Source organism: Calidris pugnax, unplaced genomic scaffold, assembly GCF_001431845.1.
Source record: "Calidris pugnax isolate Ruff unplaced genomic scaffold, ASM143184v1 scaffold95, whole genome shotgun sequence".
Lineage (NCBI taxonomy): Eukaryota > Metazoa > Chordata > Aves > Charadriiformes > Scolopacidae > Calidris > Calidris pugnax.
Window position 1 is genome coordinate 11059897 of NW_015090885.1, and position 70943 is coordinate 11130839.

General features: G+C 41.9%; 2 protein-coding genes and 1 long non-coding RNA gene across 5 annotated transcripts; all 3 read left to right on the forward strand.

Moving 5' to 3' along the window:
* The first annotated feature begins 8934 nt into the window (after nt 1-8934).
* On the forward strand, nt 8935-19474 carry SH2D1B (SH2 domain containing 1B). Of its 2 annotated transcripts, XR_001412616.1 has the most exons (5): nt 8935-9480; nt 14608-14671; nt 17112-17280; nt 18313-18520; nt 19243-19474. XR_001412616.1 is itself a non-coding variant. In XM_014947189.1 (4 exons), the coding sequence occupies exons 1-4, from the start codon at nt 9347-9349 to the stop codon at nt 18348-18350; spliced, it is 405 nt and encodes a 134-aa protein (XP_014802675.1). In that variant the 5' UTR covers nt 8935-9346; the 3' UTR covers nt 18351-19474. The 2 variants fall into 2 exon arrangements, 1 of the variants encoding a protein (XP_014802675.1); XM_014947189.1 differs by having other exon boundaries at nt 18313-19474.
* Nucleotides 19475-25775: 6301 nt separating this feature from the next.
* KIAA1524 (KIAA1524 ortholog) lies at nt 25776-53058 on the forward strand. 2 transcript variants are annotated; one of them, XM_014947149.1, is made up of 21 exons: nt 25776-25921; nt 27900-28047; nt 30434-30546; nt 32046-32140; nt 32750-32846; nt 33815-33937; nt 34109-34254; nt 34947-35022; nt 36129-36356; nt 36841-37000; nt 37864-38005; nt 38739-38838; nt 40979-41097; nt 42722-42914; nt 45080-45154; nt 45238-45348; nt 46128-46324; nt 47975-48067; nt 49880-49944; nt 50405-50541; nt 52269-53058. In XM_014947149.1, exons 1-21 carry the CDS (start codon nt 25820-25822, stop codon nt 52437-52439), a joined length of 2691 nt encoding a protein of 896 aa, XP_014802635.1. In that variant the 5' UTR covers nt 25776-25819; the 3' UTR covers nt 52440-53058. The 2 variants fall into 2 exon arrangements, with proteins under 2 accessions (XP_014802635.1, XP_014802636.1); XM_014947150.1 differs by having other exon boundaries at nt 46203-46324.
* Nucleotides 53059-60615: 7557 nt separating this feature from the next.
* Nucleotides 60616-66304, forward strand: LOC106891021. The gene is made up of 3 exons (XR_001412615.1): nt 60616-61686; nt 65770-65852; nt 66246-66304. It is a non-coding gene; the product is annotated as an uncharacterized LOC106891021 (long non-coding RNA).
* The last annotated feature ends 4639 nt before the right edge of the window (nt 66305-70943 follow it).

Below are 70943 nucleotides of genomic sequence, written 5' to 3' on the forward strand. Positions count from 1 at the left end.
CTAAAGAAACCAGGGTAACTCCATGCTGAGGTGGGTGTGCAAAACTCTGCCATGCTGCCTTCTGTTCTTTAACACATAAGAATGTTATTTTTTTATGACCTTATACAGGAGCGGAATGGGTCCATGAAATTGGGACATATTAAAATTTGGGGGCTGGCCTCAGCATCCTGCTGCGGTCCTCTATCCAGGGAGAACAGTCAAAGCAAAAGGGATGCAGTGTATTTGGGGTTATCAGTCACTCCTGGACACACAGTGCTGGGTACCCACAGCTTGGATCTTTCCCATCATGAGGAGAAAGCACTTTACTTGTTCGGTTTTTTTTTTAACTCAGCTGAGGGAAATGTAAAAAGGAGAAAGAAAATGACAGCGTGCCCCAACCAAAAATATTTAGGCAAGGGAAGCCCGAGAAATTTTCTTGAGCTCAGTCCAGATTACAGATCTTGTTCCCTCATACTCCCTCATAGGACTAGTCTTAGAATGGCAGAAAAAACCCTGCTGATTTTTCTTTAGATAGATATATAGATTGATGTGTGTAGCTTAATTATAATACAGTAATATTAATATAAATAAATATATAATAAAAGGAAATATAATCTAAATATTAAAATATATATAAATAAATATATAATATAAAGCAGGAGATCTCTTTGTTTTGTTGTTTTATACGTTACTTTGATGGTTCCTTCTCAGTTTCTGTACGTAATTTAGTCATATTTTAAAACAAATACCATACAAATTCTGTAACATTACCCAGAAATCTGTTTTCTTTCCCCTCACAAAAGGAATTTCTCACTTGTTTTGGGGTCCTAAAGCTTAACAGTTGAGTACCTTTCAAGCCGAAGTCTACCTGCTGCTTGTCCAGTTTTAAGTGTAACCGTTGCGTATTTGTCTGTAACAAGCCAAGTGAGATGTTATTTAAACAAAAGCTGTTGAGGAAACCCAAAGAGCTCCTTTCTGTTTGACAGGGCAATTTGTTGAATCACTTCAACGTGACAAATCAATGTGACAGACTTTCCATATTTTTCATCAGTCAAAAAATAACTCCAAGTTAAACCAAAATGGCCAGCATGTAGCTGAGGGAGGGCCACAGAGCAGAAGGGTCTAATTGGGCTCTCTCAGAGGGTGCAGAAGAAACTGGATCTACTCAACAGTTTGCTGATAGTTCTGTTAAAAGCTGCTTTTTAGTTAGAGATTCGTAGTCTTCAAATTTGAAAGGAAGCCTGTGGGTAAAACCTGGTTTTGCTGTCAATTCAGAAGTTCCACTTTTACAGCTTTACAGCCATGTTCAGGGCTTTCTCCATGGGGACAGGGATGAGCTGGGACCAGGGTTTCCTGCTGGGCCTCGACAGAAAGCGGCTTCAGGGTCCAGGTCACACTCCCCTGGGGGCACCCAAGACACCCCCCCCAGCTATGCCAGCCCCATGGGGACTGCTCTCTTCAGTTTGTAACTGAAGAGTTTCTGCATTTCATTTTCTTTCATTTTGGCCTAATTTTGATGACAGAGCATTTGGAGGTTTTTTTGCATATCTTTTAAGTGATGTCCTATAACAAGTGTTTTTTTCTGTGCAGGTGAGAAATAAGGTCCCTGTGAACTCATACCCAAATACGTGTCTACCCTTGATGACAGAAGTGAGGCAGTGAGCTGCAAGCAGGATGGACTCAACAAAATGAAACAGTGAGCACTTGCCACACTTTTAGTACCAGTATGTCAGGTTGCAGAGCTAAGAGCTGAGACACTGGGAAAACTGCATAGCAAGATTTGTTTTGCTGCTTTTTAATGGAGTACATCTGTATACATAGATTATAAAAGTCTTTATGGGATCGCATATTCTTATCCTTATCTCCTCTACAGAAGTGAAGTGAGCTTTGCTGATAAATTCACAGATTTCCAAAGAAAAATGGAAGTGCTCATGGCCCTAATTTTCATTCCTGCTTCCTTCTTCATGATTAATTTAACCAGTGCAGTGGAGTTATTTTCGGAGACACCAAGTCAGAGAATCATTTCACACAGCTTTCATGCTGTGAGATGGAGCATTTGGGTTTGAATATGAATATGATAGTAACAACAGTAGCCGCGGGAAGCTTTATCTGCCAAAGGGAGCCAAAATGAAACAGAACTGAGAGCTCCATCAGCAGGAGTTAGTCAGTTATAGCTGTGCTGCCGTAGTTCAAGTCCTTTCATTCTCCCCACTTAATCAAGTGACAGAAAACATGTCCCTGCCTGGCTCAGCAGCTCAAATCCAAGCATGTTGTAAAAACATAAAGCCCTTGATAAATGTTGGCCTCTGGTAATTTGTGTCAAAAAGAACAGAGGCTCACTATCTAGCCTGGGGATCCAGAAGAGCTAATTTTGGCTGAAGACCTAAACCGTAATCTAGTTTCCTAAATCTTAATCTATTTCTCTGCAAAGTAATGAAAACTAGTAGAACAGCAGCTAGGGTTTAGGGAGAATGTTTCTCACTGAGACAGGGAGGTGCCTTCACAGGTAAATAGTAAGCTGCCAACCGTGATGCTCTGAAATCCACAAAACAGGTGGTAATCCTCGCGTAGCCTCCACTCAGGTTACTTTTACAAACTGTCCCTGAAAAGGAGAAAAGTTCCCCTGCTCAAATACAGCTGTGCTGGAGAAGACCAAAACTAGCCACGTGAATTTGGTCAGAGAACCTGAAACAGTGCAGGAAAACCATATTGCAGTGGAGTTCATGGGGGTTGTTTACATGAAAGTCATAGTTCTAGCACTTCATGCTGCTCTAATTAATCACTTGTTGTATAAACAATGTTTGCTTATATGTCTTTAAACACCTTAAGGTTAAATGGTCTTTAGATGCTTTCCCCTTGGTGTTATTCTCTTCAGCCTTTGATTGGTTTTAAGGAAAACTGGATTTTGTCTTATTCACCCACCTTTTATTTTTCCCTAGTTCCCCTCCTTTCCCTCCACTGTTGGCATGCCTGCATCTCTCCCTTAACCTGTAGCTTTACCTTATCCATTGACTTGTTGCATGATTGTAGCTGTCTTTGAGACATCTGTTGCTCCTCCCATGGGTTTAGCATTCCCCACTTTAAGGATTCCTCCCAGGATCTCACGCTTCATATTGCATCTTCTTTGCTCTGTGCCCCTTTTGTCAGCCTCTGTCCCTTCTATCCTGTGATTTGCCCTGCTGTGATTTGCACTCTCTGCAAGGGACTTCTGTTGCCTTTTTCTGGCTTTTCTTTGAGGAATACCAGCAGGTTCTGACTGAGAACTTTCTCCTGCTTCTTTTTGCCGCACTTAAAAATGCATCCACAAGTTGTTAACAACTCGCTGACAGACCACCATAGGTTAAACCCCTCAGTTTCTTGCCTTATCTTCTCCACTATGGAACACAACAAAATGGACACAATGCTGAATGTCACCTTCAGTGGGGCATCTCTAGACTTCTGTATTCAGTCTTCATCTGAACTTTGCAGATTCTGTCTACCAACCCCAGGGCATGTCCTTTCCTATTCATCTTCATGGATAAGATTCTTATCCTAGTTGTCCTTCCATGGCTTTTGTCCTCTCTTATACAAAAACTGTATTCACTTTTGTACAAAAAAGTGTGTTTTTTACACTTTTTTTTTCTACCTATCTGCTAGTGGCCATTGTTGGAGGTGGGATATAAAAAAGGCTTTTGATTCAAACCAGATGCACAGTTTTAATGCTTTCTTTGGTTTTGATATGCTCCACAAATTCTATTTTAAATAGTTCTCCTAGCCTATTTTTTTGACCCCATTATTTCCATGTCTGTCACTTAAAATCCCATTTGAGTTTTTACCTAGCTGATACTCTCAGGTATCCCCGTACTCTGTATGGGGATTCATACCCGTCTGCCTTGCTTGAAGACATGGATTCAAGCCCAGGCTCTAGCTCTACGTGAACTTGTCGTGTGAACTCTTGAGAGTTCGGACCATCCTTTTGTCCTGTGTGTGCTCTGCAATGTATACTTGCACAGCCTAGTTCTCTGATCATTTCTCTGTAGTGCTGCCCAGACAATCAATAGAGGAATACGAACACATAAAGAAAGTTTGGTAGTTGAAGGATAATAATTAAATGCTGGCATCAAAGTGGTCCCAAAAATTATGCAAGAGGCCTACAAAGTTTGCATGTTGTCATCCTGTTTGTTTTTCTTTACAATATGCAGTGCCTGATTGCTACAGGAAAAAGTGTTGTTTTCAAGATTATGCAAAGATAAGAAACCAGAAGAACTGTGACAACTCACTCTTCCAAAGTGGCAAGTTCTAGTTGCCAGGTACGCAGAGCTTTGGACAGGACACTGGCAACTTAGTGACTAGGAAAATATTAGCAAGAGTAAAAAGATCTATTAGCAAGAGAAAATGGAGAATCTAAAAAGGATATCACTGTTGATATTACTCTAGATATGAAGGGCAGGTGAACACCCTGGTCAGAGTCTTGGTGTCAAATAGTAAGACAAAAGCTACAAAAGAGACTTTTATAGTGAAGTTATTTTGGATGTAGTATGCAACGGAAGTATATAAATGTGATTAAGTGCAAGTGGGGTTTGTCATCTCCCACAGCTTTATTTGTACATTTCTCAACAGGAACACAGCACTGTGGGGACATTGTCATGTGAACTGACTTCTTACTGCATTTCATAAATTGTTCTGTGTGATATTTGAGACCAATGATGTCCTAGGAGCTGAATTTTCAGCATGTATAACAGTTAACATGAATCAGGACTGTCAAACTGGGGAAGGGACCTGCTCTTTTGAAAACAAAGCTGAAGAAGGTGCTTTCTAGGACTTGACACCATGCTATAATAGTAGTGTAGATTTGTTACAAGAAAGTCTAAGTGTACTTCTTACAAAGATCTGTGCCACTTAGGACAGATTGAATGAACTTCAAGTAAGTCATTTTCTTGGTGAAACTGGTGTTTCACTTAAGTCTACAGAGGAATTTTGGTGGCATCTAGAACCTGGAATGTGTTTCCAGTCAGGCTGAACTGTTCCTCTGCATTTGCGCAGCAGCTGAAGTGCTCCAGTGCCAGTGGGATTCCACTTTTCCACATCTCTCAAGCATCTGTTCCCGCCCTGGCTGGATGAAGTCTTTGAGGAGGCACCTAGGTCTCTTTAAGGGGTCACTTTATGCCACCATTTTCTTCAGTTTGAAGACACTGTAACTTCTTACATCAATGGAAACCTTTTTTTTTTTCCTTTTTCATCTCTCAATTCTTCTGATTTTTCTTTTTTTTTTTTAAGTATATTAGCTGAAATGCAAAAATTTGAAATATAAGCTCAGAGAATAATTGAATAAGGATAACTGAGAACCACGACAACAGGGTTGTCAGTGACAAAGAAAATGTTATTTTGTGACTCTGTCTTGCAAGTAAATTTTTCAGCAAAATTCTAGATAATTTCAAGACCAAAACTACTTAGACATAGTCATGTATTATGTATTTAGCCTTTTTTAATTGTTTGGTTCTATGACTTTTTAATTCTCATTTTAGCACAGATCTTTGCATTTTGAAAGATCATTTTCAATTTACTTGTATTTTAAAAAACAGACTATATGTTCAGAGGGTTATAAGTCAGGATTTTTCTCCTAGGTTTACATTTGATTAGAAAGCTAATGACAGAGTTCTGCAACCTTGGGGAATTATTCTGGCACTCCACACACGGATCTACCAGCAATCCGTAAGTAATAGATACACTAGTTAAATTTTCTTCTTGAATTTACATCATAATGATTTTTATTTTGTTCTAAAGCAAATCCTGCCATCAACAAATATCACAAAAGCTTTTTACCCAGGCACAATATATAGCAAAAGTACGGACTGGTGTAGATATTATGCTAAAGTTGTGAATTTTGCAAAACTGGATGTAATTTGTTACTATATTTCTTGCAAAACAGTTCGTATGGGAAGCCATGGTATTGTAACGTGCCTACCGATACAGCTCAATGAGAACTCAAATTTTCAGGAGACCTAGCTAGAATTCAACTTTCTTTCTGTTTTCTTATCTTGTGTTTTTTTGTTATCTGGTCAAACAACAAATAACCTTTTCACTTCCTGCTTTATTCACACCAGTTGTCAAGCACACCAGCTTTGCTTTTAGCTGCTTTTGACCACGGCTTTCTATCTAACCCTGATCTCCCATACCCTCCCCAATTATTCACTGAACAGTTAACTCTCAATGTTATCATGGGACCTAGCTCTTCCTCAGATTTCCTATTCTTACAAGAGGTGCTATCAAGAGCTTTGCTGTGTTACAGCTGCAGCCAGGAGAGATGGTAGAACCAGAGCTCCAGATGTGCTCAATAATATGAGATGTCACTATGAAAATGGCCCACTGAATTTTAAACTAACAGTTGGAAAATGAGTAAAGGCAATAATATGGCAGAAAACAAATTAGAGCTATGGTTACCCAAGACTTGGCACTGCTGCAAAAGAACGTTGCAGGTCTTGTTTTTTTAACAGATGTTCTGCATAAGGAAGAGTAGCTAACTATCCTGCTCTTCTAATCAGAAGATTTCTTCACTTAAAGGCATCAAATTTTATAGAAGGCTCAGCTGAGACGGCAGCCTGAGTATGCAGGTTTGTGTAAGCCAAAAACACTTGCTGGGTTTGTTAAGCCAGAGATACTTTTTAGGAAATGCTTGCTTAGAGTTTACAGCTAAATTTGGCCCATGGAGATATATTATTTTATGATCCAAACATACATGATAAAGATCCAACACTGTTACAAGTCATGGTGAAGCTCACGGCACAGCTCTGTGATGACTGTCAAGGACATCTCCCACCACCTTCCATGTATTCATTAAGAGGTACCCCAGGCTGTGATCTGCAAGTCCTCTTTTGTCTTTGCTTTGCGTTTTTGCCCTGGATTAGTGCACCAGTGCCAGAGCAAAGCATATATATCTATATATATGCATACTAGACGCAATGTGTCCGGCCACTAAATCATGTTTGTGGTTTAGTGACAGACCAGACCGTATTTACAGCTTCTCCTTTCTTCCTTCCAGACCTCTTTCTCTGGTATATTTCTAATGTTTCTGCTTTTAAAACAAGCTACTGTTCTCATCTGCACTTGAATACTACAATAGATAAAGTAAGGTAAAAGGAACATGAACATATTTAATTCCTGTATCCTGAATCTTATTTTCCAACTCCCTTAATTTCTTTGACACAAAGCCGCACCTTTCTGCTTTATTCCTGAACTCAGATGCCATTTAGAAATGCGTAGTGTCATGCATGATTAACTTGCAATTAAACACGCTAATGTTAATATAAGATTTTTGTGTGTATAATGTCATCAGAATAAGAAACATGAAAGTAACAGCTGCATGTACAGCGTAACTGACCTTTCTTACTAGTGTTCAGACAGTATTTACCTTGTTTTTTCCGCAGGATGTTTTTTTCACTCCGTGGTCAAGATGCCATCGATTGTCACTGTGTCTCACACTTGGTTTCTCTATTAAAATCTTTGTGTAGTTCTACAGCTTATTTTGATGAATTCTGTTTAAACTTCTGCATGAACAGAGAATTGCCAAGTTTTTTCTGGAGCTTTCCATGCCTTCATGACTGAGGCTGATCAAGACATCACAAACATTAATTTTCTTTTCTCAAATTCACCTAGTGATTTGGAATAAAAAAGACAAGAGTTCCTATAGATAATGTCCTCCTCACCCTGTAAAGTCCTGACCTATTCCTGCAGCATAGCCCAATCTATGGCTTTAGTGAGGTAGATGACACACAGAAAAATATTAAAGTCACATAATTGACCCTCCCCACCATCACACCTGTTCCTTTATTATACTTCATTTCCAAAAAGGTAGGAGAACTGAGATATTGCCAGTAGCATGCTGTAAGTCTGCCATTTCCTAACTGCTGAGTACTTGCCATCACAAGTTACCTGCAGTTTTGTTAAATTGAGGAGGATTTGTGAAAAAGAAGGGGGAAATATCAAAATGACATCTTCTGGCATTCCCTTGTCTTCTGTGTGGATCATCAGCAGGGTGAATCCTGGAGTTGCACCACACAGGTCCAATGTCACCAGTACAAATGGGGTAAGTGGCAGTAGCAGTGCCAGATGGTGGTTACTGTCTTGAATGGAAATTGCAGGCGTCATTACCTTGGTGGGAGGTGTCACCAGCTCAGCTTGGCAACAGGGAAATCATGAGCCATCACGAGGACGTCGTAGTTCAGAAATAGTTGGCCCTAGGTATCAGAGCTGGGAGGTGAATGTACAAACAGCATATTTTGAAACCAGGAAGACCTTTACCAGTGCCAATTCTCACGTGTTTGGACTCCATTTTGACCTTGAGAGTGGGCTGTGTGCAGAGGTTCCAGATCCTTCTCCCCTCCTTTAGGACTCTGTCTCTCCTACTATTCTTGCCGTTTGAATTACTGCTTTCCCCACATCTTCAGGTCCTCCCTCAATTTGCTCTCCCTCACAAACACTGCCTCTTACCTTCTGCTTTTCCAGGTCTGTGTGCTCCTCCCCAGTCCTTGGCTTCCAGCAGGGAAAGAATGAAATGCCTGGGAGAGCATCTCCTGTGGAGCTGGGCAGCTTTTCCTTCTTTGGGGAGGACAGTTCTACACAAGGGTGGATCCTGTCCTGTTGAATTGAGAGCAGCTTCCCAGGGGTGGTGAAATGCGCTTTCTGATCCCCTTCTCCTTCCTGCCATGTTTCCTAAATCGTGGCACAGAGACAGCAGAACTTCTTGACAAAATAGCTATGCTTTAAAAAAAAAAGAAGAGGCTGGGAGAGGAAGAATGCTCTGTTTTGAAAAATCTCATTCTCAAATATTGCTGACCAACTTTCACTGAACCTTAAAAAATCAAGTTAAAAAAAAAAAAAAAAGAAAAAAAAAACCTCAACAAAACCCAAATAACTGTGTTAGAAGGCAAGTCTGCGAGTCTGGCAAGAAAAGGAATCAAACCAGGAAGCTTTTTTCAAAACTATGAGCAAGAACCCTATTTGCAGAGCTTTGAGCAACGTTAAACATAAAAGTTAATTTAAAAAAGTAACTATACTTATGTGTTAACTTAGCTATTGCATAGCTTTGAAGCTATCGCACAACTCCGGTGCCAATTCTGCTGATAAAAGGTGACAAAAGACTTTTCTCTTTTCATGTGGACTGTGACCAGTGTGTACAAACCATTTCCCATTTCCTGCCTGCACTGAGCTGTAAGCACAGGCCAACAGCCGACTTCACTACGGACAGGCCAGTGATAACACCACAGATGAACTCCTGTATGTACTTAGCACCTCCTGTTTCAGTTGTCTGCAGACAGCTGCATTTGAAATAAGGCTTCTGACTTTCTCTGGAATTGGTTTGAAAGGCGAAAGACCTTGTTTTCTTTTGTCCATGGAGTTCTCATTTTTTCATGGAAAGATAACAAGAAGAACTTGTGAAGAACTGCTGAGCAAGAAGGGAAAAAATGGTAGCTATTTAATACGAGAGAGTGAAAGCGTGGAAGGAGCACTGTGTCTCTGTGTTTTGTAAGTACTCATGCTAAATTTTTTATGAGTTTTCAGTTATATCCAAAGACAAGCGTTCATCTTGTCCAGATTTAATAGTTCTTCCCTAATATTAACAGACTTCTAGGGGGTGTGTATATGTATTCAAGTAATGCTGGTTGCCTTAGGAGAGTATTGCAGAAGGTGTTTTATACAACAGAGGATGAATGGACTGTAATCTGCTGATGCTGGTGTGTCTCTGCAGACAATAAGGGGAGTGCAGAAAAAATAACTTAGCCTGCCAAAACATGGTAAGAACCTTACTCAAAATGACTGCCTCTCTAATGATGAGTAAATAGCATTTAGACCCTGAAAAGTCTTGCAATAGATCTTCATAAGCTTTCCATCAGATGAAAGTTTAGCCTTGTGCTTCAAAGTAATAAAAGCTGATGTAAGAACATAAACTGAGACAGCAAGCTATAAAGTCCTGTTTGAATTCATATTACAAGATGGGCATAGAAAATTGCGACTTCTAGTTTTCAACTTTAATTACTACAATTAAAATTTTATTTTATTTTCCTGTAGGGAATAGTAATTTTATTTCCCTTTCAAGAAACCTGTTTTACACTTTTCATATATAATTGATCTGTTTCTAATGCATTTAAAGTTTGTAAATTAGTAACTCTGAGTCTCTCTTTGTTTCACCCTATGAGATTTTTCACTCTCCTTGAGGATGTGTTTGAGTGTGACATGAAATTTTTTTAACACCACTTCTACCTAATTTGAAAATATCAGAAAATGTTTTTACAAATAATCAAAAATGTGTTTCTTTTGTAATAGATCAAAGGAGAAGGGAGAAAAAGAGAGAGGGAAATGGAGTACTCTGGTGTTGGTGGGGAGAAGTAAGGAGGTCCGTGAAATGACAAGAGTAAGGAAAAGAGAAATGGCAACTGGGGGGACAAACAGAGCTCTGAGGGTAGGTGCTGCAGGAACCTGCTTTCAGTATGGCATTGAAGAAGACAATGTAGTGGGTGCAAGGAGGGCAGGTCATGCATACCCTGTCAGGTATGGGACAAATGGGGATCCTGGCACAGAGGGAGAATGACAATACTAGTCCCTGACGCAGGAAGATGGCTGTTGAGATTGTTGTCTACCTCTACTGCATGCAAAGTGAAAGCCTACTTAGGTGTGTGCAATGAGTTTGAACTACTGATGTAGCAGGGCGAACATCTACACAGGACATTGTGGACAGGTGCAAATTGAAATAAAGGTTAAGTGGTGCCATGCTAACGCAGTTGCTTACCCTTCTTTTTTTTTTAAGGGCAAAGCAGATCTACCTTGTGATATTGATAGCTTGCAGACATGCTTTTGTCCATCAACAATGTTCTGGGCAGGCATATGAAAAAGCATGTGACTTCCAGCTAGCCTCTCTGGGTTTTTAGTGTTAAAAACTCTTAAAAACTATAGTGTTTAGTGTATTGGACTTTAACTTGCTCATTAACAAATGTAACAGTTAAACTGTAGGAATGCCAGCAATGGTATAACAGATAATGGCTTGCAGAGGTGAAAGCAAGGGTTGTCGTCTTCATATAGCAAATGGGGTGGATGGCAATAGTGTATTGGCTCCGAATTGCCTCAGAGACTGGACTGTCTGTCAGTGGTTGTCTACACAGAAGAAAGCTGTCCTAAAGCTGAAGGCAATGAACACTGGAACTCTCAGTGCTGTTTCAAGACAACTTTTGGATTAGAATTGCATCTTAAAGCGTTGCTCAGCACCTAACATGGTTGATGTACAAATTGATGCACACCTCTCAAATTAGCTCATCCATGAGCAAAGATACTGACCCACTTGGGAGAGAAAACAACATTTTTTTTGTTCTCTACGGCTTGAGGTATGAGGGGAGGGCACTCCCATGGATGATGTGGGAGTCAGAATGATGGGACCAGTTCAAAAGCATCTCTTCTCTAATCAGGCAGGGTGCACAGCTCTCCACAGCACTCTGTCATTTTCATCCAGGTCTCTGACAGTGCCTCACTCTAGACCTACTGCTTCTGCTACTGTTCTCCTTATGGCTCAACATGTCATTCTACCAAAAAAATCTCCTCTAACCCTGCTTTTCTGCCACTGGATCTCCCCTGTGCCCACCCAGGCACTTTGTTATATGCAGCTATTGGTAAGCATTTAGCAGTTAATGTGGAAACAGAAGTTCCCATTTTAATGGTAGTTTCATGTTTATTCAGTAAAAACTACAGTAGCCAAATAATATCCAGGCAGTAACCTTTCACAATTTGGATGACAGATAAAGGACAAGTTTCAGAAATTATCATTTTCTGGTAGGTTTTTTTTTTTTTTCTCACTTCTATGTCTATGTTTAAAGAATGAACACCCACATGTATAAAATATTCTTAAGCCAGGAACATGTGGCTTTCCACGGGTATCTCAGGAGAAAAAAAACAGAAGATGCATCCCTGTGATGCAACTCTTTGAATCAAAGTAGATCTATTCCAACTGGAAGTCTTATCCTGATTGCAGTCCATAATAACTTTTTTTTCAGAACAAAGTAGTTTATTTCCAGAGTAACTATTCGTTTATGCACAAGTCCCCTGAGCTAGGTTTTCACCCTAAGATCATCTCTCTGACGACAGCTCAATTCATGTAGTTACATCTGAAGTCCTTCTGAGGAACCTGCATACCAGTTAAAGGGCATCGTTTTCAAATACTGCTTCACCTCCCCTTATTTGTGGTTTATGTATCTTTGCAGCTTTACTGCCTTTTTTGGTCATGGTCATAATCTCCAGTTAATCTTCTGAATGCCTGCCATTTCATTATTTGATAAAGCTTTTATTTCTGTTAACAAAATATACCCAAAGCCATCAGTTGCCTGCATATTATTAAAAATAATAATAATTAAAACCCTGGGAAATGCAAAGGAAGAATAATTTTCATAAAAGTAGGACCTGTGCAGTCATTTTATGGGTGCTGACAACTGGAGAGGCCATTTTCTGCTAGCATCTCTCCAAGAATTCAACAGTCTTCTTGTGATACAACTGCAAAATGAAGTTAGGAAGGTATCACATGTGAGGAGGATAAGAAGGCAGGTGAGAGGATGGGATGTCTGTGGAATTAAATTACTGTTATAGAAAAGGCCTGTGTGAGGTTTAGTTTATAAGTTCTTTGAAACCCAAGAGTAATCTTATATTTCAAGACATGAAACACTCTCATTTTGCAAGCTCTAGGCTCCCTTCTGTTTTGCTTCTCTGTCTCTGCCTCATTCAATTTTACTGCACAAACTCTCCTGTCTTTAACACTACCTGCTGTTTGCAGACATTTCTAGGCTCATGCTTTGTTAAAAATGTGGTGTCTCTTCTTTCCACCACAGCGTCTGTTTTTTGCAGCAGGGCTCGGAGACTCAGCCCACTGTTAAGCCCCTAATATCACACATGCTCTTCAGTGTATGTCCGGTGTCATATACACCTCTAGCTATACTACAGTCAAATAAAATATATTCTAGGTTCAAGTAGCTTGGCGCATGAGCACATCTGGAATACCTGAAGGTACAGACAGCTCAAGGGGTTACTGTGTGGGGCAGCATGGAGAGAATAAAAGTATGAATTTGTGGCGCCACAATTACTTGATGGCTCCCACAAGGAAAGCAGATTACATGAAAAATATTCTGCAACTTCACACTCCTGTGTATGCTGTGGCAACCTCCTCACTTCTTCTGTTCTTCAGAGGAATGTCAGTAGATCTCATGTGAAAAGTGAACTGCAAGAATCATTCTTTACCGCTACTTAAATTAATCTGGTTTTCTTTCTTTTTCTCTCCTCAAATCCTTCCCAACTTCTATTAAAATGATAGATTACATTCGCAAAGACAATCTTTCAGAGCTCTATGCCAATGTGCTTGTTTCCATACAGCATTGCAGTCTTGTGTCATATTCCAGGTGAATCTCTCGTCCTTGTTCTCAGGTGTAGATTCATCTTTTGAAAGGTGACTGCTTCTCTTATGGATGTGATAAGAAGTTGGAAGCCAGCCCATTTTGCCCTGGAGTATGAACTTCAGGGATAGATGGGCACATCGCTTTTGTCTTTGTAGCTATTTATTCCTTCATATAGCTCCATTTTTGAAGGAGGGGTACATGTTAGTACTGTTTTTCCATTGTGGAAGTGTTGTCTGTTGATTAGTCCAACGTGGTGTAAAGGCTGAGAGCCGACCAGGACACGGCTCTCCTTCTCCTCACTGCTGATGGAGATACTGAAGTTCTCACTGACATGTGTGCCAGTACTTTGCCTGCAGTTTTATGCTCATCTTGACAACTGCCCAAAGTGGTTTCCAGTGCCGTGGAGGAATTCTGCTGGTGGGGAGCAAGGACTTAGGCATCCTATGAAAGTAAGGACTCTTCTCTTACGTGGCACCAGCAGTGGAGTTCCAGGCTCTATTTTGTGTTTTACTGCCTTAGAACAAGTAATACACATTCTCAGTGACATCCAGCCCTTTCTGTATGTATAAACTCAAATAATTTTCATTATTTTGACTTACCAGGTCTATTTTATTAGAGCTGTAGCAGCACAAAACTCAGCATAGGAAATGCACCTAAGAAGCCAGAAGAAAGCTCAGGCAGTTAGCTAATGTGGGGATGAGCTAGCTGGGTGTGCTTTATCAAGCTCTATGCTAAGCAAAGTGCAGTCACTGCAGATTGAACAGAGCATTCTTAGCTACCAGATCTGCACGGCGATGCATAGGGGTGTAGGTCTGAATAAGTAAGGTATGATAAAGTAATATTTGGGTTTCTGAGGCTTAAGGAAACAAAAGGCATAACTAATTTTGGCTAACAGAAGATTAAACATCTGACTTGGAGAACCCCGAGTATTTTGAAGGCTCCAATATATGAAACAAAAGGAAAAACAAAGGCTCCAGATACGTGAATCAAATGGAAAAATGAATGCGCATATATACATATATAAAAATTTATGTTATTTAGCATCAGGCATTCCTTTAGGTTTGTTTTTTTGCTTTTAGTCTTTCATTGTATTGCTATTTACTTTAAGATACAGATAAACAAGCAAAACCAAAACCTGGCTGTCAAGATCAGCTGTAGCAGTCTAAGCAGGTTGCAGTGGTCTGATGGTTGATGAAAAGCATAATGTATACAACAATGTTTTTCACAGCTTTGAAAATCTCATCTACACTTACCGTATCTTCAGGGAACAGCAAGGATATTTTAGAATACAGGTGAGTAACTCTCATTTCATCCATAAAGTTTGCACTAAAGACCACTGTCCTGATTTAAAAAATTTATGCACATGAACATGTTACCTTAGAAAATATTTCCAAGTTTGTTTTCATCTCTACTCAATAATTTAATTTTAAAGTTGTATTTATTGCATATGTGCTCAGAAGTAGTTATTTTCTTTATAGAAATCTTTTATAACCCAAGTGGATCTGTTATTTGTTGACCAGCTGCTTTCTGATTTCACCATTTCTTTTTCATAGCATTGAAGAAAAATCTATCACTTTAATTACATGCTTCTGTTCCTAATTAGCTTTTTTTGTTTTTTTTTGAAAGCTCTGCCATGCACTCAACATCTTGTAGAGGGTTTGAATATTGAAAGAATCTTTTTGGTTTAAAGAGACTTATCTATAATTCTCTGTGATTCTGGGGCATCTGAAGTGATGACCCTGGATAATGCTACTCATTATTTGAATAAGTGTAAGATCAGACTGGATCAATCAAATCCCTAGGCAAGGTTAGAGGACACTTAAAAAGCTGTTTCACTGCTCCACTTGTAGTAGGGCAGTCAACAGGACTGCCAACAATTAAGTAGCATTTAAGTGGAATGAGGAGCTCACTCCATAACGGACACACCAAGCTCTCATATGCTGGTAATTTCTTGCTTATTAGTGGTTTGGACTGAGTACAATAGACACAATTTCCCATGAAGAACTGAATGGTTTTTTGACACAAAATAATGTATTTTGGACTATAGCCACTTTTCTGGGTTTTTCTGTCGTGCCTAATCAGCAGATAATAACTCAACACTTTCCATTTCTTCAAACCCAATTTTCCTTACGAGTTTTTGCCAAGAATGTGAAAGAAGAGTACTCATCTTCAAATTTTTAAGTCACATTGTTTTGGCTCTCTAAAATAATATATTGATGGTGGAAGGGAGATTGTTCAGGTGTTTTTAAGGGCCAGATTCATCCACGAACTTTCTAGAGAGTGGTAGGTTGACCCCGGCCAGCAGCTAAGCAACCACACAGTTGCTCCCTCACTCCCCACCTTCACAGGTCACGGTGGGGGTAAGAGAACAGGAAGAGAAAAAATGAGGAAACTTCTAGATCAAAATAAAAGTCTTTATAAGTGAAGCAAAGTTAAGCATGCACGCAAAGCAGAGAAGGAGTTTGAGCACTATCCTTTGGGAGGCAGACATTTAGCCACCTAAAGCAGGAAAGCAGGGCCTAATGGTTATTTGGGAATATAAGCACCATAACCATGAACACCCCACTTCCCTCAGCTTTTATTGCCAAGCACAATGGGGTGTCATATGGGATAGGACAACTCTTTGGTCAATTCAGGTACACTGTCCTGGCCATCTCCTCTCCCAGCCTACTCGCTAGGGCAACAGCACAGGAAAAAGACACAATCTCAAGGCTGTGCAACCACTGTTCAGCAACAGCCAAAACGGGTGTATTACCAACGCTGGTTTAGTCACAAATCCAAAGTACAGCACTATACTGGCTGCTACGAAGAAAGTTAGCTCCATCCCAGCCAGACCCTGGACACAGAGGCAGTGGCACCCAGTCCCACCCAGGGAAGATAAAGGATGCGGAATAAAAAACAAAGAAAATGAAGACACGTTTCTTTGTCAGATAGCGAGTGAAGTGACTCTGAAGCCCTATTCACTCTTAATGAATCTAGTGGTAGAACCCTCACTGTGACTAGAGCTGACTGATGTTCTGACTGCCTGTCACTGTCCTGAAGTCACCAGTGTTGCAAAGCGCACAGATCACTGGGGGGCTGTGCCGTGGAACCAGATCAGTCCAGCTGTATGAAACTGCACCTTAAAAAGCAGTTTGTGAGAACACTGTTCCCCCGCTTAGGAGTGCCACCCTCCATGCTTGGCCTCAGGAGTCTCCAATGCAAGTCACAAATCTGAGACAAATAGTAAGCTTGAGCCTAAACATGAAAGCTGGTGCCGGAGAATTTCATATGGATCCTCAGACGTGTCCACTGCCTCTGCAGTTGTCCTTTGCTTGGCAGTGCTGATATTTTGTAAAAGATTTGGCTTGTGCTTGTCACACAGTTGTTTAAATCCAACATTCCAAGTGAGAACTAAGTATGTTGCCCCAAAATTTGTGCTCGAACATCAGAGGGAAGTCACTCTTTGACACTCTGCTGTAGTGGATTGCCGCAGCACACTTCTGAGCCGATATTTTAAACTGACGTTATTTAAAAAAAAAAAAAAAAGATGGTGAGGGAGGTTACACGTAGTGCCAGAACCACGCCACCAGACAGTTGTCCCTGGTGTTTTAAGGTTAGCACAATATTCTGTCACCAAATCTGTTTTCAAAACAGCTCCTTGGTGAGCAAGAAACAATTTATCTTTCCTTTAATTTAGGGAACCCTATCTGAAGGGCAACTGCAAAAAACTTTATTTTCCTTTCTTTGCAGACTGCTGAAGGTGTTCCAGAGAGGATCTTCAGAACATTAAAGGACCTAATATACAATTATGAGAAGCCAAATCAAGGACTAATAACAAACCTTCGCTACCCGGTAGAGAAATCAAAGGCCTCACAAAGAAGCCTGAGGTTCAAGTCGGGAAAGGATGGAATTTATGATGGTGAGAAATTTACCTCTGCCTTTGTGGTTTGGTTTGTTTTTTTTTTTAAGATGACTGCATTGACAGGTCTGTGGTGAGTAGTTGCTACTGAGAATAGTTGCTGAGACCAGCTTGCATGGGTAGAAATTCAACACCCTTTCTTCTCTCTTATGTTCACTTGTAAAGAATTTTACCCAGCTCACAGATTACACAGTCTGAACAACTGCAAGTTAACAAGTTAAAATTGCAAGAGATACAGAAGGCAAAGCATGATGTTGCCATAGCTCACTCCTTCATGGGTGTTGATGCTTCTACGCTAGAGAAGTCTGAGGACCAGTTTTACTCAATGTGCTTCTGCCAACTTGCCAGGCCCCTGCACTGCCCTGGGAGCTGAGGCTGTCCTTTACCTTCGCGTCCAGGTTGAAAGCTATTTTTATAACAAAATCTAACAAGGTTATTTTTGAGATGCTAGGGGAAAAAAAGGAAAAAGAAAAAAAAATAATAATCCACCCAGCTTGTGGTTTGCTGTGATTTGTGTTAAAACATGATTAATTTTTTAAGTTAGTGTGTTGAAAATAAAAAGCCTTTTGCTTAGAATCACTGCTTTGGAACCAGCGTGCATTGTTTCTACCTTAGTTGGGAGGAGAGCTTCTCTGTTGGGTATTTATTTAGAGAAGAAAGACTGTGCGATGCTATAGTCATCAGCTGTTGATGTGATTCACTGAGTAGGGACAATTTCCAGCATTTGACTGTTTCTCAGGAAGAAGGGGTCTCACGTGGACACAGCTGTTTAATAAAATAATTTACAGAGTTTGCTGGCTCAGAAAGGACAACACAGGCTTTGCCTCCATATGGGCACCTGGAGGGCCCAGTCCATAGGATAAGGGGGCTAAATGTTGGCCCTGGAGTAGCAGAGAGAGCACTGAAAAAACAAACTGGGTTGCTGATACCTGCCCATCAACACGGCCACGGGCCATCTGCTTACCCTGGGCTTTCAGAGGAGCCATGTGCAATGACATCTTTTTTGTTGTTGTTTAATTGATTTCTTTACAGAAATTGGTGACAGTGATTACGTCGCTGTCTTACCCTAAATGATGTGAACCTGATGGTTTGGGAAGCCGCTGTTCCAGGCTGTGCCACAACACAAGGGATCAGTTGGGGAGAGCTGCTAGCGGGGCATCCTCTGCTGTGGATCTCAACCTCAGGAACTGGCACCTTTGGCAGACTGGCAGAGCAGCTGTATTTTCTCCCAGCAGATCCGGTATAAGCTACGGTATATTTTTGTTCAGCAATAAAAGAGTTAATTTTTATAAGACACATGCATATATATATATGGGAGGGGGAAGGGTATCTGTGTGCACATCTGTTTATTTTGGTTTCAGTCAGCAAACTGTCCAAATTGTCTACTGCTAAAATGAAAAAACTGTTAAAAAGCAGCAATATAAATACAATAAATGAATGTGCAATATAGAGTACGGCAGAAGTGATGTATGTTGACAAAAATGATGCATAATAAAATTCTATTGGATCATATGGAGCTTAAAACCCTGTAAACTCTGTAATTTTGTGCATGATTCACGTTACCTCATTATTGGATAAGTGGGTAGTATTTCACCTATGTAAAGAAATACCAGTATTATCCTGTAGTTTGGGTTAATCTAAATTAACACCAAAAGGCTTTGTTAAATCCATGCTGTAAAGGATTAATCAACAACATGAAAATGCTTTTAAATACTTTTAATATCAGTGAATGTTTCTGGTAGGTTACAAGAGCAGCGGAAGTCTGCATGCATGTTGGTATGAACACATCCTTTTTTTTTTTTTAAGAGACAGTGTACAAATGAGAGTGCGTATTACATTTAATTTGCTACTGCCATTAGCTCTGTACTGTAATGTATATAGGTTTTGTTATTTTTCAATGTAAGAACTTGCTTTAATCTTACTCCTCATTTTAAATATTTAATATATGCTTTTATTCGGAAGGTGGCCTGCCACAAGCAGCCCAAGCCAGAACTGGAACGTATGTCTTGATACTCCGTCGCTAGTACCAACTCCCTCTCCATTTGTGATCTTGAGGAAGATATTTATATTGATTGTGTGTTTGTTTAAGATCTTTCACAAAATATATGCATATTTTTATGGGTAATATTAATTAGATTTCTTTCCTATTCTACCAGTATTTGGCATATATATATTGGTATATATTTTTCAGTATTCATAGAATCATTGAATCATAGAATGGTTTGGGTTGGAAGGGACCTCAAAGATCATCGAGTTCCAACCCCCCTGCCATGGGCAGGGACACCTCCCACTAGAGCAGGTTGCTCAAGGCCACATCCAGCCTGGCCTTGAACACTTCCAGGGATGGGGCATCCACAGCTTCCCTGGGCAACCTGTTCCGGTGTCTCACCACCCTCATAGTAAAAAATTTCTTCCCGAGATCTAATCTGAATCTTTTTCCTTCCAATCTAAAACCGTTTCCCCTTGTCCTATCATTACCCTTCCTGGCAAAGAGTCCCTCCCCAGCTCTTCTATAGGCACCCTTCAGATATTGAAAGGCCACTATAAGGTCTCCCCGGAGCCTTCTCTTCTCCAGGCTGAACAATCCCAGCTCCCTCAGCCTGTCTTCATAGGAGAGGTGCTCCATCCCTCTGATTATCTTCGTGGTCCTCTGCTGCACCTGTTCCAGCTGGTCCATGTCCTTTCTGTGCTGAGGACTCCAAAGCTGTACACAGTACTCCAGGTGGGGTCTCACAAGTGCAGAGTAGAGGGGCGGAGTAGAGTATTTATTAAAGAACTTTCAGATCTTCCAGTGCTTTGGACATCATTATGAATATAGCAGTGACAACAGTTTTTGGTGCCAGGCTCAAATGGTACTTGTAGCATGAAGGAGAAAATAAGAATATTAATTACCTCTGGCATTGCCAAAAATACTAACATATCTGGACAAAAATCATAAATTGAAAAGAACGTAGTTGTCCATGAAAAATGGTACCACTGGAGAGACAGGAAGCAACCTTTGGTCTGTAGAAGCGTGTGCTCTGGTGTGCATGGTCTCTTTATTTGCAGAACACGGCACCTGCCCGAGAGTTGGTTGTATCGTGTATGGGCCCAAGCAGCTGCTGCGCCAAGACATCCCGTCCCCAGCAGCCTGGCCTCTAACAGCAGCAAGGAGCAAGGGGCCAGGCTGTGTTTCTGGGCTGGAAGTTGCTCTGGTCCAAGTGCTGCACTGCAGGCTTTGGACTGGGATTGAAAACGCCACAGCGGTTGCGGCTCCGAATGCTACACTGAGACCTGAGGGCACATCCAACCCTCCACCACCAATGAGCTCTCAGGCACTAACCCTGAGGCGGTCAGAAGTATAGAGCATGCAAAGGAACAATGATTTGAAGGACGAAGCAAGGAGCCAGAATGAAAAGAAAAACATTTATACTATTCAGCTGTGTCTTAGAGGAAGAAATTTGCTCCGTTAACAGTAAAAAGAAAAGGGCTTTATATTGACATTCCTACACTTCTTCTCAGGACAGCAAGATTAGAAAGTAACTTTAAGGTTGATTCTCCCCATCTACTCTGCTCTCGTGAGACCCCATCTGGAGTCCCGTGTCCTGCTTTGGAGTCCTCAAGACAGGAAGAACATGGACCTGGTGGAATGGGTCCCTTCAAAAGGCAGCACAGCCAACAGCCCAGCTGAAGTGCCTCTACACCAATGCATGCAGCACAGGCAACAAACAGGAGGAGCTGGAAGCCACTGTGCTGCTGGAAAGCTATGATTTCCCACTGAAACTTGGTGGGATGAATCCTACAATTGGAGTGTGAGTATTGAGGGCCACAAGCTGTTCAGAAGGGAACAGGCGAGGTAGGAGGGGCGGAGGTGTTGCCCTCTGTGTGAAGGAATGGATAGAGAGTGAGGAGATGTCCCTCAAGCCCTCCCTGGGGTCAGATGAAGAGAGAGTTGGGTTTGTGGGTGAGAATTAAGGGGTGGGCCAAGGGAGGGACATTGTAGTGTGTGTTTATTACAGGCCACCTGATCAGGATGGGGAAGTTGATGAAGCCTTTTACAACTGGCTCAAAGTAGCCTTGCAAAGGCAGGCTTTGGTTCTCATGGGTGACTTCAACCACCCTGGCATCTGCTGGGAAGGCTACACAGCCAAGCACCTACAGTTCAGGAGGCTCCTCCAGTGTATTGATGATAACTTCTTAACTCAACTGGTGGAGGAACCAACGCGGAAAGAAGCACTACTGGACCTAGTACTGACAAACAAAGAGGGACTGGTGGAGGATATGAAGGTTGGGGGCAACCTTGGTTGCAGCAATCATGTGAAGGTAGAGTTCAGGATGGTGGGTAGTATGTGCAAAACACCAAGTAGGACTGATACCTTGGATTTCAGGAGGGCTAACTTTGATCTTGTCAAGAAAGTGCTAGGAGAAATCCCATGGGATAAGGCTCTGGAAGGCAGGGGGGCTCATGAGAGCTGGTTGATACTCAAACATCGCTTCCTCCAAGCTTAGGATCGGTGCCTCCCTAAGAGCAAGAAAACAGGCAGGAGAAGCAGGAGACCTGTGTGGTTGAGCAGGGAGCTTAAGAAAAAAAACTCAAGTGGAAGCAGGAAGTTTACAGTGTGTGGATGAAAGGACTGACCACTTGGGAAGAGCAGAAGAATGCCGTTAGGGTATGAGGAATAAAACAAGGAAAGCCAATTCCTCCTTGGAATTAAAATTAGCAAGGGATATCAAAGTGAAGAAGAAGGCTTTTTTCAACTATATCGGAGGCAAAAGAACAACTAGAGAAAATGTGGGCCTGCTGTTGAATGCGATGGGTGCCATGGTGTCGGAGGATGCAGAGAAGGTGGAGTTGCTAAATGCTTTCTTTGCTTCAGTCTTTACTGCTCAGGTAAGCCCTCGGGAGCCACAGAATTTGGAAGAATCAGAGAGGGTCTGGACAGAGGAAGCCCTTCCCTTGGTGCAGGAAGACCAAGTTGAGGAGCTGTGAAGTGAACTGGATACCCAAAAGTCCATGGGTCCTGATGGGATGCACCTGCAAGTGCTGAGCGAGCGGGCAGAAGTCATTGCTAAGCCGCTCTCCATCATCTTGGAAAGGTCCTGGAGAACAGGCGAGGTGCCTGAGGACTGGAGGAAAGCCAGTGTCATCCCAGTCTTCAAAAAGGGTAAGAAGGACGACCTGGGAAAATACAGGCTGCTCAGCCTCACCTCCATCCCTGGAATGATGATGGAACGACTCGTTCTGGGCATCACCTCAAAGCATCTGGAGGAAAAGCAAGCTATCAGAAGTAGTCAACATGGATTCACCAAGGGGAAGTCATGTCTGACTAACCCGATAGCCTTCTACGATGGCATGACTGGATGGATAGGTGAGAGGAGGGCAGTGGATGTTGTCCACCTTGACATCAGCAAGGCTTTTGACACAGTCTCCCACAGCATCCTCATAGGTAAGCTTGGGAAGGGTGGATTAGATGGATGGAGAGTGAGGTGGATTGAAAACTGGCTGCAAGACAGTGCTCAGTGGGTCGTGGTTAGTGGCATGGAATCTAGTTGGAGGTCCGTAACAAGTGGGGTTCCTGAGAGGTCAGTACTGGGTCCAGTCCTCTTCAATCTATTCATCAGTGACCTGGACAAGGGGATGGAGTGTACCCTCAGCAAGTTTGCTGACGATACAAAACTGGGAGGGGTGGCTGACCCGATGGAGGGCTGTGCTGCCATACAGCGAGACCTGGACAGGCCTGAGAGCTGGGCAGGGAGGAACTGGATGAAATTCATAAAGGCAAATGTAGGGTGCTGCACCTGTGGAGGAATAACCCCATGCACCAGTACAGGCTGGGAGCTGACTTGCTAGAGAGCACCTCTGAAGAGAAAGACCTGGGAGTCCTTGGTTGACAGCGGGATGACCCTGAGCCAGCAACAAGCCCTTGTGGCCAAGAAGGCCAACGGCATCTGGGGTATATGGGGAAGAGTGTGACCAGCAGGTCGAGGGAGGTTATCCTGCCCCTCCACTCTGGTCCGGTGAGGCCCCATCTGGAGTGCTGTGTCCAGTTTTGGGCTCCCCAGCTGAAGAAGGACAGGGAACGGCTGGAGAGAGTACAGCAGAGGAGCATAAAGATGATGAGAGTTCTGGAGCATCTCTCTTGCGAGGAAAGGCTGAGGGACTTGGGTCTTCTTAGTCAGGAGAACAGAAGCCTAATGGGGTTTGAACTAGGTGGTCTTCAGAGGTCCTTTCCAAGCCCATCTCATTCTGTGATTCCTCCCAATGCTGTCGCGCTCGCAGTGGCCGCCATGAGCTGTCCTCTGCTGGGAGTGCAGGGCTTCCTGCGGGCAGCATTGGCCGAGTAGAATCCTTGTCTCTTTTCTGGTGCTTCTTTGGTGTTCTGAATGTTCATGATGTGGCCACCTTCTGGGTCATCTGTTTCCAGGTGAAGCCTTGGAGCTCCTTGTTTTCTCCCGATTCCCATTGCCGGGGGGAGAGGCCTCCTCAGGTAAGAGCAACCCCGTGGTTGTGGGTTTGTCAAGGGGTAACCCTCATCCCTGGAGGTGTTGAGGGCCAGGCTGGCTGGGGCCTGGAGCCAGGTGGTGTAGCAGGAGGCCTCCCTGTGCATGGAGGGTGGGGTGTTGGAGGTGTGAGGGCTTGTTTGGGGTGTGGAGTGTGTGTGGTGCAGGGTGTTTTGGAGGGTGGGCGAGTGTGTGGGTGTGTGTGGTGTGTGTTTGGGAGGTGGAGGGGGGTGGTGAGGGAGGTGTGTGTGTGTGTGCGTGTGGGGTGTGAGGCGGGTGCGTGTGGTGGTGGGGGTGTGTGTGTTGGGGTGTGGGGTGGTGCATTCAACTCCAACGGCGCCTTCCTCCTCCCAGCCCTCCATCTTGCCTCTCCAAGGGGAAAGGGAACTTCAAACAGGCAAAAGGCAGACCCAGGGAACCACTGCCCCGTCAGGATCACCTCTGTGCCCAGCAAGAGCGGGGAGAACATTCTCCTGCTCTCTCTGCCAAGGGACGGGGAAAAGGAGGAGGTGATTGCTGACAGCCAACGTGGCTTCACTAAGGGAAAAGCATGTCGGGCCGATTCGGTGGCCTTTGACAATACAGCCACAGCTTTGGTTGACAAGGGCAGAGCAGCAGATGTCATCTACCTGCACTCTACCACCAGCTTTCACCTCCTCTCCACCACCTCACACCCCAACCGGCACTGGGCCGGGGGCTGAGGCCTCCACACGGCCACCACCCTGCCCTGGCCCTTGGGCAACTGCACCACCTGCCTCTCCCAACAACTCCCCAGCCTCTCCAGCTCTCGCTCCACAGCAGCAGAGCCACCTGCTGGGTCACACACCCCTCCCGCGTTTGTGGCATCAGCAAAACTTGCGGAGGTGACGCTTTCTTCCCTCATCCATGTCACTCGTGAAGCTTTTGAGGAAGATCGGGCCCGGGACTGACCCTTGGGGAACACCTCTAGCTTTAGGCCTCCAACTGGACTCTCCACCACTGATCCCAACCCTCTGAGCTCAGCCATCCTGCCATTTCTCCACCCACCTCACTGACTGCTCCTCGAACCCACACTTCCTCAGCCAACCCAGGAGTATTTTAGGGGAGACAATGGCAAAGCCTCGATCAAATCCAGATAAAGAATGGCCACTGCTCTCCCCGCATCTACTTCAGCCACCTCGGCCACCACAGAAGGCTATCACATTGGTCCAGCATCATTCCCCCTTGGTTAATCCGTGCTGACCACTCCCCATAACCTTCTTCTCCTCCACTTGCTTAGAGATGACAACCAGAAGGATCTGTTGCACCACCTTTCCAGGGATGGGGCCAAGGCTGACTGACCCATAGCTTGCTGGGTTCTCCTTCTTGCCCTTTTTCACGACTGGAGCGACACTGGCCTTTCCCCGGTCCTCGGGCATCTCTCCTGTTCTGCAGACCTCGCAGGGGTTGGGGTCGGAGCCCTGGGCGCTGGGGACAGGGTGGGAGGTGGCTGCGGATGCTTCGGGACGTGGGGGAGCAGAGGGGGGCGCGGGTGGCTGCGCGGGCTGTAGGGGGCGCTGTTCTCGTGCCGCGCGGGTGGGTCCCCGCAGCCGAGGGCTGGCCGCTGGACAGGGGCCCTGCGCTGCAGGTTCGAGTCCCACGGACGCCTGTAACCCGACGCAAGCGCGCCCGCCCGGGGCCCCGCGGACCTCGCTTTGCCTCTCGCCAGCGCCTCACTGTCACCGGCGCCGCACGCCCAGCTTGTCCTTCCCTCCTTCACGTGGTGTTAGCCCCCGCCGCGAGCCTTTCTCCTTTCGTCTCTCTCGCCTCCCCTGCCCGCGGGAGAGGTCAGGCAAGAGCGGGGACAGGCTGCTGGCATCCCACTCAAGCGGTTCCACATCCTAGATTTCCCCCGCTTCTCCCTGAGACAGCAACGCCCTCCGCACCCGCCCCGCCGTGACTCCCTAATGCAAAGGACGGAGACGGCGCCTCCCGTCATGCCCCGCGGGGTGGGCGGCCGCTCCCCCTCAGTGGGTGTCGCCCAGCGGGAAATACGAGCGGTGTTTGTCGTTCGCTGCTGTGAGGCGGCAGGTCGGACGCCATGGACGCCTTGGCCTGTATGAAGTCTCTTCTTCTGGCAGCCTCGCAGTACCGGACGGCCAAGACAGCACCCAACGCGGCGTTCCTGCAGCGCAGCCTGGAGGTGAGGGCAGCGCCGGTCCTGGGCCGTGGTGGGAGGGTGAGGCCGCCGTGGTGTCCCCTCGGCTTCGGGCGGGGGGTGGCTTTTCTTGGGGCCTTGCCTCAGTGGGCTCTACTTCGCCACCATCGCTCTGTGCGGCCGCGGTGCCGCCGTGGCCTCGGCTAACTCAGCCCCCTGTTGCCCGTGGGGCCTCGCTGGCGCCGGGCCCGCCGCAACCCCCGTGGGCCGGGGGCGAAGGGTGCAGCCCGGTGACCCATCGCCAGGGAGCTGGCGGCCGAGGCAGGCCGTCGGAGAGAAGAAACGGTTCCGTGTTTAGCGATAGGGCAACTCAGATGATTAAGGGATTGGAGCTCCTCCCTTACGAGGAAAGGCTCAGAGAGCTGGGGCTCTTTAGCCTGGAGTAGAGAAGTCTGAGGGCAGTCCTTCCCTACGTTTACAAGTCTCTAAACGGTGGGTTCAAGGAGGATGGAGCCGGACTCTTTTCAGTGGTTTCCGGCGATAGGACGAGGGGCAACGGGCAGAAGCTGGACCATAGGAAGTTCCATTCGAATGTGAGGAAAAACTTCTTTAGGGTGAGGGTGAGGGAGCCCTGGAACAGGCTGCCCAGGGAGGGCGTGGAGTCCCCTTCTCTGGAGATTTTCAAGTCCCGCCTGGGTGCAGTCCTGAGTAATGTGCTCTAGGCAATCCTGCCTTGGCAGGGGAGTTGGACTAGATGATCTCTAGAGGTCCCTTCCAACTCCAACAATTCGGCGATTCTGTGATATCCCTGCACCATTACTGTGTCCTTTATTGTAATGCTTTAGGGTGTTTGTGTGTGTTTATGGATGTGTGCAGTATGTTTATAAGCACAGAGGCTGAGCCTTATGAAGGATTTTCTTTTTTTTTTTTCTTATCCCCTAAATTCTGCCCCACAAGGGTCATTTATTTTCACAGCTTAAAAATAGAGTTTGAATGATGAAGTACTTTTGTATCTGGAGTTTCATGCAATATCTCATAAACAGTGTTTGCTGGGAAGGGGTAGGCCTGTCCCTGCCCCTGACCACCCGTCAGAGCTTTGTGCACAGCTCTTGTCGTGGTGCGGTGAGAGGCTGGCACATTGGTTGACTTGCTTAATCTGCATGCTACCTTTTCCAAATATGGATTGTTTTAAAGATTTTTTTTTTTGTGGTTGCTAAAACATAAATATAAGAGTTAGTATTCAGCTTAGCTTTCTTTTCCATATCCCTTATAAAGAGGTATGCAGGGGATATGCAAAACCAGCTTTATGATCTCTATTATGCAAGCATAACACGTGTCTGCCTGTATGAATGTGCAGGTGCATCTTTTTAGGCATCTCATCATATAGGCTTTCCTGACCTCAAGTTCCATTTTTTCCATCTCAAGCACAGCGTGCTCCTAAAGCAGCGCTACCTCTTACTGCTTTTCCTTCCTGCAGAGGCACCTTTGGTTCCTGTCCACATCTCTAGAAAGCAGGCTGTTGAGCTGAGCTGAAGGCTTATTACTACATGTTTGTGTTAAGCAATCTGTTTGTTTGTTCTTTCAAAAATAAATAAACCCTATCTTTAACGTATGCTAAAACATATGTAGAAGTAATAACCTGGTATTAATTCTGTTCAACGTGTGAAGAAATACCAAGTGGTGCTGTACTACAGCTATAAGTTTAAAAGGAATGCTGTTACTATGATTGCTGTCAGCAGGCAAAGAAAAGAAGCCCCACTATGTTTATAAGCAATCACAGCATAAACTTGGTACTTTGCAGGAGTAAAGGGAACAGATATATAGGAATGAAAACCAGTCTTCTTTCAAAACTTTTTTTTTTTGAAGCAAACGCGAATACAAATGTCCTTTTACAGTGGCACTTACATTCTTGGTTTGTCAAATATAACAAAATCTATTTAACACAACTCTGTGCTTTAACTTCTGTATGAAATACTTTGTTTCAGCTGAGTAATTGAGGTTGTTTTCCTCCCTTTATCTCCAGGTGATCTCTGGACTGAAGCTTACACGATTATTTGCTTCAAACCAGATTCTACCAAGTGAATGTCTCAGTTGCCTAGTAGAACTCCTCGAGGATGCTAATATAAGCCCATCTCTAACCTTGTCTGTGGTTACTTTGCTATCACAGCTAGGTAAGGTTTGCACTTGAACTTTTTATCTTTGGTATGGGAAAGGGAAGACAAGATAGGTGACGTGCGGAACAACGACTTTACAACCTTGGAGGGTTATAAAGGAGGTGTGTTTATTCAGCGCCGGACGCACACGGGATCCTTCCCAAAGATGTGCGCGCCGACCCAGAGCAAAATTCTGTGTTTATGGCCCTAACTAATACATAGTCAACAGGTGTGACACAACACCTATATATATGCATTAACTTTCCCCGCTTCCCATGCAAATGAGCCTCCCGCCCCCCTGAGTCTGCGCAGTGCTTCTTGGTAGTGGTCGACAGGGGGTCTCAGGGATGAAGTTAGTAGTCTTCTTCACTGTAACTTTTCACCTCTGTGTCCGGCGCCAGCTCAGATCACCCCTGGAGTTCGTCCAAACCACAGGCCTGGTCCTGGCTGGTTTTTCGGAGCTTCGGCCTCGGCTCCAGGCGCCTTGTGCCATCCTCCCATCCCTTATCCGAGATAAGCCAGCACCTGCAAGGTCATACTACCCGTCTACGATAGAAAATTCTAAAATAGTTTAAAAACACAACCAACTACTAGACATTTCAAGGTTCTATGGATACAAACAACTACTAAATCCTCTCTTCAATAGGTGCTAATTCTGTGGCATGGGTGACAAACTTCTTGGAAAAAGCGTAAGGTGTGAACAATGAAGTGTTTTTCATTGTAATGGAGTGCTTGGCTAAGCTACCCGACTGTGCGTATGTGTGAGCCGATGCAGGCAGGACGCAGGAACAACCACAAAACCACGGATTAAGAGCAAAGAACAATTTAATGTCAATACCTCATGGATCTGGGAACCTCCGAAGCAGCACCCGGGCAGAGGCAGGCAAGCAGGGGCCGCAGGCACTGCAGAGCAAGAGTCCTTATTAGCAAGAGAGTCCTTGTTAGCCAGGGAGCGAGGGAGCTCCCACTTGCTGCTTGGGCCTGTATTTCAAGGATTCTGGCAGGCAGAGCTTTCTGCTGGGCTTTGATCTCTGCAGCAGCAGGGCAAGAATCCCAGGCGTGCTTGATAAGGTGCCCCTGAGTCCATCCCAGGCCTATGTTATCTGAGTGCAGATGTCCTACTTGTTGAGCACACAAAACTAAGCAACAATTAGTGAGATAGGTGTGTTTTCCAGCACCCCACATGCGAGTCACTTGAGCGTATTTACAGTCCTCCTCGCCAATCTTCCCTTAGTTTCCCACAACATACAAAGCCAGATAAGATGTTACATCACCACGAGAAGCAGATTTTAAGTCATCACTGTGAAATGACAATGATCATGCTTGTCAGAATTTGCTTCCTTACTGGGTACAGTGAGGAATTATCCTCTTGTCCTTTTGGAGCTTGAAAAGACTACCTTTTTTAATGAAGTGAAGAAACCTGCCTTGGGGATGCAAAGGCAGGGAGAAGCCATGTTACATCCACAACTGTCATCACCTCAGTTTACTTCTCCCATTGGAGCATTTGATAGGTGGCAGTTTGGCCTCTACAATGGCCTGGGCCTGTGTGCTTCAAGCTTCCCAATTACAGAATAGGTTCTACTGCCTCTTGTTTCTTGAGATGCGTTTTTTTTTTTTCCCCCCTTTTCCACATCACAGAAATGGGACTTCATTGTCTAGGGGGCTCTGTGCTCACCATACCCTATGTATGTAGGTTACATATATAGGTGGAAAATTAATGCCTTCACTGCCTAGTTTCTCATTATGTAATTATTCAAGAGTCGAGTCCTTTGTGATGACCACCTGTTTGTTATCTGATTCTTGGAGGCTTTAGCCTTCTTGAGCTTCCTTTTAGGTTTTTGAAACAGTTACTGTAAGATTGTATTTGTTGCTGAGGTTTTTAACTATCTTTTCCAGCCTGTTGGAAAACTTCAGGAAGTAGTCCTCCTCCGATCTGTTGCTGTACTTGTCATCCTTGTTTGCTATATCTTTTACCAGAACTGCTTAAGCAGAAGTGGGTTTTTTTATTTAACTATTGCTAGATAACCCTATCAAGGTATTGGTTTTATTCTACTTGCCCACCATGACATGAAACAATAAACTGAGAGCATTGATTTTTAAGTTATAAGGCCTTTTAAGAACAGGTTTCAAGACCTCAAACAGAACTAAAACTTTTTAGGTAGGAGAAAGACTGTTTCTTTAGTGTCCAAGCATCTTAAGGAAAAGTATTAGTGTTTCAATTAAGTGTAAGTTCAGAAGTAAGGTAGAGATGCAAGAGTATAGGAGCTGTGATTTATTTGTAGTTATTTGTGAAATATACTTGAAAAACTGGTCAAAGAGTTTGGTTTCTGCCTTGATTGGTAGCTAATACAACAGTTGCTTTTATTATTAGATATGGTTTTTGTTAACAATTTTTAAATTCTAGCTTTGGACAATGAGACTAGAGAAGCTCTCCAGGATACCTACAATCTGACCAGCGTGCTGGCAGGAGTGGTTCGTCGAAGTTCTACTAATCTTACTGACCCAGTTTTATTGCAGGTAACAGCAACTAATGCTTAATAATATTTGGCTACTGTTACATAGTATACATTATATTCTATGCTTATAATAACTCTTTAAAAGCTCTATCTAAAATAATGTGTTGAGCAAAAGTTGATGTAAGCTGTATAATTTATTTGCTATATGAGGCTAGTATGACAGGCTTTTAACACTGCATAGAGTTCTTTGTATTCTCTCGTTAATTTTGATTCTGCTTCTCACCTGCTCTAATTAATTAAAAAAAAAAAACCTCAACAACACAAACAAAAAATGTTTTTGAAATTATTTCACTGCTTGAGAGATTGGAAAGTTTTTTCCAGTAAAGATATTTAGTTATTTCTCCTCGTGTTCGTAACAAAAGCATAGAGATTGTTTTATCTAATCAGTAGTTTGAGAAGTAATTGTGAAGGAATGAAAGGAAAGCTGTGGTTGCCAGTTCTTGTGGAAGGTTTAGAGGGCAGGTATTCCTCCTCTATGGTCAGTGCTACGTGCTGGTGAATGCAAGGAGGCTGTGCTAAGGGAAACTTACTTCTTAGCCAAGTGCAGAGGTTATTGCTTTTTTTTTTTTTTTGGTGAGCATCTGATACTTCACAGTTTGACTTTCCCTATTTTAACCTGCCCCTCCTGTGCATTGAACAGTAAAGTAGAGCAAAATTTTCTTTCTATGATTTTTTTTAATATGCACAGGTTTTCTCATACATGGGTCTGAGGTTTCAGCAAGTATTTGCTGGCTACCTGTGGTCACTCAGAAAATGAATTTGCTAGCAGCTCTGTTGTCCTTAATCTGTGGAAAATGAGTCAAGCATCCAGTTAAGAACACTTTTCTCACAGCGTGCATATTTCTCAAAGCAGTAGGAGTACCAGAAGACTTAGGGATCCAGGTGACTTGCCAGTCAGTGGGAAGGATGTTGTAGTTATCAAATAGATCAAATTACAAGACCTTTAAGCTCTTAGATCAGCTATTTACATGATGAGATTTTGTTTCAGCTGCTGTCCCATGCCGTGTCATGTTTGAGTATATTGACTTCATGTTAACTCAGTTCTGTTATGTGCTGAAAGAATGCTGTATGAAGGACTTAACTGCCATCAGATCTGCTAGCAGTCTTTACAGCACACCTGTTGTCCTATAAAACACTTCCTGCAAGAGGCTGCAAAGTGCTTTTTGGATTTTGGTGCAACTTCTAGATCTTTCAATAGGACAAAGCCCCTCTCTTGCTGACAGAGTGGAGAACGGGAGAACAGGATGGGCTAAAATGGTAACTCCTCTGTCAAAATAAAACCTTATCCATCTGGGCTTTTAGTAAGTACATCAGCGTGGTAGGACATTACTCTATGTACTTGCAGCAGTTCATGTAATTGCTGTGTTACGCTCTGATTACAATTAATTTAGTTGGGGTGTATTGTTATTTGTCCTTTCAGTTTCAGCCTTTGTAACTTGTAACATTCTTCAGTGAGACGCTATAGGAAAGACATATGTGAATAGCTTTTTATTTCCTCAGAGTATTCAGTTGCTGCAGAGGCTAACCTACAATGTTCCCATCTTCTGCGCTGGTGCCAACATCGAAGAGTTACTTTCATTTCTAATGCATCATGTGTAAGTCTGTACTTAGTTGGTTTTTCTTATGGGAAATATCTAAGTTTCTCAACTTTCTGAATGCCACTCACATATTGCACTAACCTGGTTTCCAGAGTGAATTGTTGCATTTTTGTTCTGAAGTTAACACTTTTATTTGAAAAACATGTTGTTACAGATTGTCAAATGCAGTGATTGTGGGATTTTGGGTGACGAATATGAATTGTCCTTTTAGCCCACCCCCACACTCCCAGGAGCAGGGAGCTAACAAAGAGTAAAGCCAGGAAAAAATTCCTGCCTATCATTAGGAGCAGACTTAAGTTGGGCACTTGCACAGAAGTCATATTAACCTTTGTAAGAGGTCTAATGACTATTAAAAGCACCTGAAATAAAGGACTTCTGATAGCATTGATCCCTAATACTGTTTTGTTTTTTTTTTAAAGATGTGCTGAGTTAAAAACTGCCCACACCATGGGGATTAAAATCTGATATTGCTTTGCTTGATGGAATGGTGTCTAATTAAAAAACAAAACAAAATAAAATGTCCCTCAACCCACAAATTCTTGTAAATAATTTCTGGATGCTTTAGTAAAACCATCTTTGTTTAAATTTCTGGACTTTTCTTTTAAGTCAAGCCGCTGAAGACGAGTTAACAATACCATGTTTAGGACTCCTGGCAAATCTCTGTCGTCACAACTTATCTATTCAAACTCAGATAAAATCTTTGGTAAGAGTTTTGGTTTTCTGGTATAATCCTCTGGTTTGAGGGCAAAAGAGGGTTGCTTCACTGTGGGGCCTTAGCTTAGTATTTTTTTTTAATTTATTTACACAATAATAACCCTGACCTGTATGTTCTGCAGAGTTGGCAGTTGTTCCTCCTGTACTGGAGAAAATAACTAATAGAGCAGGAAGCTGAGCATTCTCTTTCTTTCTCAACGTTCCTTTGTTGTTGCACTAGCAATTTCTGTTGCACTGAATTTCTGTAACTGTTCTCTGCTAATGAAAGGTGAATTTAACATTTGAACTTTCCTCCTTAGAAAAACCAAATGTTGTTAACATATAAAGGTTGTAGTTGGATTTTTGATAAGCTGCATTAACATTGGCCAAGAAAGATTTGCCTTTTAAAAGATAAATCAATAAAATATGACGGATCTTGATGTCAGGCCCTTGAATCTTCAAATACACATCTGTATCTGAGCAGCTCAGATACAGGTCTCTTCATAAATCAATGCAAATGTAACTTATGAATTTGTGTTTACAAATTGAAAAATCTACATGGCAGTGAATGTTCTATTGTTTACCTTGGAAGAAAGGCGGAACTATTGTGAGATCTGATCAGTGAGCAGAGGAGGAGTGGGGGTCAATTTTCAGTGGTTATTTTCTATTAGAGACTTGAGCAAAATTACTTTCACATTTTTCTTTAAAATAATGATGCCATTTCTTCCTTGGGTTTGTTTTTCTTATTTTTCCTTATACAGATTCAACAGATAATTTATTTATTGGCATCAACACCAGTATTGTGCAGCAGAACATAGAAACAGATTTCCTAGAGAACAGTTATCATTCTAATATATTTTTATATTCTTATTGATGATTTGTATGGCTTATTTATAAATATGTACAATCTGTAAGTTTGGTGGTTTTACAGAACAGAATAAATTTTTTAATACCTATGTTTCTCCTTTTTTGCTTTAGAATAATGTGAAGAGTTTCTATCGTACCTTAATAAGTTTCCTGGCCCATAGTAATTTGACTATGGTTGTGTTTGCACTTTCAGTATTATCAAGCCTTACTTTAAATGAAGAAGTAGGAGAAAAAGTAAGTGATACTTTGAAGACTGTTCTATTCTCAAGTTGTATATAAAATCAGTAGTTACACTAGCAAAAGAAAATTATAATTCCTAGTAAGTTTTAATCCAGCTAGTTATAATAAGCGAGAGACCCAGCAAAGAAAAAATGTGCCCATATATAACTTTCTTCTTCCTTTCAGCTCTTTCATGCTCGAAATATCCATCAGACATTTCAGTTAATATTCAATATTGTTGTAAATGGAGATGGTACTCTAACAAAAATATACTCTGTTGACCTACTCATGGATCTTCTGAAGAACCCCAAAGTTGCACATTATCTTACCAGGTACGGTTTCACTTTAATTGAAGTACAGGATATTTTTCCTAAGCTCTTGTTCAGTTCCTTTGCTGTATGCTCTATGTATTCTGAACCAAACATTAGAAAAAAATCCCTAGATGCTTTTTGAATGTTGCCAGTGATTTATAACTGCTGTACCTGAAACTAAAGGATTCTTGTGTTACTAGTTTCACACAGAAGTGTGAATCAAACTCTTGTCATTTAAGGAATATGTAACAGTTGTGTTTAGGAATTCTTTGTCTGGACAGTATCGGTAGTCAGATGACTTGAGGAGTAGCTATTTTCCCTTTTACAGGCCTATGTTATCTTGAAGTGCAGTAGGATGGTTGAAGTTGTAATAATTTTACTGGAGGGTGTTAATGGAGTAATTCTGTGGAGGGCTTGACTAGTGGTTCTGGAAATTCAGCTAGTAGAATTTAGTTGCCGAATTTCAATCTAAATCTAGCAGTACATAGCTGGAAAATGTTAGCTTATTTTAAGGGATTTGTTTTCGTTCTTACAATATTTTTAAACTGAGTTTTGATAATGTAATTTCTATTAAAAATATCACTGTACTTGAAGTGTTTGGGGGTAGGAAGGAGAACAGGGCACATGCATTCATCACTGTGTAAATGTCTGAATGTGGTGAAATTCCAGGTTAAGTTTGTTTTTTTTTTTTTCCTCCTTTACGTATGCTGTAGATATGAGTACTTTACCTCATGTCTTGGTCAAGTATTAGGTCTTCTTCATGGAAGGGATCCTGATTCATCAGCTAAGGTATTTATACTTTTTCAGTTTAAGGCTTAGAGGGTACAACTCCTAATCTAGTTTCACTTCTGTAGTCGTAAGTAGGTTCCTTGTGTACAAGGGTTGATAATGAATACATTGACTTTAGGACTCTGAAGTGACCTATAGTATTCACCAAGCTTATATTTTCTTGTTGTTCAGAAGGCTGTCAGGTTGAATCTGTAATGGTTGAGGGTTTTGCCAGATTATGTGTATCTGCTTTCAGGCAACAGACATAAAGGTAAAATGGCAACAAAACCCCCTTTTGTGCTATAGCTAAGAAGAAATGTTTGGATCTGCCAGAAATGCAGCGTGTACCCCACTTCACTGGCTAAAACTTGAATTAATACTACTCAGACGTTGAACTGAACACCAGGGAGCTATGATGCTAAATTCAAAGACTTAATAAGTTATTTCATATTAGTTGGACAAACTGATGCCACATTTGGTTAAGCAGTTAACTATTGCATTCAACTTTGTCTCACTGCCACCTCATGTAAATGAAATATTGGCTATCTATTCTTAAAGGCTAAAACATGAAATGTTGGGAAGACATTTGGATTAAAAACATCTGTGAAACAATTCTTAAGCTTTAAGCTTTTTCATAAATGTCTTTCACGTCATAGTAAATAATAAATGCTAATGTGTGTGTATGTGATTTCTTTATTGTTGTTTATTGGTTCTATTTAAAAAGGCATGTTGACAGGGAGCTTCCAGGGTGCTTTCCTCTTCATCTCTTGAGTACATACATGTGCATCCGTTTGTGTCTCAGTATTTTCCCTTCCAGAGCTTTCTTCATTCTGAGTTTATACACATTTCTAGTGTTTATTAGATTGCTAGCCAGCAGTCATGCTTTTTTAAAAAGAGGAGAAAGCAATACACTGAATACTAACCCTCACAAGCCTTCACCAGTCCAATGAACTGTGTCCCTGCTGCTGACTTGGTTTTTAAGGAAAGAAAACTATTATTCAGAAAACTTTCAAGTGCTGAAAGGAGTGTAGGGGTTTCCATATCTCTTTAGTTTTGTGCTACGGGAGTCACAATTTCTGATAAGTACTTGATTTAAAAGCATTTGAACTCTCATTCACTTCACACAGATCTTAGAGCTGCTGCTCGCCTTCTGTTCTGTGGTAGAACTGCGTCATACCCTGCGGCAGGCAATACTGGAACCGTCTGCCTTGCCAGTCTCTGCAAATACCAGATTTGTGACTCGCTCAAAGACTTTTGAACCATCTGTTGCATTGGTGCACTTCTCAAACCAACCATTGGAAGGCTCTGAAGACTGTGCAGTTCTAGCATTGCAACTATTCAAAGAAATTGTTGAGGTACCAAGACTGATAATTGAGTTCAAAGAGCTTCTTAGCAGCTATCTTTTTAATTTAGTTTTAAACAACTCTTAGCATTTTACTTGAAAAACAGCATGTAAAAATACACAGTAAGTAAAATTCTTCGTGTTCTAGAATTTCCATACTTTGTGAAACAACTTTTCTTTTAAAGATATGCTGTGTTTTAAAAATACATTTGTGTTGAAAGTTAAGTGGAAGATATGGGCAGTTAACGAAGTCATGAGGTAGATACAAAGCTATCCAAGAACTGCTTTCTCAGACTTGTAGAAGTGAGGAAGTTTCCGCTGTTTCTGAGCTCTTTGTTAAATTTCCTCTTTCAGTATGATAATGATAAGCAGTCTTAAACCTGAAATAGCAAGACACTGGGAAAGCTAGGAGACAGGCTGGTGGAGGAAGGGGTAGAGTAGGCTTGGCTTCCTTTTTCTGTAATTTTAAATATTGACATAAAATGTCTTTATTACAGGATGTTATTAATAGTGGGAACAGTGCCTCAGCCGAACACTTTGTGGATCTTTTGCTGCCTGTTCTTCTTGATCATCTTCAGATGCCGGAACAGATTGTGGATGAGCTATTAGTGAAGAAAAAGTGTGAAAGAATGGTTAAGGCTATTAATGTCCTGACAAATATCCTTTTCATGTGCTTATGGGCAGTTAATTTATTATTGCCCCACGATGATCTGTTCTAAGATGTGAGAAGAAATGTCCTTCTTGGGTTACCTTAATAGCTTTTAATGACAATAACTGCTCTAATTTTACTTAGGACTGGTGTCATCTTGAAAGATCAGAAGTAGCTTTCTAATTGCTGTGAAATTATTTGGTCATGTAGTGGTGCAGGATAAAATGTGGTGGCTATTCAACAGTGTAGAAGCACTTTACAGATCAAAAATGAAGATCAGTGTTTTCTGTTGAAATTGCAAGGGGAATTTGAGTTGCCATCTTCTTGATCAGTATAGTATTTTTTCCTAGCTAAGTCAAGTCTAGCTCCCAGCGAAATATGATATAAATTTAGATGAGTGAAATAAGGAAAAATAATGTGGAACAATACAGTTTTACACTCCTCTTGGAGTCCTTAGTGTTCAGTGTCATGTAGTAAGAAGGATATGATTGCAGGACATAGTCCTGCATCTAAGCAGAGCTCTGCAAAGTAGCCTCTCTGCTAATTCACTCCTAGATAACTAGTTCTTATATTGAAGACTGATTGTTCACCGCTGCTTATTCATTATCTTTTTTCATGTAACTCATTTTATTGTGGTTTCCCTTAGCTGTCTGTTTCCAAGTAAGTGTGTGCTTTAATTGAAAAGTAAAGCTTGCTTCACTTCTCAGAGAAGCATGACTTAAGTGGCTTATATAGTTGAATTTAAAAGCATTTTTGAAGGCTCTTGTGCTTTGATACACTTACTTTTGTGTCCTTTATTATTAGAAAATGTTTCCTTTTGGTGCCAACATCTAGACATAAGTATATTGTGTTTATTCTTAACTCAGTCTACTGCTCTGTAGAGATGACATACTGAAAATGCGTGCCTCGAAGGCACTGACTGCCAGCCAATGCACGTCTCTCATAGAACACCAGTTTACCGATCGTGGGATTGATACTGGTTTTGGGACAAAAGTAGTGGACTCTAAAATGTGGTGAGCATGCAAATTTATCTAAGCAAGACTTGTATGCGAGTTGTGATATTGTTCCGATAGAAAGTATATTGTAGTTGAAAGTACCACTTAAATGCATGTAAATCGATAGATTTTTAAGTGAAACTTAGTGGGTTTTGTGGCAATAGAAAGTAAGGTCACTGGTCAGTTCAGTAAGTAAAACCTAGCTTAAATGTGCAGATACTGTTTTCAGCACGAGCTGGAGATCTGTTTATGTGGAACAGCAGTCTTAAACCTCATGCACCTAAACCTTGTGGCACCTAATGTTTTATCTTGATTTTATGCAACCAGAGTTCAAAAACATCACCCATCAGTGATGGAGGGGGGAATCATTGCACTGAAAATGAAATATACATACTTTAAGCTCAGTGTCATTAACCTGAATATCGACATACCTAAGAGTTATATGGCCCAAAAAGCAGTGTAATATAATTCACCTATGATTAAATGCTCCTCACTCTCCACTTTAAAGTGTTTTTCTGGCCTTCACTGTTGCTGTCCTTGGCATGCTGGAGAAGCTCAGCAGCGTGCCTGAGGAACTCAGTGATAACTCTTGATGTTGGCACTGTTGCGTTGCTAGTCATATTAATTTCTTTGTGAAGGTGTTTATTTGTTCTTTTAAATTAACTGAATTTATTTCTCAGCGCTGACTTGAAAAATCTCACTCTTTTTTTTCCCCCCACCTGCTTTATTTTTCTGTTTATATGTTTAAAAGCAAACTTGCTGCTGATTTTATTTTGAAAACACTTGATCTTATGAGCAAACTGAAGCAGGATGTACCTGGTATGGAGGTCAGCTTCTACAAAATTTTACAGGTATGATTTTAATATCTCTTAAGAACAACATGTGTCTGTGAAGGGAAGTGTCACTGCACTGTAGTAAGTTTCAGTTCTGAATGTTTTGCATGCTTATCTCTGAAGTGGTAAAACTTCTAGGAAAATATAGTCCCCTGGGCACAATTCTTAAAGTTGTTTAATTGTTAATTCTTCTAAAGTAAAAGCAGTTTCCTTTTACTCCAGTCGTTTATTTCAGTAATGCATGTGCAATCATACTTCAGCGGCCTGGTAAGAATTATCCTTTTAAGACTGTGTGAGGATTGCATTTTAATGGTAGCAAACTAGAAAAAAGTTACCACAACCATCTAATTATTTGTGGGGTTGGTTACTATTGAATCTAGATACCTAACTTGTGACTTTGCATGGTCAAAACAGTTTCTGGTAAGTATTGGTCAGGTGGTACCTTAACAATTTACTTTGTAGATGGAAAAGTAACTCAGAGTCAAACATGTCATGCTCTTTTGGAGGTTTTCTTTCAAGAACGGCAATTGTGTAATTTAATGGGTAGAAATGAGAGTTTTGGAGTCCTTAGAAAATACGTATAAGCTTGTGACTTTTTCAGATGAAAATCAAGCACTTGAAAACTTGAAGGAATTAATCTTGAAGGGCAGTGTGGTGGTGGTGTTGTGTGTGTGTGTAAAAGCAGGGAGCGTGTGTGGGGAGGGGGGTGTGGGGTCGGGGTGGCAAAAGGCGGCGGTGGGACTCGAACCCGATTGACCCTTGGACCGCGTGAAAGCGGCTAGCCCGCTCGGCTACAGGGAACCCACCCGCGTTCGGCGCGCACAGCGCCCCCTACAGCCCGCACACCGCCCCGCTCTGCCCTCCACCTCCCAAACCCGCACCACACACACCCACACACTCGCCCACCCTCCAAAACACCCTGCACCACACACGCTCCACACCCCAAACAAGCCCTCCCAGCTCCACCACGGCACCCTCTCCCTCACCCCCATGCCTACACCTCTTGCAAACACCTCCCGCCAGGGCCACTCCACCACTTCCCTGCACAGCCTGCTCCGGGCCTTCACAGCCCCGTCAGGCACCATCCAGTGGCCTAATGGCCAACCTCAACCTCCCCGTGGGCAGCTAGAGGCCATCTCCTCTTGTCATACACTCATGGACTGGTTAGACTTGGGAGACACCTTCAAGATTGTCTGGTTCCAGCTGCCTCCCATGCCCATGGAGGCCTCCCGCTAGACCAGGTGGCTCCAGGCCCCATCCAGGGGCCTGAACACCTCCAGGGATCTAATCTAAATCTCCTCTATTTCAATTAAAAACCATTACCCCTCGTCCTGTCTCTTTGCTCCCTCATAAAGAGTTCCTTCCTATCTCTCCTGTAGGCCCCTTTCAGGTACTGTAAGGCAGCTATAAGGTCTCCCTGGAGCCTTCTCTTCTCCAGGCTGAACAACCCCAGTTCTCTCAGCCTGTCTTCACATTAGAGGTGCTCCAGCCCTCTGATCATCTTTGTGGCCCTCTTCTGGACCCATTCCACCAGGTCCATGTCCTTCCTGTTTTGGGGACTCCAAAGCAGGACACAGGACTCCAGGTGGGGTCTCACAAGAGCAGAGTAGAGGGGGAGAATCACCTCCCGTGCCCTGCTGGCCACACTTCCTCTGATGTAGCCCAGGATGCGGTTGCTTTCTGGGCTGCCAGTGCACACCCCCAGCTCCTGATGAGCTTCTCATCCACCAGCACTCCCAAGTCCTTCTCCTCAGGGCTGCTCTCTAGATGTTCTCCACCCAACCTGTGTTTGTGCTTGGGACCGCCACGTCCCAGGTGCAGGACCTTGCACTTAGCCTTATGAAGTTCAACCAAGCCTGCACGGGCTCACCTCAAACCTGTCCAGGTCCATAGTCTCTTCATTTGTTGCGTTGGCTTTAATGGGAAATCATGTTTCTAAATGGTCCAAACTGTAAACTGTTTTTTAAAATCACTTTTCTTCCATTGACTTCAGGCTTAGAATGGCAAACTTTAAGAAGGTAGCTTAAGTTTTGAATAAAACGTTTCTGTGCTCATGGGCCTTGGTATTGTGATGTCTGGGTAGTTTGGGGTTGGTTTTTTTGTTTTGTTTTTGTTGACCATTATATCTTGTTTCTTACCGAAGTAGTTTCTTTTTTAGGATCAACGCTTGATTACACCTTTGACATTGGCTTTAACATCAGACCAAAGGGAGCAAGTCCAAATGGGACTTAGAATACTGTTTGAGGCTGCACCCTTACCAGATTTTCCTGCCATAGTGTAAGTTTATTTTTGTGATAGTCTGGTAGCATTTGACTTTTTTATGGGCTTATTGATATTCACATTTCTTGGCATACTACTTTCAGTTCATCAGAGAGAGGACTTTCTTCTTATTTGCAGTTAAGAGACAATAGTGATCTTGGAGCTCAAAGGAAGTATTTCAAATGCTGATGGTATTCAATTAACATAGATCCGAGAGGGCATAGTCGTGACTGAATCTGTCCCTCAGGGCTCACTTGTCTGAAGTCTGTGCTTGGAACTTTCTAGTTGGAGTGTATCTAATATTCTGACGGTCAGATTTCTCTCTACTGAACTTTGTCTCAGCTGTCACCCTTCAGTTCCTAAAGCTTTGCTTACCCTTTTGCAGTAATTTTTACAACAGAGCGCAATAGGATAAGACACCGGCAGATGACAGTTCAGGTCGTATTTAAGATGGTTTAAATAGGGGGGAAAATATTGAGAAGCTCTATTTGATGAAGTCCTTGTCTCTGTAGATGTAATAAAATAGGAAAAACCAGTCTTCAATTATATCATGGTCTTTGCAACCTGGAAAACCAACCTGAAACTTCCCTTTTTGTTAGCAGAGGTTTTGAAAAACAAAAATTGGAGTTGGTTGAAAGGACTTCCAGATGAGATGTCTTTTGTGGATATAGGAAATATTTTTATAATAGCCAGTAACAAATGGTCTGGCTGGAAGAATGAAGGATCTGTATAATCCAATATGCCTGGAGTTACACAATGGAACAGCCAAATAACATGTCTATAAATGCAAGTTAAAAATAGGCTTTGATCACTTAGGAAGCAATTGAGACAGCACTTCAGTGAAGTGGTTGGGATAACTTAGTAATTAAGGAATTTATCAAGAGGAAGAGATTTTTGACTCATGCCTCAAAAATTAGCTCTTTTGACTTATTCTCTGATTTGGAACATGTCGTTAATAGCTGCCTTGAAAATACTAACCACAAGTTACATATGGACACTGGAATATAAGTACTGTAACTATTTCTGTCTAACTTTTTGTCTTCTCTTCCCTGTACAAATTTCAATTCATTGCACTTTTATGTGCATACTTAAATTGGCTAAAACTTACAAAATGAAATGTGCTGTACTTAACATAGTATTGTAAAATGACATCATAGGCAAGGAAAACCTACGGTTTATTGGTAGCACTCTACCTTTTCATGATTCAATCTTCTTATTTTTATGCCTAATAAAAATTCTTACTAAATACTTTCTCCGTCTCCCGAATTACAAACAGTGGCCTAGTTATGATGAACAATGACATGTGAAATAACCTGTTTCTCAGGCTAATAAGAGACAGATGAGCTGTTCTGCTCAAGAAGAGTTGAACACCATGCCCTTTCTCAGCACGCAGTGAGATACTGCATTTGTTTTAAAAGGTTTGCAATGACAGGCTTGCTTTTTTTTTTTCTACTTTCTGTATCTCTGTTCAGTTTGGGCATGTATCTGATACTACGTCTAAATGTTGTGTGATAATTCAAGTGTGACAGTTCTGTACTTTGCAACAAAAGAAAAGTTAATTATGTTATGAAATTGCTCTCTTCAATCCTTGCAATGATACTTGTAGCAAGTTGTTTCATAAATAGCCTTTATGTTTGTACAGGCTTGGTGAAAGCATTGCAGCAAATAATGCTTACAGACAACAAGAAACAGAGCACACGTCAAAAAGAATCCAAATGCAGTCACCCATGACCAGTGTTAATTCAGTGAGGTGTTCTTCCTCCTGTCCTTCAAATGATGAATCCACAACCTCAAATATTCAGGAATTAATACAAAAACTTCATTCTGGACTAGAGGTTAGTAGAATTTATTTACTCTTGTTAAATATTTGGCCCTCTTTTACTCGGGTGGAAGGGATGGAAATTAAAATCCAAGTGTCAGGCTGTAGTGCATGTATCAGTGGAGTTCAGTTTAGATTCCTACCTATTTAGAATGTGCTCCTTTTACTGAGCTCCTGAGCAGAAGTCAACGATGATTCTTTGTGCTACATCAGAAGCTGAGGTCCTTATTGAAATCCCTTTCTCCAGTGGGGTTGCCCACACTCTTCTAGCTGTCAGATGTGGAGACAAGTGGCAGATACAGTCGCAACTGCTTAGATCTGCTGGGACACATACAAGGAGCCCCCTCACCCTCCAGTTCCTAAGAAGTAGGCTGTGATAAAAATGAGATGATATGCTGCTTTAGAACCAGAGTATGGTGCATCCCTTACGTGGTACACATACAAATGTTTCCCTTTTCTTCCCTGCAGCTGACTCTTTAGCATTTGCAGTTCAATTCTTCTGGCCTTCTTGGAAAGGCAGTATTATTGCTTCAGAAGAAAGTTGTTGCTTCCCTCTGCAGCAAGATGCATTGTGAATGAGGCGCTCGGGCACTTCTTTATGAGCTGTGCTGTCAAGTACTGAATATATTTCCTCTGTCTCTTCTGTTCAAAGCAAGTTAGTTGCTTTGTAGCTGCTTTAGACTGAATGATGGATTACTGTTCTGTTTTCTTTCGGCTTAAAAGAATGCTATGCAAATCAGAGAAATTAACAGGAAGTGCTTGATAATGCCTTGATATCTGTATTAGCAGCGTTGCCTTAGCTTAGCAAACCTCCTCTCCTTGTTGTAACTGATAAGAACGAAGCTCTGTCAGCTGCTAGAGTGATAGAGAAAAAGGTCAAGTGAATCTTCATTGGCTTACTTCATCCCCTGCCACTGGATTCTCCCATTGATCATCCTCTTCAGGATTGCATGGGACAGTCTGTAGGTGCTTTGCTGTGCACATGATAATTTAAGTCCAAGCAGCCACAGGTGCCTAACGGCACTGGTGGAGCAGCTTCCAGTAGTGTGACAGATTGTAAAGCTACTTTGATTTTTATTTTTTTTTTTAGGGGAAAAAGTTGATGATGAATCAAGTGATTTTTTTCTTGGACCTTCTAATTAGTAGAACTTCCCTTTAAAAATCAATATATGCATTCATTTAAAATACCCAGTACTTCATTTCTGTGTGCGTTCTCTATGTTGTGTGAAGCTTAAATGTATGTAAAAACATAACAGAAAATATTTTTAATAGCATTACTGTACAGAGAGAGTGAAGCGAACTTATGGAAGCTTTTCTTGTAGTAATAATATCTAAAAGGACATAAGAAATTAAAGTTTGCATGCAGGAAAAGAAACTCTGTGTTTCCTACTTGAGGGACAGGAAAATGAGAACAGGAGCTATGTGGAGGCTATGATTAATATGCACAAGAACTTCTTACATAATGGTGTGGAGATGGTAGCTTTTCAGTAGGTGTTCATTGTATGAACAGCTGGGATAGCTTGCACTTGGTCATGCATCAGCGTATATGAAGAGTGGCTCAAAACTGGTGTTACAGTAGCACTGCCTAAGAAAAAATACCCTGACATGACCAAGTAGCATTTTCACTTGACTCGGGCATATATTTTAATAAACACTTAGGACTTGTTGTACCTCATACGGTAAATTTTCTCTAGTAAATCAATGAGTTAACATAGTAAGTTCTGTTCTGGATAGTATTGTTTCCTGAACCTTTTCTGATAATCTGTGTGTTGAGAAGGCCACAGAGTATGAACAAGGATTTTTAGTCATGTGCATTTTGTGCTGTTAATATTAGGGCAAATTATTTTGGGTGTCCTATCTGGGAACTGCTGATTCTCCAGCAAAGACTAGGCCAAGAGGAGCTGTTTTAGCTTAGTTTGGTTTAAGTTACATTTTTACAGTGCTGAACTGATAGTCTTCCACAGATGAATTCTTTTCAGCCTGAATAGTTCAATTATTCACAAACTTTTCGCAAGAGTCAGGTGGGTGCATTTGAGCAGACAGTCTCAGATATAAAAATAAAAACTCAAAAAAGCTAGTGGACAGATGGAGTTTGCAAAACTACTGAGCTCTTTAGGCACAGTTTACCTGTCTAAGCGAACACAAATTTACTGTAGCAGTAATTGGAAAACATTTCCACAGATGAAGGAGCCAGTCACCGACGTGAGGATTTCTGACATAATGGATGTGTATGAGCAGAAGCTGTCGGCGTTAGCAGTGAGTATGACCTAACGTGTATGGGTACATTACTGCCTGTACATTCAGAAAATGTTAATGACAAACGTTCTTCCTGTGTACAGTCTAAAGAAACTAGGCTGCAGGACCTTTTGGAAACAAAGGCGGTAGCTCTGGCTCAGGGCGACAGGCTGATGGCTCAGTACCGATGTCAGAGAGCCCAGGCTGAGTCCGAGGTGAGTAGCAGGAGAATCCTTCTGGGACTCTGGGGCAGGGCTGAGTAATAACTGGCTGAGTAGCTTTAACAGTGTTTGCAGGTGTTGAAACTCTATACTGCATAGCTGTAAGCTATGCTTGCAAGTTAGAGCAGTCTTTAATTTTCATTGTGAACATCCTGTTTTCCTCTGGATTGTTCTTTGGAACAGTTTTCTTTCCCTTATAGGGAATTATGTCCTTTCCCTTATAGGAAGTCAACGAAACTAACCTACTCTACTGATTATAGTTTGTTAACCATTAGTGTTAATTTAATGGTAGACATCTTGAAAATTAATAAAACCACTTACTAAAATTCTATATAGCATTTGCTGGTACGTGTAGGACTGCTTCCTGTTTGTGCCTTTTAATCACTTGTCAAAGATGAACTTTCAAATAAGACTTGCTTCTGTGGAGTATGCATTTGAGGTGTACATTGAAAACTCCAAATAATTACTGTCCTATAAAGGTTATAATAAAGATTGGGCTGCAGATTACTAAATTCATAGCTAAGATGTATCATCTTTTACTTTTTTCTTCCCTCCCCCCTCACACTATCTATAAAGGGCAGCTAAAGGAATTTAGAGTGAGCACAGTAATTTGTAGTTAATGTTAGGTGAGAGAAATCCATTTCCTAGTGTAGCTGATGGCATTTTAGTGTTAGATCTGTGGCCTCAAATATGCCTATTACAAAGTGACTTATGAAACAGAATTGCTTATAACTGTGGGGGGTTTTTGGTGGGGGGTGTCTTTCCACTCAAAGGCAAGAACTCTTGCTGCAATGCTGAAGGATGCAGAACGAAAAAATGAAGAACTTAATGATTTGCTGAAAGCTCAGCAGGTAGAATCTGAAAGAGCACAGGCTGATATTGAACAGCTCCTTCAACACAACAGGAAATTACAAACAGTTGCTGAAGAACAGGAAATACTGAAAAAATCCTTTGTCGATCTTCTTCAGAGGTAAGGCGTGTAAGACCTCTAAGCAAATACTTCCTGTTCAAAGAGTGATGAAGCCCTTTACTGAGCGAAGCACATTAGAAGGACAGCATTACATACTACTTCATGTTTTTAAGTGAAAAAATAATTTTTTTTTCTCCTATATGCATGTTGATGAGGTTAACTTAAGGCATTCAAGAAATTAATATCTTAAATGGAGTGAGAACTAAAGCTGTAGATGTTGAAGGTCAAGTTCAGGAAACTTTGTATAAAAGGGAGCATTATTCTCTATGAAACAGAATTAACAAAGCTTAGTTTTTATTAGTATTATACAATGCTCTTGGCTTTTTTCTTTGATCATATATGTTGTCATGATGAAATGGCATAAATAGTCTGAAGAAGCAGCCAATACAGTATGCTTATATAAGGTAGGAGCATCTTTGATCGCTTCGGTAGCAAATTTGACTGAAGGAGGCACCTTCTGTGCCCCGAAATATTTATAGACATTATTTCTTTAGGATCTTGAGCTGAAAAAAGGACATGCGAGATACAAATTGTGCGTAAGGATAGAAACTATTGATGAAAATAGAATATGCTCTGGAAGAATAAAGGCTTCCAAGAGCTTTGGCTTTTTAACTCACAGGAGCTGGTCTCGTCACTGGGTGTCAGCAACGCAAAGAAGCTCATAATGCTGAGAGCAGGTTTCTTGTTTAATAAGGGGAGCAGGCATTCTATTATACAATTTTGAAGGCATACTGCTTTCTGCCAATAAGGTAGTCATTGATGGAGGCTGTATAAAAGTTCTGTTGTGGGGTTTCTTGAATACTATCTAGTATGGTTGTTGTGGAAGTCCCTCTTTTTTTGCTTGAATTGTATGCAGCCATACACTCTGTGAACAGGTATGTGACTAATTTCTGTGAAATAAAACAGCCTCAATCTAGTATCTAATAATTTTACGTTTTCTGAAGTAGGATTAAAATAGGTTTCTGATCTTTACAATGTGTTTATAAAGCAAAAATTTGATTTCTGGACAATCTGCACACTTAAAATGTACAGTTCCTTAAAAACAATCAGGTAACTGACATAAGGGGAGAGAATTTTCCTTTTGGAAGGAAAGTAGGAAAACATTTGCTTACAGCATGACATCTGCCTCAAACTTATATTAATTGGACATTGCATTGTCTTCAGTGTGTTCACTTTCGGTATCACCAGACAGCAAGAGGTCATAGACTGACTCAAAGGGTCCCTTAAAAGATGAGTACAAATAGTTAATTTATAACCGTTTGTGTATGTTAAATTTCTGAAGGCATCTGTATGTTTTGTCAGTTCCTGAGAGTTTTCTGCTGGAGGCAGGTTGCTTCCTGATAATAATTAAAGATATGTGCGGGATCCGCTGAAGCTTGGTTTGGTTGTGTAGGGTTTTTTTGCCTTCCTCCAGGTATGTTTATTTAAAGCAAACAAACACATACAAAGAACCCAGCACCCAAACAATAAAGTACCACCAATAAATCCTCAACCAAACACTACCTTCTCCCCTGCAAAACATCTTGCTTTTAGCTTCAGTGGGATGATGGCACAGATGATGTCAAGTATTTTCAGTTGACAAACTCTTGAAGTAAAAGCTTTTCAAAAGCACTTACACTCTTCAACCATAACCCCCTAATTCATTTGTAGGTATGAAACAACTGAAAGACAATATAAAGATCTACAGACTACATTAAATTCAGTAAATAAACAAATGGAATCACTCAAGCAGCAGAATGACAGGTAAGTTCAATTCAGTCTTTTTAAAGCAAATTAAAGACCAACAGTAAAACTAAATATCCCTTTAATCTCAATTTTTCAATTCTGCTTTAAGCAATGTCTGAGAAGTGGAGGTAGAGGAAGCAAATGATGCTTCAAGGATTATGTGTGTATGTTAAATTAAAATCTGTAGTAGTGGTGTTTATTTTGTTTACTCCTTTATTGGTTGGGGGCAGGGAGGAAAACCCACAGGCTTCAGTGGCAGTAGGAATTAAAAACAGTAATGAAACAATCCAATTCTTGCATGCATTTGCAGGGTGAGGAAGTGTCTTTTGGTGGTTGCTGAATTCTTAGCTGCTGTTACCATCCAGAGACTTTAATGTATTCCCTTTTAGCCTGCAAGGTTTCTCTGCAATGTTATCAGATTAGAAAAACAACCCCAACCCTACTAAACTGATTTTAAGATTATATAAGAAATAGTGATGGTCAGTATTCTGTCTGGGATATAAAAGTTAATTCCGCAACCATAAAACTATCATTACTTATGTCTTCTTGAGGACTAATTATGGCTTTTCGTGGCTTAAAACAGAGGTCTAATATACCTTTCACCAGTATAACTAAGGGAATAGGATTCCTATTTGAGAAGTCTTATTTAATACTTAATATTGCAGCATATATCTTTTGAAACATGCTTATAAGCAGGCCTTGTATCCAGTTTAGAAACAGAATGCTATTCTTACTTTTAATTGCAAAGTTCACTTCATTTTCCCAGGTTCTTGCCTTGTCAGTAATAGGAGCAGTCCAAATCACTGCCTTGAGTTCTGATTCGAGTGTATCTGTATGAAAATGTTTCCATTAGTTTGCTACTGGATAAATTTGGACGCTTACTTTCAGTCAGTTTAATTGGGGAGATACTATGATGAAAACTGGTGGTTTTAAAAAGCAAGTTATTATATCGATATTCTTGAACTGCCACGAATAAAATGGAGACCATGAAAATACACTCCCCCTTTCTCTTACTAGAGGCTGCAGCTTAGAAACTGGTAAATAATAAGTGGATAAAGAAGTAAACAAGAATGAAAGTAGATGCCATCTAGGCAAGGCAACTGGCAGTTAGAATATGCCTTAGAAATTATGTTAGCTAGTAATAGAAAAAGTAAATGAGCTTCACAGAGTATGAAGTGTTCAGGTTACAGCTGTAGAGCTGGTAGATGACAGTACCTAGATATTAAATGATTGTGGAAACTAAATATTATCCTAACTAGTGAGGACTGCAGCAGACCTATGTATGTGATATGGCGATATCTTATAAAATGGTTGGTTTTGCTGAGTTTTGTGACAATATGGAAGAAGTTCAGAAGGGTATTGGAAAATCTTTATGCCTAGATGTGCTTGCATGGCTAACGCCTGAAACCAGTTGTACCAATGGTATTGTTGATTCAGGAGCGTGCTGAAAGCCCAGCATACTCATTCACTCATGCTAGTGAGTTTTGGCTCAGGTTGAATGACAATTTCAGTTCTATCATGGTATTTTGAATGTGGCTGTAATTAAAGGCAACAGATTCTGGTGTTTAAGATCCAAGTATGAACCTTTTCAGTAGTTTCAACCATGTGTCTGATCGGAGACAGGAAATTACGATCTCATGGGCCGGGCGGGGTGGGGGGGTGGTGATGGAATAGAATCTGTCTGTACTCACACCCTGCAAATTCATGGGTTTGTTGATTTGAAGCTCCCAACAGCAATTGGAAACGATACAAAAATCATTCTAGCTTAGGACAGAAAAACTATGGCATATCTCGCTTTGATCGTTAAAATTTATTTCTCTGCAATTTTAGGACTGCTGCACAGTTGGCAGAAGCTGAAGATCACAGAAAAGAATTACAGCAACAGCTACAGGAGAGTAAGTCACTTACCTGGATGTTGTTATTAAGTGCTCTAGATAAGCAGCTATATCTTACTAAGTCATTTGTACCTCTTAAAGTTAACCAGTGGTACGTAATTTAACGGTGGAATGAAACAAATGCAGATTTTCAGTTTTGTGAAAAGATACCTTAATGTGACTTCCCAGACTCTATGGACTTCACTGAGTCTCTGCACAGCATCATATGTTGCTCCAGTATCTTTTCACAGCATGTCTACTAGAACTATTTTTTGTAGGAACTGAAAATTACTCTTCTGCAAATGACTGGAAGCAGCCACTAAAACTTAGCAGTAGGTGGCACTACTCAGTAATTCAATTACTAGCAGCCATGTTGAGTTTAAAAAAAAAAAATAAATAAATAAGTACTTATTTCCCATGTAATGCAGTATCTCTTTTCTAAGTTTGGCAACCCATCTTTTAATGTGTTTGTTTTCTTAAGCCTTGCAACAGAAAATAGTTTTGGAAGAAAAACTGAAAGCTCAGCAGAAAGAAAAAGCAGATATGGAACAAACTATAGATATTCTTAGAAAGGAATTAAGTAAAACTGAACAAGCAAGGAAAGAACTGAGTATCAAGGTAAGGAATTATTTGCACCTGAATTCTAGAGACTGAAATTTTATCTACATACTGATTTACCAACTCTATCGGTTATTTCAGTGGTAAAGTGGCTAAAGAAACTAGAGCAGTCAATATAGTGGACAAGAACAAACTATGTCAGCTTTAGTTTTATACCTTTTGAGTTTTGAGTAGTTGAGCTTGAATTTAAGAGGAAAGATGTTAGGGTTGGGCTCTAATGAGTCTATTTGAGGCATGGTGTGTGAGTACATAACACTGGGGAAAAAAATAAAACCCCCTAGTGCAATACTAAAGAGAATACAGCACACACAGCATGTTCTTCTCTAGTCGTTTTGACTACTGTAAAATGTGGATTGGCTTACTTTATCCCCTTTCTTGTGCCCTGTAATAAGGTATGTATGCTGCATGTGCATCAAAATGCATCTGATTTTCTTTTTGGTCTTTGAAATTATATTAAAATATCTAGTTTTATCTCTAAGAAAAATAGTGTCTTTTTTCAAAACAGAGACCAGTTTGGCTATACTAAGTTAACCGGGTAATGTTTAAAAAACAAAGCAAAATCCCTAAAAGTTCAGTGCAGCCTGTATGTCCTTGCCTCTGTGAGAAACACCGACTCACATCTTAGAATTTAAAGAGGACAAAGTCACCGAAGCAAAGGTTAAAAAAATAATAACTTATTAATACGAAACAGCGCTGAATCGGGTGCACCAAAAATAGATGCACGATGATCTTTTAGCTTTCAGGTATTTTATACCTTTATCCCGGCCGCTTGAGTTTCTGTCTCCCTTCTCATTGGCTGAGAAGTTGGAGCTCACATTCTTCCCGACCGCTTGACCTATTACAGGTTTATTTTGCACTTTTTCCCATATAAGGCACACATACACCTATTCTACGAAATCATTATCCTAAACACGCCTTTGATTAGTTGATTAAGGTACACGTTATTTCAGAGTCTTTGCTACCATCTACTTGGCAGATTTACCAGACTGGTTTCTTTGGCCTTATTGATATACCCCTACCCTTTGGGTTTTTGTGTTGAAGGCCATGTTCCAGTTTGTTTCTCTTCACCTAGATAACGCTCTGCGAACAAGGATCCCTTGACAGACCAAGGGCATTTCTGGGGATTAATTGGATACAGTTTATTAGACTCTACTATTACTAAGGCTTCTTTGTTAGTACTATCACACTAACAACGATACATCAATTAGCTGAAGCAAAACTTAGCTTATTTCCCACACCTCTAAGCTCACAAGGTGGAAATTCATTTATACATGCAAACTGATCAGCAATTGCAAAGTGTGCAGTCTGGCAAAGCAGTTGCTGTATTTCCATTCCCTGGAAGCAAAGTCTAATGTCTGTCTCCAGGCAATATTATCCAGTGTATAGCAAATATTTCCCTTGTTCACAGTAAATATTTACTGGTGGAGAGCTCGAAATGAAATGTGGATGGCTTCACTGTGAACACTTCTGCTTAAATAGGACAATGATAACATGGGGGTTGGTGGTTTCCCATGGTATCTGATGTTTTGAAGTGTGGCAATAGCTGCAATCATTCATGTGCACTGAATGTATAGCTGAGAGATATTTCTGAAACAAGCTTGTAATTTTAAAACGATGCTTTTTAATTACTTGCTGAAATTCACTGCCAAGCCACTCAACTTTCACTGTATTGTGTTTTTTTTTTTTCAATTGATAATGGAGGAAATGATAACATTTTCTTTCTGTAGGTGTCTTCTCTGGAAGTTCAAAAATCCCAATTGGAAGGACGCTTGGAAGAAAAAGAAGCGCTTGTAACAATGCAGAAGGAAGAACTGAACAAACAGTCCAACATGATTGCAATGATCCACAGTCTAAGTGGTGGCAAGCTATGTGCAGAAACAGTAAACCTCACTTTATAGGGCTCTGTTGTAAAGGTCTTAGTATTTTATACATATGTATGAATATATATATGTAAGGATTTTTACACCTAAAGCTTAAAAAAAAATCTAAAAGTAACTATGAATTGTGAAGAAAAAGTAGTAGTTCTGGAAGCTTTTGTCTGAAAAAAACTGAGCCGCTGTATAGCAAAGAGGTCTTCTGATGGTGGAGGCGTTCCTCTTTATGAGGAGATAGGAGTTTGAGCAAGTAGAACACCACATCTGAATGGCTTTTCAGCAAATAGCATCAATTAGGGAAAGTGTGCTAAAATGAACTAGATGGGAATGTCAAGCGTGTTACTAATTAAACTGATAAATGCTGGTCTGACTTTGATTTCCAACGGTGGAATGGGAGGGCAAAAAGTCAAGCTGCTCACCAGAGTAAGGTTATGCAGTAATAAGGTTCATGTCCTCAGGAAATGGTAAATGAATTGTTGTTAGTTTACATGCTAGAATCCACAGTAATAAGCATGGTGTATAAATATTGATTGTTTGGGTTTTTTTCCCCTGGAAAAAATGTGCTGCTTCAGTATGTTGTTGTAAGCCACGCGTTGCTCAACTCTGTTGGGTTGCACAGCAAATAAATGCATGGACACATCAAGCTACTTTGACAGCATTTCAGCATTCTTTCCTGGCAGTGCTTTTCCCACTTGGTAATGAATAGTGCTAATGGAACTAGCAAATAAATTGATGTCTGTTTAAAATTTTGATCAAAACATACAGCACTCTTCACCAGAAAAACCTGTAGATTTTTACACTGAATTCATGCAGAGAAATAACTGTGTTCTGGGGATTTGCTTCTAGGTGTCCTCATATTATCAGTGTTGAAAACAGTTCTGTAATAAGGTTCCCCGTGCAGTTTAATATTCTTGCTACATGCTGTATCCAATATGCTGCTGGACTCTTTCTTTCCCCACAGGCTTCCTCATGTAGTGCAGTGAGTAGCTGGCACCAGCACAACGAATAGCTCTTCAATAGAGTCAATTTCTAATTATCTGTGTGTTCTCTCAGGTTGTCAATTGCCTGGTTTAGGAGTGCAGAGACTCTTGAGCAGTCTCAGTTCAGAGCAGCCTCACGTCTCGATATCGGGCACTCTAGTACTTCTTATCTGAAAGGAGCTGCCTTTTATTCTACACAATCTGGAGAAAGTTTTTCCATACAGCAGTGGTTCTACATAGCTTATTTCAGTCCTGCTGTAAAAACAGGAATTCTTTTTCTGCGGTGTGTTTTCTGTGCTCTCTAGTTCATTTTTGGTGTAGTTTTTTGGGGCTAACAAGATGGTATACAGTTTGGAGTCGATGCTCTTAACTTAGCATCTGGTGTATGTTGTCTTCCTCTTGCCACTCCCCTTTTCTTTGGGCTCGTCTCCGCGTTCTTTGATCTTTTTCTACTTCCCTGTTAATGGTTTATTTTAGGCTTTCACTTTCCCCTACTTCTGCATATCTCCACCACGGATTCCAAGTGACGCTGCCTACCGCTTGCTCTTTCCTGCTCAAGTCTCTGTCTTGTATTCAAATTAGGAAGCTTTTCTTGTGTTCTGTTTGGATCTAGTAGTGGAGTCTTTCCCTCTTCTGGGGTAAAACAGCCTGTGGAACTGAACTCTGACTTTTGAATTAAGAGTGATTGATCATCCTTGCCTGCACAGAAGATGGAACACAAAGCTTTTCCCGAACCTATTCCCACATTGTCGTTGTCCTCCCCCATTCTTATCCCTGTTATAAAGAAGGGAGAGTATTTTTTGTATTTTTTTATTGGAGTGGTCAAAATATCTATGGTGTGGTATTTGTGCTAGCATACGCAACTTAATGTAGGCAAAAACCCCTTTCCTCCCAGGTTTGTGAAACTTTGGCTGGAATTTTGTTAACTTTTGGCTGAAGGTAACATCCTGCACAAACAGCAGGGCTTTTGAACCTTACAGCCTGAAAGCACAGCCTTGCTGTAGAAGTGATCCTAAATGTAAGTGCTGGTAGATAAGTCTTTTTAAAGCAGGCAGTATCAGCATATAAACAGCCAATATAATTTCTGGTAGGTTTTTCAGTATTTAGTAGTGACTGTGAGTAGTAGGATTTATTTAGAGACGGTGTAAACAAAATATAAAATTCTGAGTAAAGAAGTCTAAAATCCACTCATTCTACAGATTCAGCAGAGCCAAAAGTGTTATCTGCTGGTCAGAATTTGTCTTGTTTATGCTTACAGTTTTCTTGACTCAAAGGTACGTGTCTAGTTCCCCAGGAAATCTCTGGCAGGGCACTTTTCTGGAATAAGTGTAGGTTAAAAATGGGACAAACTCCACAGAAACTGTGACACTCAGCTTTACAGGTTTGGTTTAAGTCTTCTTGTGAAGATGTAAGGAGAGGTTCTCTGCACCTTTTTCTTAGAGTTTATTGTCAGCAGCCAAAGATCAAGTATTTTTAGGCGAGTACTTATTTCACCAAAAAATGCTTTTAACCTTGCAAAGTTGGCTTATATATAAATGCACTCCCCCATGCATTCCCATCTGGTTAATTTTGAAATCTTCAGATTTTTTTCACTGTCTGAAACAGGCTTCCTTTCCAACTCCTCCTGCAGCATGATGAAATTGGGAACAGTCTGCTAGCTTTATATCCCCAGTGACACATTCATGTCTCTACCCCAGTCCAATCTAAATTGGCTACTTTCCTAGGAGTACACAGAAATGAGGGATAACTAGTTAGGCTGAATTATGCCACACTGAAAACTGTATATGTGCTGATGTAAATATCCTGACCATAAATATCCTGTTGATGTAAATATCCGGACCATGCCTGACAACAAGGTGCTTCCCCACCTCCTGAATGATGGTCTGGATTGTTCCGGTCACTGCTGGAAAAACTTGGTACCTTTATCAAAGAGGCTGTCCATGTCATAACAGAAAAAATAAGGTAGTATGACCCTCTTTTTTTTTTTTTTTTTTTTTTTTTTAATATCCAGCTTCTGTTTGAACCTCCTATGCCTGAGGTTCTCACAGTCGCAATGTGTTACACTCTTAAGGGAGGACTTTTTGTCCCTTCTGACATGTTGCCCTTTGACCTGGGATTAACTGATGGTCTTGGCTGAAGAGCTGGTGACCAGCTGGAATATCTTGTCTTACTAGGAATGAATCTTATAAAGGGGAATGAGTAAGAAGAGCCAGCTGGATCCATTCGTGTGCTCCTTTCTCAGCGTTAGTGTCATGAGTATGTGATCAAAAACTCTCCATGTCTCCTCTTATGCCTCTGCAGCTTTCTAACTGAACTATAAATGCAAGCTTGAGTCTAAGGAGGTGGGGTTTGGTTTGGTCTAGTGGTGGTTTTGGTTGGTTGAGGGTTTTTTATGGCCACTAGCTTTTGGCTGAAAATGGAAGCTCGGGAATTATGGGAGCCTTTATATGGTATGTTGCTCCCATTAATGTGTGTATAGTCTGTCTTCTAACCCATTCTTGTTGGGCTATGTTGGGTTTTGAGCAAACATTGCAGTCGCTTTGCTCATAACAATAGATATTTATTTATTTATTGTGAGGATGTCTTTGGAAATGGAAATATGCAAATCTATGCAATAGTGTATCTCTGTTAAAACTTACATGGTGTTTGCCCCACTACCCCATCTTTCCAGCAGGAATGTGTAAGAGCATCACTACATGTTGCTTTCTTCCTTCTGCTAGTATGCTTTCCAAATAGAAGGCTTGTGGAGAAGCCATTAAAAAGGTACAAAGCAGCATATTTGGGAATGGTCTGAAGTATCTTTTCAGTCAGTACACAGTCCTAGCCCTGACCACAGCTTACTACGGTGTGTGTGATACAAACTTCTGGGGCCCTTAAAGAAAGGAGAGAGAAAACCAAGGAAAACACATGTTCCTCAGGAGTGAGCATAGTAGCTCTTGCTGCTTAGATGGACTCTGAAAGCACTGCTGGATTGCAGGGCTTTGAAATATCTTCTCCTTCTAAAGCTCTGCCTCACAAATGAATTCTTTGGTGTTTGAGAAACGTGTGTTTCTTTTGTGTCTTTGTGTTCCTCTTTGCAATGTGGGGAGCCTTGGGAGGTGGCCAGTGGAGTTGGTTGGTTGGTTTTTTTTCTTTTTCTGTGGGAAGTTCCTGTCACTGCTTTTGCTCTGGGATGAGGAGAGGGGAGTGCAGGTAAAGGGGAGGATTTTTTCACCAGGTCCTAAAGAAATTGATAGGAGTGGAAAAACCCCAGACTTCTTGGCTTAGCTGCTGTAATAGTATAGTTGACTGCAGTTTTCTTCTAATGTGGTTGGCTCGTGATACAGCATTTCTGTTCTAACTCCAGCCTGTGGATTGTCACTTAATACATGCTGATTAAATTCTGTAGGACCCTATTCCTTTGGGCCAAAGTACGTTTTTGAAAAGGTTGTCTCAGCACGGAGAACAAGCGCCTCGTACTGCTGGGATCTCCTTCATCGCAGGGACGGCTGGCCCTTGACTTCCCCACACATAGCTAAACCTTTACACAAGAGACCAAAGACTGGATTGGTTAAATTTTTCTTCAGAGTAACAGAGCTATCGATGTGTTTTAGGGTTTTGCACTGTATTAAGTTATTAAAAACTAATTTTGTAAGTAAGCAGCTGTTGTTTTGGCTCAGTTTTACTTCAGAATAATCTGTCTGGGTGTATTATTTGCTTATATTGATACTCAAGTGTTGCATTTCAATTGTGTTTTACAGTACAGCCAGAATGTCCTGTAACCTTTGAAGGAAATATAAGGCTATTGTCATTTGAAAATCCAGAGGCTTATGATGGGCCACACGGGAAAAAATAAAATCCAATGCTGCTCAGTTACAATATATTTTTGTTTAATCTTGGTTAGAGGGTAGGGACCATGATCGGGAGCCATTTCTGCTTGCTTATGTGTCATATCAAGTACCTTAATTGTTTCTCTTTTTATCTCTTGAGGATAAAGCTTAGAAAAATATCGTTGGTTTATTTTTATCATGTATCTAGCAATTGGAAGTGAATGTAGGTTTTAAAAGAAGCCTTTAATTTTCTTCTTTATATTCAGGATGAGGTGAATCAATACAACTTCTTTGTTGTGGCTTTCGAAGGCAGCAGGAGATGTCGGAGAGCAATTGTGTTCGTTTCAGTGTGAGCTAACGGTTTGCTTCGACACTGAGAAGCTCCTCAGACTGTGCTTCAAGGTATTGTGCTGCTGCCTTGCTTGTCTTCTGCACAGACCCAGTAAAGGCCTTTATGCCTTTCACTGACAAGAGCAGAAGTCATTTTTACCGGGGGTGCTAATACGCTGGGGAACAGCATCCTGTCTGCGTGAGGCTGTTGTCACTCCTTCACCTGTTTAATGTCCGTGGCTGAAGTGCTGTGTATTTTTAGGCATGGTGTGCTTCGAGAGCACAGTCCTTGGGCTGGCTGATGCCTCCAGGGTGAGTGTTTTCCCCCGGAGAGGCAAGGGTCTGCTCAGCTCTGTGAAGTGCCAGGGCAGAGAGAGGCTGCTCCTGCCTCCCCCTGTGTGAGCGGAACAGGGCTGCTGCTTCTAACTGCTCAGACACGTGCTGCTGCTTAGACTGTGCTCTTCTGCTTGTGAAGAACCTTTGCCAGTGTGTAGAAGGTAAAATATCTACTGTGTAGCCCCTTTCTCGCTCATTCATTTCTGTATGGTACTTACCATTAGGGTATCTACATCCCGTTACCTTCACACTACCAAGAGAGAATCAAGATGCAGACTGGGGTCAGCTGCTGAGCTAGGGCTGCTCATGTGAAAAGTCGAAAGCCTCCATTTGTTAGTCCATAACACTTTATACGTGTGTGTACAGGTAGTTTTTTCTGTAGCTCCAAAGGATGATTCTTGGTGGCTTTGGCTGCATGAAAGTCACATGGTACTTTCACGCACTTCCACTCAGCATTAGCATACAAATCAGGGGATTTCAACCCAGTCACATAGAAAATAAAATCAGTTTTGGCTTTTCCCAGTCTAAAGGCTGGTGTAAATGGCTTGCTTGCCATCACACAGGTACTTGGTGGTGAAGCCTCCTGGCATTCTAATGCAGCAAGCAATTACTGGAATCTTAAGATCATCTTTCTTCTCCCACTTCTGACTCACACAGAAGGCAGCTTCTGCAACAGAGTGAAAAGGGACAGGCAGACAGCAGTGTCTCCTTCACCACCGACTTTGCCTTCCTCCCCACGCAGGCCTATCTCATGCAGAATGAGGCAGAGCCCCCAGGGGAAAAATAGCATCTAATCACATCACTGGAAGCAGAGCGCTTACGCACGCAGGTGCTGAAGCGAGGTCGCACAGCCTCCAATTTTAGTTCTATTTCTGAAGCCTGGAGTACTCAAATGACATTTTTTTTTCCTTCCCCCTTTCCATCCTGCTCCCAAGCCTTGTTTATTATAAATCTAACTACTCAAAGCCTGATGATAAATTGTCATGTTTATTCATGAGTTGTTGAGAAGAAAGGATAGAAGCTAGACCGAAGCTGCAGATAACAATTTTATTAGCTTACCAAGTCTGCACACAAGGAGGATTGCAAACAACCAAGAGTGAAAAGCCTTTTGCTAGAGGGTGAAAAGCCTTCTGGCTGATCCCAAGTACAAGTCCTGAGGTGCAGAGGTTCTCCAGGAGACGAGGTCACTGCTTGATGAGGAGAGTGATACTTGTTAAGTCTCCTCTATCTGTTCTTAATATCCTGATTTTGAAATAACAGATGTTGTACATCAGTAAGTCTCAGGCTTGAGGGAAAGTCTTTAAAATGTCGGTGTTTAAATTCTGTTGGAATTTTACCATCATGTGTGATGTATGCAATTAAAAAAACTTATTAGACTTAGGTCATGGATAGGCAGGACATACAAGTGTCTTTTGCCCCACAAGGCAAGAAGCGTGGGGTGGCTTGCATTGCAGAAACTGGAGTGTCCCCTCCACCATCACCTCCCCAAAATTCTTCCATTTCTCAGAACTTAAGGTAGAAAGTGATGAGAGGAGAGATAAGAGTGGCACTAATACTTTGGGAAGTATTTTCCATTCATTGCGGTGTTGAAGTGTGATAAAAATTTTAAATCAAGTAACTGAAGTCTGGCATTAGTCTCTGTCTGGTGTTCAGTGATAACATTTTCCTGGATTTCTCCCAGACTTGTTAAATATTGTCAGTCCCAGGCAAATCTAACAAGGATGTGTTCTTGGATGAGAACTGAAATATTAAACAATGACCATTCAAACCACTGATAGGAACCAGTAATTTTTTGCTAGATAGATACGATGATGCAAAGGCGTTCAGTGGGTTTACTGCTGCCGGCTGGGCTCTGGTAACTTCTGCACTTGTGCATAGCCCAAGGTAAAGTTAAACTCAGCAATTTAGGTCAGACTTGTTTTACTGCTGTCTAAAATAAGTTGCTTTCCACAGTTCATGCACATGGCCAGCTTCTCCTTCATTCAGTAAGGTAATGTGTGACGGCTGGGGGTGGGGGGAAATATCACAATAGCTTTGAGCTTTCCCTTAGTCTCTGCGTACTATTCCTCTATGAAAGGTCTCTGTAATCTCTTTAATGCTTTCTGGGGAAGGAGGCAGGATTTTGCCTTCCTCCAGGCACAGGTCTGTAGTCTAAGCTACCATCTGAATCATAAATTTTATATATAAATGCCACTGTTTATTATAAAGAGCTCGACAACTGAAATAGCACTTGGTATGTGTCCTTTTGGGGTAGCCTTTGCTGCTTGGCTCAATTCTTCCCAGCGCACGCGTACTTCCCTCTTTGCAATGCTTTTGCCTCCATAAAGGGTAAGGAAGGATGTGTTTATTTTTACCCAGTTAGAAAGGGATAAAACTTAGATCAGATCTGGGACTCGAGTTCAGCACTCGGGTAGTAACACTGACAAAGGCTGATCTCGGCAAGTGAAATTGGATTTTGTTATCTTGTGTTAAAGGCTCTGACATGCTTGTATCTTTAAAACATTAAAAGCGAAATGTCCTCAGATTCAAGATCCTTTAGGCAGGCAAAATGATAATGTGAATGCTAGCTGCAAACCTATTTTCCTGTGAAACTCCACGAACTCATTGAAAATGGTTTTCCAACACCTTAAAACTATTGATGTCTTGACTGGGAAATTTGTATGGAGATATTACTGCATGCAATGTTACATTTTTTAATAACCTTATTTAGCAAAGAGAATATTGGCTAGTTTATATAGACTCAAGTGGGTCGATAAGTGGGTAGCAGATGCGTGTGACATGCTGGAAAACCACTCACAGAACAACAGCCAAGGTCACTCCATGGCATTTCAGCGGTGTGTGGCAGAACTGCGCAGCCAGGTCTCCCCCACTTACTCTTCCGACGGGGAGAAACACAAACTCCTCTTCATAGATCCATGCATAAATAGATTGACTTCAGAAGAGAAGGAGGACTCGGTGGCAGGAGCTGGTTACTATGGCTATATGCATTACTCATTCTAAATGGAGAAATCAAGCCAACAATCGCTGTATACATTAACTATATTTGTATACGAAGGCAGCTCATTGCCAGCAGCTGTGCGAAGGTGTTGTGCTGAAAATCCAACTTTGCTCATGCCAGTCAAGGACTTAATGACTTTCATACATTTAAAGCAGTGCATACTGAAAGCAGCAAAACTTATGCACTGTGCCATCGGGTCTCTGTTCTCCTTAAGCCCTCGCTTTCCTCCATGTGAAAGTGACCTCAGTTTTCTCACCTCTGTGCTCCCAGTGATCGTAGAACAGCCCAGGTTGGAAGGGACCTTGAAAGATCATCTAGTCCAACCTTTTCATGGGAGAGGGTCCAATCACATTTTTTAAACCTTCGCTGATGGGGGCTCTACCAGGTCCTTGGGAAGGTTGTTCTACTGGGATGGAGACAACATGTCATGATGCTGCCTTGGAAATCATGGAGACACTAGCTGGCCCAGGCTCTGATGTACACAATATGAGGAAAAGCAACATCTCCCCATGTTGGCTTCAGGGTCCAACTTCTAGCCAGCTACTGACTTGTAGGACTGTCACCAGAGTCACTTTCCATTTGCCAAATGTCATTGGAATTGATCAGTGAGGATAAAAGTAACTGCGGGTGCGGAGACGTCTATAGCAAAGCCACAAGCCTTATTTTCATTGGCTACAAACTTAGTAAAATATCTTCCCTTTTTGAAGTTACCCACTGAAGCTAGTGTTTCTGGCAAACACAGCTTCCCTTATTTTGTTGCAGGGTGGCTGTGAGGGCAGGGCATTGGTTTCCCCCTTTATACGGTGCTGCACAAACAGGTGAGTGGTTGGTAGGTGAGAGGGATTAAACCAAGGCTGTTACCACCTAAGGCTCTAGCTGAAGCCCTTGTTCCTGTCTCCAGTGCCCAGATTTTCATGCAAGTTGGAGCACTGGACTTGGGTGTTTTCAGGGGCTGTTTGTAGCTCGGAGCACTTCTGTTACCTGCTGTCAGTTGTAATTCCACTGTTAAAGCTGAAGAGGTTTTTGCACTTAGAGGAGGAGCTGAATCTTTAATCTGAATGGAAAATAGAGCACATTTGCCGCAGACGTAAAGGCTTGCCTTCTGAAAATGGACTAGAATGTTGCAATCTGCAAATCTTTTAATTAGCCTGAGTTCAAATTAATTAAAAACTGTCATTTAAAGAATTAAGCGTTTGCTGGTTTTACCGAGTTCTGAATGATCTTAATGGAATAAAACAGACACTTGGAACTTTCCATATAATTAAAAATAATTGAAATCTTCAGCTTGCATGTGTATGAAGAAATTAGCTAATAATTAAGCCAAGTTATTAGCAATGGCTGTATTTAATGTTACGTATAGAGTACAGCCAGGCTAAAAATCCTTAAATAGGTCCACCATGGTATCAGAGATAATGCAACTTATTATCAGTCTCTGCAGCGGTTGAAATGCCACTCTTACGGGGGAGATGGGGCACACGTAGGCTTTCACTGCTGGATTAACTGAGTCACTTATCTTTAAAGTTTAAAAGGCTCGATGGCTGAGTAGCTTGCGTGTTTCTGCTTGAAATGTCTCCCGTACCACTGAAACCTTGCCTGCTGGTGGGAATGAGGCAGAACCACAGAGAACACCTCAAGTTTTCTGCTGGAAGGACTTAGAAAGTAGGATCTTCACACCATTTCTTTGTATGTGTTCTCCATTTTAAAATAAAATCCCTAAGCCTGTTCTGCTGCTGCAAGCTAAAAGCCAAACCTGTGAGTGGAACGGGCTGCTTTGTGAGGCTCCAGGCATGCAAAATAGGTGCTAATCTGGAAGGCTGGCGACCACTGGTTGTTCTTCTGCTTCTCCAGTAGCTCCACACTTAAAATAGCGCTCTGCTGTGTGGTGCTCTGCTCCTCCAGAAGGGCAGAAATCTTGTGCAGGAGCCCCAGCTGGTGCTCCTCGTTCAGTTCTCCCTGTAGTCGTTTTTGGAATGGGAACTTCCTGAAGGGCAGGAAAAATAAAAGCCTGATAAAATGAATGAATGCTAGTGATGATTCATTCAATGCCTTTGGAAAGGTGGATTCAGCTTTAAAAAAGCTTGTAGGAATACAAACACTTAGATGCCTTAGTCACAGTCTGCCCTCACTATACAGCACAAATTAAGGCTTTTTAAACTCCCTAACTATATGTTTCTTATTGCAATTTAGTTGGGTTTCTTTTTGTCTGATCTCTTAATTTCGTGGATCAGTGATGCTTGGTTGGAGGCTAATGGCAGCGTTGTTGTCATATTCCTGACTGTGATTCTGCCCTTTGTATTTTTCTTCAAGCTGAGTATGTAAATACCTGGCAGGATTTACTTAGAGTGGCTGATCAGAAATACTGTTGGTGCAGGAGGATGGTATATCCTCTGTGTATTTGCATTTTTAATACTAATGATCTGTTCTTATCATCAGTTCATGCAGAATTTTCAGATTTTTCAGCTTTTCTTTTAATTAAAGGCCCTAATCCTTTATGGCGAGGAAGACACTCTTGTAGCAAGTGCTAGATTCCAGTTTTGGTATTTCAGATCTCTAAAGAAATTCTGATAGACGTGACAAGTGCTGAATCTTGAGAATGATGAATCAGTTGTCAGCGCTTAGTATGTTTTGTCAGGTGGTAAAAACATCCAAGGTGATGTGTCCATCCTTTTGTTTCGGTGAGGGGGTTATTCTGGGAGGAAGAAGGGGGTGTCTTTGAAGACAGTAATGAATAAAGCAGGAGTAAGATTGAAACAGTGTCTGCTAATTATTCCTCCTTGACCATATATGGTTGTCTTCTGTTTTGTAAGTGCAGAGCCACAAGCACGAGCTCTCCTGGTGCTCTCCTTCTGCCGTGCACTTCCCCCAAGTCCAGAAAGAGAAGGGTGTGGAGGAGACTACGGGCCGGCTCCTGAAACATCTTGTCCTTAGTTGAGGGCAGGGAGAGGAAGGAGGTGATGCTAAGGGGAACTCAGTGATGTGAATGTGTCAAGGCATGGCTGGATGATTGTCACTTGCCTTGCTCTTGGGATGCACGCTGTTATGAGCAGCCACCCTTGCACACGGGCGCTCCTGGCTCAGCCCATTGCTGCCACTGAAAGAGCACCGTGCAAAAATATCTGTCCTTCCCTAACACCTTTTCACTTCTGGTTCTGATAACGGTGGTGGGAGACACTTCATGGAGATAGCTGGATTCAGGCAAGCGTTGCTGGCTCCCAGGGCTCGGCTGTTGGGAAGGGACTCGGATGGCCCTTTTTTTCCATGTTATGACTTTATCAGTGATTTAGTGTCAGAGGTCTGGAGCTCAGCTCAGCAGAGCCCCGTGACATGTCACACGTTGTTACTGCTAACAAACAGGCTGTGGTGTGGGGAACAGGAACAGTGGAAGATTTCATTTCATTAGTCCTTTTGCAAACCCTTTTCCATAAGCTGTACAAAAGTGCTCATTCATAATTGAGTTTTTTCATGCTCACTAAAACAGATCTTGAAGTTGTAGTATTAAGGACTATGTCCTTTCTGGTTAAGGGAGTATCTTTTTCACGCTCACTAAAACAGATCTTGTTTTAGGAGGACTATGTCCTTTCTGGTTAAGGGAGTATTTGGTGGAGGTTTTTTTTGAACTTTATGTGTACGCTGTGATCAAATCAATAAGACCTGTCTGCATTGCACGTGTATGGGGTAGAACTGATGCCCACTGTTGGACTCAGTCTTAAACGGCCTTTGGTTTATTATTTCTGGGGAATGGATCTGTACGTCAGCTTTCCAGTTCTTTCACTCATTGAAATAAATTTTACTGATTGGTCTCATACTGCAATTTGCATGCTTTTTTCACACCAAGGCAGAGACACCCTGTGAGGCAATAGAAAACTGTAGGTTGTTCAGGTGTATTCAGGATAGTTTTCCGATTGCTGCAAGCAGCTAAAATTCAAGTCTGTGTGTCCAGTGAAGGGCGAGACAAACTTCCTTGAGATGTAACTTGGAACATGGCTATTATCTTTGAGGGTAGCACACTACTGTTTTCAACAATAGTTTTCAACAATAGTGCTACTTAGTGCTATTGCTCCTTATACTTTCAGTATCTAAAATCTGCCCCTTTTGTTCTTGATTCTGAATAAACTAGTCAGGCAAGAGCAACTTGCCATTAGTTTTTACAGAGGTAAACTTCCTATGAGGGTGGTGGAGCACTGGAACAGGTTGCCCAGGGAGGTGGTTGAGGCCCCATCCCTGGAGATATTCAAGGAGAGGCTCGACGAGGCCCTGGGCAACCTGGTCTAGTTGGGGGTGTCCCTGCTGACTGCGGGGAGGTCGGACTAGATGACCTTTGGAGGTCCCTTCCGGCCTGGGAAATTCTATGATTCTATGATTCTATTATCTTTGACTGTAGCACACTACTGTTTTCAACAATAGTTTTCAACAATAGTGCTACTTAGTGCTATTGCTCCTTATACTTTCAGTATCTAAAATCTGCCCCTTTTGTTCTTGATTCTGAATAAACTAGTCAGGCAAGAACAACTTGCCATTAGTTTTTACAGAGGTAAACTTCCTACTTTTTAAACCAAGTAAGTGTGAAAGAGACGACACACCTGGTTGAGAAGCCTGTCTCCACATGGAGGAGAGTGGGACTCCAGTTCCCAGGGTGCTGTCAAATTCTTACAGCCCTATTGCCCAGTGATTTTTCCTGATCTAACAGCACGATCATGAACAGGTCGCTTCTTTGAAGGCAATCAGCTTTGTAACTCCACGCAGACAAAGCAGTGGGAATTAAGCCTCGTTGCTTATACGGATGTAGCCCCTACCTTTGTCTCAATCAGCTTCCCTTTCCTAGAAAAGTGTCAGCAATTTCCGTATCATGGTGATTTTGTTTTTAAATATATTTTTTTTTTCTGATGATGGATACATTGCAGATCTTGAAGTGTGAAGGTGTGTCAGTGATGGATGACAGTGGCTATCCAGACCATGCTGGCAATGCAATGGAAATCATCTGCATGTAAGCCCTGCAATTCCTTCTCTGCGCTTCTGGTGCACATTTGGGTGAGGATGGGTGAAGAGAATTTTATTTTTTTTTTTGGAAAATCCCTGTTCATCAACTGCAGTACAACAAGAAGGACCAAAGTTTCCACCAGGGCCGGTATATCCTGATAGGCAAGAGGCAGAATAATCCAATTTAAAAAATAAAGCTTCCTTTTCTTTTTTTCCTCTAGCATATTTTTATACCCCAAAATAGCCCATATTTTTGTCAAAGTTCTGTGCTAAATTTTGCAGCTGAGCCTTCTGCTGCAAATTTGGAGTCTCTGAAAAACATCATTGATGATTTTTTAAAAAAATATACATCTTTCTATACCTATATAAATAAAAATGTTATTTTTTTTCCTTGCTGCAGTTATTGATAGGATCCCGTTTTCTCCTCTAGCAGAGGGAAGGCACAGACACCGGACCTGCAGAACAGTATCTAGAGAGGTGAGATGAATAACCATCTGCATCTACAGGGCAGTACAGCAACAGCTCTTCAATCAATACTATTCCAAAATGCTATTCTGGTGAATACATTTGAATAGATGGAGCTGCTGGTGAGGAGTTTCTGTGAGATGGGGTGGATAGATCAAAACCTGAGGTTTTCTGTTGAGTGAGTTTTGCTGAAAATTTAGCAAGTTATTCAACTGGGCTGGTAATCCTGTCAAATGAGTTATCTGGTGTTTTCATGCCACTGAGCTACTGGTATTTAAAGTGAAGTTTCAGAGGCCCCCACTGAGGCAGGGCATATTTCCCATTCTTGGCAGTGCTTTTATAGCATCATCACACCAGATACATTATTTGCTTTCTTATTTCCCTTTTCTGAACCATTGTGTAAGACTGAAGTGCCTAAAACTGCGTATGTGGCAGGTACTTTTGGCTTTGTACATTATGCCTCAAGCGTATAATCTGTTTTGTTTTTTTTTTTCTTCCCCATCACGTCCATTATTTTTTTTTTCCCTGTAAATAAAAAAATATGTATTTGAATTACAAAAAAAGTTATTTAAAATCCATTCTGTTACGCCCAGATCAGCTGCTGCTGGGGAGCCAGTGTGGCTCTGAAGGAGTTGCACCTGTAACCTCCTTGGAAATCTCAGCTGCTGCTTGCTGTTGTGGCAAAGGTAATTCCTCCTTCACAAAGACAACACCTGGCCCATCTCAGCAATAGTCTCTTAGTGGGTTTTGGTCAAGAAACATAGTGCAGCCTTTCTCCAAAGGGCTCTGTAGGTTTCTCTGGGTGGTCCAGCGTGGCCTTTTCTCACCGTGGTCTCCCTGACCCTCTCTCCTGACTTGGTGTCTCAGTGCTCCCTTCTCTGTTTCCACTGCTTCAGCGATGCTTGGGGAGCCTGCAGCAGCCTGGCGCGCTGCAGCTCAGCCCTTTCTGACATTGCCCTGCAACGCCTTTTCAGAAACTAACCTGGGGTTAAGATGTGATGTGCTCATCCAGCAAAATAGCAATGCCCTGTGCAGAAAAGAGACTGAGCCTAAAGTGCTGCAGGGGTTTTGCTGGTGGCAGGATTTCAGCTCTAGCATCAGCCTCTGATGGTGCTGAGCCTGGGTAGCAGGAGCCTGGAGAAGTGAGAGGCAGGGGGGAGTGCAGTGGTGATGGAGTCCATCACGGTCTGGCTGCGGTGCAGTGCCGATTCGTAGGGTCAGTTCTGCAGGTCTCTGGGGAAAAAAGGCTAATTTTACCTGGTATTAAGCTGTAAGAGTGGAGCATCGTAGCTGTGAGAGGAGAGGTTAGAAAATAAACTTGCTTTCACATATATAAATATGTATGTATGTATATATGCTTAGATATATATATATTTATATGTCTGTGTGTATATGTGTCTGTGTTTATATATATACTCCAGAACGTAGCTGCTGGAGAGAAGGATGTCTTGTCCATTTTTGAAGGTGTTTAAATTCAACTGACAAGAAGCGTCAGGTCGTTAGACCACGTGAAAAGCACAGGCTTGTGCTTTTTTTGGGCTCATGGCAGAAAGTAATATCTCTGGAAATAGATTTTCTTTAAAAACTGGCCTTATTTCTTCAATGACCTTAGCTGACTGAGTTTCCTGGTGGAGGTGACCAGCTCGGTGTAGCTGTGCTTGCAAAGGAATAGTGTCTTGTCTTTGCTTACAGAACGTAAGTGCTGAGAAAACCTCCCCCAGCCTGCTTCCTGCCGTGCCTTCTCGCTATTCAGTGTTGTGTTGATCACATCAGGCTTATTCTGTCAGCGCTTGCGATGTTAATAAAGTATCCCGCCATGGCAATTATTTCACTAATTAAATTGTCACCGCATTTTTTTTTAGCATAGTTTGCAGTTGGCATAAAGCAAACACAAGCCAGCAAACAATCCTTGTCAGGAAGCCGAGTTACAACTCAGAGAGTTACAGAAGCAAAAAATTTAAAAAATCGCTCGTGTCTAAAAAGGCGTATTTTCCTTCGTTTCCCCCCTCACCTCCTCTGAAAAATAAACCTCCACAGCAGCAAAACCAGGCGATCAGCGAGGAGAGTACCCACTGCTGCTCGTACCTGAAAGGCAGGCTCGAAATCCTTAAAGCTGAAATGCAAAAGAGGCAAAGGCAGGCAAGCTGTCTTGCAGGAGCTTGGCACCGGGAGCTAGAATATGTTGTGTCTGAAGTTCTAGGAGCATTTCAGGGCAGTGCTGCTTATTGAAATGGAAATGTGGTTTTCAGGCTGCTTGAGCAGAGTGAGTGCATCACAGTCACAGGCTGAAACAGGGGTAATGAAGTACCCTGTCTTTGAAGACAGATTGCGCAATACAAACCCTAGAGAGGCATTTATGGATTATTTTTTTTTTCTTTTCTGCATTGTTCGAAGCTAAAGTACTTCCTACTATTAACTTCAGAAGGGCATAATAAAGTTGGTGAATGGGCCACGGTAATTCAAATGATGTGCTGTGCAAATAAACGCTTAGTTAATGAATAGTGAAAAGATTAACCTGAACTACTTACATGGATTATCAGAGCTTGTAACTCCCTGCCTTCTCCCACTGGTTATGGAAGATGCAGAGCAGTTTAAGATGTGGGGTGGAAAACCCCAAAACTTGCTAGTGGCAATTAGGATATGTGGAAGTTTGGAAAAGGATGCACAATAATTCTGAAAACATGCCATTATGTACTGACCTGTCTGGCAAGGTGGGATGCTCAAGTTTATTGGAGACTGAAAACTTTTCTCAGAGGGGATGGGGCACATCAGCTTTTAGAGAGAGAAGAGTGAGGAGGCAGATGACAAAAACCTTCTATCCCTTCCCTGGCCCATCTCCAGAGCGGAAGAGCTGGGACCACTTATTTCACTAGGCGTGCTTCTTACTGTTTTCGCTCTCCTGTCGTTCTTAGGGCTGTGAGTCAGTTTGAGATTGATTTATCAGCGCTGTTAATCTGCTCTCAAAGCGCTGTCAGTCTCGCTCCCAGAAGCCGAGCTCTCCCATTAGAACCCTGACCTATTTAAACGTTCTTAAGATACCGTAATGATCGCATGTCAGCGGGGGAGAGGCAGCAATGACAGCTCTGAAATGTTTATTATCCTAGCCCGGCTTCGGAGGGGAGCGTGCCCATGCAGCCGGAGCTTGGCAGGGGATGAGAGGCGGGGGCCTGGCCAAGGGATGGATGGACTGGGATGCTGTGGTGAGCTACCAAGCCAGTAAGATGGGCTGCTCTCCTCTTGTGGTTCTGTGCATGGATTCTCCACAGTCACTGGTGATTTCTAACTGTTCAAAGCGGGAAGAGGTTATTCTGTTCCAGGAGCCTGCATACTGATGGCAATAGATCACGGATTTCAGTGGCTTAAAAGGCACTTAAAACATTTTTGGTGGGTGAGGAATTGTTTCCCCAGGCATGTTTGCGTGAAAGCAGATGCTTTCCATAGAGAAATTTAAATTTCCTTTAGGTGCTATGTGGTGCAATAGTATATCAGCAAAGAATTAAGTGGAAGAAACTCTTTAAAAAGAGGGTTCTGAAAGAAGAGTGAACAGAAGCTCCTGACACCTCAGGTTGCAGACACTTGTGTCTGCTGCCGAGCGTGTGCGCTGCAGCAGGGGGAGCACAAAGGCTTGCAGAAACCTGAAAATCTCCAGTTCTAATAAGCAAATCTAGCTGTCATAAACACACTTTAAATGTACTGTTTAGTGCCAATTTTCCTATCCTTCAGAGATGTAGCAGAGTGCAACTATTTTTAAAGCTAAGCTTTCTTTCCCCTCCAATTTCCTTTGGGGCATCAACGGCTTGAAGAATTAAACCATAATTCCTCACAAGAGAAAATACATGCAGTTGTACAGAATAGGCCAGGATTTGCTGCTTGGTACGACATTCACATTTTTCTTCTGCTGAAACAATTCCAATGTGCATGACCTTTTTCTTTCAAAGAGCATCCGACTAGATCATTTTGGCTTTTTCCCATTTTTCCTTTAAATGGAGACTGCAACAGCAGCAGGGATCATTAGCCAAAAGGTCCCTGAGGTAAATAATAGGTTCTCAATCTTTTTAGAGACAGTCACTTGGGTGCATCTCGTGGAGGGATAGTCTTTCTGCTTGCTTATGGGGCAGTCCAGAGGCTCCTGTCTCAGAAGACACTTTCTCCAAGCGTCTGTATCTTGAACTGATGTCCTTCTATCTCATTGATCTTGCTTTTCAGGAGTTCCAGGTTATTACAGTGCACATTTTATTAAGAGTAGTCTAAAGGCCAGCTTTTGTCAAAACACAGCTGGCTGATATTTTTCTTCTAAGAAAATAGAGAGGGTTCATAACTCTGCTTTTACAGATCCCAGATGCCCATTTTTCTATATAAGACCACAATATTGACACTATCTGTGTCTCAAGCTGATAAACGTTATTGCATTCCTTTCCAATATGTAATGTTAGTAAAAATAGGTTAGTCACAAGGGCTTCTTATCAAAGTCCCTTGTTTCCCTAGAAACAGTGACCAGCATTAACCTTTCTAAAAGTAGCCCCTGCAAGAGACAAATGTCTTTGGTTGTCACTCTTACAATTTTAATCTAGGGGGAAATGTGCTGCAAATTCTGGTACATATTAAAAGAGAGCAAATAAACTCTGGAAAGGCA

Bases quoted from the DNA above. Each gene is read 5' to 3' on its own strand.
- SH2D1B (XM_014947189.1), top strand. From the start codon at position 9,347: ATGGAGTTCTCATTTTTTCATGGAAAGATAACAAGAAGAACTTGTGAA. The intron at 9,481-14,607 runs GTAAGTACTCAT...TGTTTTTCACAG, and splicing joins GCACTGTGTCTCTGTGTTTT to CTTTGAAAATCTCATCTACA. The intron at 14,672-17,111 runs GTGAGTAACTCT...CTTTCTTTGCAG, and splicing joins AAGGATATTTTAGAATACAG to ACTGCTGAAGGTGTTCCAGA.
- KIAA1524 (XM_014947149.1), top strand. From the start codon at position 25,820: ATGGACGCCTTGGCCTGTATGAAGTCTCTTCTTCTGGCAGCCTCGCAG. The intron at 25,922-27,899 runs GTGAGGGCAGCG...CTTTATCTCCAG, and splicing joins TCCTGCAGCGCAGCCTGGAG to GTGATCTCTGGACTGAAGCT. The intron at 32,141-32,749 runs GTAAGTCTGTAC...TTTTCTTTTAAG, and splicing joins TCATTTCTAATGCATCATGT to TCAAGCCGCTGAAGACGAGT.